The sequence below is a fragment of the Cajanus cajan genome, chromosome 3, assembly GCF_000230855.2.
Source record: "Cajanus cajan strain Asha chromosome 3, NIPB_CcT2T_4, whole genome shotgun sequence".
Taxonomy (NCBI): Eukaryota; Viridiplantae; Streptophyta; class Magnoliopsida; order Fabales; family Fabaceae; genus Cajanus; species Cajanus cajan.
The window spans coordinates 26,815,921-26,888,009 of NC_138519.1; the positions used below are offsets into that span (position 1 = coordinate 26,815,921).

The window sequence follows — 72,089 nt, forward strand, 5'->3', positions numbered from 1 at the left end:
AGTATGGTTTTTTTGTATGCGTGCTTTCTAAAGACATAGACTTTCCACTAGGGACAAAGAGAGAAAGATGTTTCCATTAGTCAATTTAAAGAGAATAATTCCTTGATCCATTCCATTAGAATCATCTGTTTATATACACATTATACAGAGTATAATTCGAACATTATACAGAGTATAATTTGGCTAAAATTGGGAAAAAAATTAGCTATAAATAAGGAACTAAATATACGCCTAACAAATATTATAATAAATCAGAATATATTATCATATATTCTAACACACCCCCGCAGTCGAAGCAGGAGGTCACCGAATGCTAAGACTATCTCGAAAATAATCAAATAACACTAGCGAAAGACCCTTGGTGAAAATATCTGCAATTTGATAACGTGAGGGGACATGAAGCACTCGAACCTGGCCGCGAGCAACCTTTTCTCAAACAAAATGTATATCCATTTCAATATGCTTAGTGCGTTGATGCTGAACATGATTTCCAGCAAGGTATATGGCACTAACATTATCACAATATACCAATGTAGCCTTTTGAATTGGACAATGAAGCTCCAAAAGTAAGTTTCTCAACCAACATGACTTAGAAACCACATTGGCAACCCCTCGGTATTCCGCCTCTGCACTAGATCGTGATAAGGTAGGCTGTCGTTTGGCGAACCAAGAGATTAAGTTATCTCCTAGAAAAACACAATAACCAGACGTAGAACGTCGTGTATCTGGGCACCCACCCCAATCAACATTCGTATAAGAAAGAAGGGTGGGTGTAGAAGATGGATATAGATAAAGACCAAAATCCATAGTACCTTGAAGGTAACGTAAAATGCGTTTGAGAGCGTGCATGTGCTCCTCCCTTGGGTCATGCATGAATAAGCATACCTGTTGCACGGCATATGTAATGTCGGGTCTTGTGAATGTAAGGTACTGAAGAGCCCCTACAAGACTTCTATAAAGAGATGGATCCTGTGCTTCTACAGGCACTAATCTTTGGTTTGGTATCAACAGGAGTAAGAGATGGCTTACACGGTGACATGCCAGCTCGGTCAATGATCTCTGCAGCATATTTTTTTATAAATAAAAATAAACCACCTGCATGACGAGTGACATTGATGCCCAGAAAATAGCTCAAAGGTCCCAAGTCCTTCATAGCAAATTTCTAGCTAAGACGGGATATGATAGACTTACGAAGCTCATCAGAAGAACTAGTCAAAATTATATCATCCACATATAACAATAAATAAGCCATGGAAGTACCTTGACGATAAATGAACAAAGAATGATCCGAAGTACTGTGAGAAAACCCAAGAGTACGGACATAGTTAGCCAATCTCTTATACTAAGCCCGTGGGTCTTGTTTAAGCCCATAAAGAGATTTCTTTAGCAAACACACATGATTAGGTCGATCAGGGCCCTGAAACCCCAAAAGTTGATGCAGGTAAACAATTTCCTTGAGTTCTCCATGTAAGAATGCATTTTTTTACGTCAAGTTGATGAATAGACCAATCTTTAGAAAGAGCCAAACTGAGAACTATGCGAATAGTTGCTGCTGGTTTGACCACTAGACTAAACATTTCACCACAATCCACGCCAACCTGTTGAGTTTTACCATCACCTACAAGACGGGCTTTATGCCTCTCAAAAGAACCATCAGATTTGTCTTTATGAGAAAAAATCCACATAGAGCGAATTACATTAACATTAGGTGGACGGGGCACCAACTCCCACGTCTTATTATTAATAAGAGCATTATATTCATCATCAATAGCCTTTTTCCAATTCGGGTCACAAAGTGCAGATATAGGGTTACGAGGTAGTGGGGACTTAGACACAGAGGTAAGAAGAGTGAAGGACTTTTTAGGCTTATAAATCCCATGTTGGCTTCTGGTAACAGGCCTTTTTGGTGGGCTTGGATGTGAGCTTGGAGTTGGGCGAGGAAGAGAGATGAGTAGGAGAGGAGGTGGGGTGGAGGGGCTCGGCCTAGTCGGCATGGGAAGGCTTTATTGCTGGTTGGGCAAGTCAGTTGCTGGATCCGGCAAAATGGGCTCTAGCGAGTTAGGTAAGGGAGTAGCTTGTGGTCTTGTTTGAGTAGAGAAATGATAGACCATGTAGGGAGATGGTCCGTCGTCTAAAAACTCATAAGTGTGATTTTGAGGAGTATGTAACTGTGCAAAGGGAAATTGCATCTCATCAAATATTACGTGACGGCTAATGATGATTTTTTGAGATGATAAATCAAAGCATTTGTACCGACGATGATTCAGAGGATACCCCAAAAAAACACAAGAAGTAGACCGAGGTTGAAGTTTGTTTATGGTTGTAGAAGGAATGAGAGGATAACATAAACACCCAAACACCCGAAGATGAGAATAAGATGGGTCCTTTTGATAAAGGATTCGGAGAGGAGATTGGTAGTTTAATAACTTGTGAGGAAGAATATTGAGGAGGTATGTTGCCATTTGCAAAGCGTGATGCCAAAAAGAAGGGGGGAGAGAAGCATGGGCCAATAAGGTACGGACAATGTTGTTGATTGTATGGATTTGTCTTTCAGCTTTCCCATTTTGAAGGGATGTATGAGGACATGAAAAAGGAAAAGAAATACCATTAGCTTTACAAAATTCCCAAAAATGCTCATTATCAAATTTTGTGTCATTATTACATTGTATATTTTTTATGTCTCGTTCAAATTGAGTTCAGATGAGGGATTTGAAATTCAAAAATATGGAATAAGTTTGTGATTTTTGTGATAAAGGAAATGTCCACAAAAATTTAGAATAATCACCCACAAACAAGACATAATATCTATGACCTGATGAACTCAAAACAGGTGACGTCCAAAGATCACTATGAATAATATCAAATGACGTAATAGTGCAAGAATTTGATAATGGGTCTTTTTGGAAATTTTGTAAAGTTAATGGTATTTCCTTTTGTTTTCCTAAGCCCCGCGCCGCGTCCTTCGACTCGAACAGGCCCCAATCGGACCTCCCCGCGCGCCCAGGGCGAAGCCCGATCCGGCAGGACTCCGACACGGTGGTGTCGAGGGGAGTGTCCATGGACAGCCTGAGGATGAACTCCTCCGAGAAGATCATGTTCCAGAGCCTGGAACGGAGCTCGAGCAGCCCCAGCATGTTCAACGGAGGGTCGCGGTTCAAGCACCGCGGAATGCAGCGGTCGTATTCGGCGAGTGTTAGGGTTACGCCGGTTCTCAACGTGCCGCTTTGTTCCCTGAAACTGGTTCGGATTTCGGGTTCAGACAACTCTTCTTGTCGCCGCAGAAGAGAGAGAACAAGGGGCACCAGAGTGGGAGGACTCGGAATTGACGGGAATGCCCTTATTTAAAAAGGGTAACGAGTAACACAACCGATTGACTAGCCTTTTTTCATTTTTTTTTTTACCTTTTTTGCCACTCTGTTGTCTAATCTCGGAATGGAAATATTACACATTATACAAAATATAATTCAGACATTATACAGAATATAATTTAGTTAAAATTAAGAAATAAATTAGCTATAAATAAGAAATTAAATATACGCCAAACAAATATTATAATAAATCATAATATATTATCATATATTCTAACATCAATTTTTGTTGATCGAGAGCTAACATTAATCCTTCCACAAGGCCTCCTTCCATTGTACAAAAAGCTAGCAAAACAAGTTAGGAAGCTAATTTTGACACTTACTAGCTGAAAATCATACCTGCTTACAAATATAGGACATGGTAGGTCAAATATAGCCTAATCTTATATTTTAATACGATAATTGCTAATATATAGATAAATGGGTGGGTGAAAATCGGCAATGTTATATGTGTGCTTGTGAAGGAAAAAAAATCTACTCAAAATAACATGTTATGTGTGTGTTTTTCGAAAATATTTATTCAAAAGACTAGGCTTTTATATATATATATATATATATATATATATATATATATATATATATATATATATATATGTGCAAGTACATGCGTCAAATTCTCTTCATTTCTTAAAGGAAAAATATCTAGTATCATGTAGATATCTTCTTCTTTTCTTTTTTTTCTTTTGTAATTGTAGATATCTTATTTCATTCAAGTAACCTAATTTTTTTCACAAACAAGTTTGAATAATATTTGTTGAAAAATCTATTTAGTTAATTATTAATTTAATTTAATCAAACTTTAAAATAAATTCAAACCAGACATATGTTCCTATGTATAAATAAACACGTGTATAAATGGGAGTCCCACGGGGGAAGTAGCTATTGGTAGGGGATTAAAGCAGGGAGATCCATTAGCACCATCTTTGTTCCTAATTGCTGTAGAAGGTCTCAGATTGTTGATGACCAGGGCCTTAGATATGAATCTATTTAAGGGTTTACACTTGGGTGGTGAAGGTCCATTAATTTCTCTTTTGCAGTTTGCTGATGATACTCTGATAATTGGAGAAGCTACTATGCAGAATTTGTGGTGCTTAAAGGCCATATTGCGTTGTTTTGAGTTAATTTCAGGTATGAAAATTAACTTTCACAAGAGTAGTGTCGTTGGTATTCACTTTGGGGTAGATTTTACTGAGTTGTCAGCTTATTTCTTGCATTGTAAGGTAGGTCAACTACCGTTTAAGCATTTGGGATTACCTCTTGGTGCAAACCCTAGGAAGTTGGCTACTTGGAGACCAATACTGGATGGCTTACGTAACCGACTATCCTCTTGGAAGCATAGGTATTTGTCCATTGGGGGGAGGGTAACCTTAATCAATGCAGTTTTGAATGCAATGTCCATCCATTTTCTGTCATTTTTTAAAGCACCGAACTCGGTGATTAAGGAAATTGTGGCCATCCAACGTGGCTTCTTGTGGAGAGGTGTCGAAGATGGCTCAAAGATTCCTTGGGTAAAATGGGAAACGGTGTGTAAGTCAAAAGATGAGGGTGGACTAGGAATCAAGGATGTCAGATTGTTCAATTGGGCACTATTAGGGAAATGGGTATGGAGGTGTATGCTCTATCCAAGTACGATGTGGGCTAAGGTTCTTCAAGGTAGGTATGGGCGCATTGAGTCCTTTTCTAAGACTTCAAATGTGGATAGGAGGGATTCTTGGTGGTGGAAGGATATAGTTTGGGTGCTTCAACAAGGAAATTTTTGGTTGGATGAAAAGATTGATCGTTGTATTGGTGATGGTACTTCGACCCGATTTTGGGAGGATAAGTGGATAGGTGGTTTACGCTTGTTGGATGTCTTTCCTCGTTTGTACTCCTTTGCCTTTGATCCGTTGTCAATGGTGGGGCATAATGGAAATTGGGAGGGATCTACGTGGCTGTGGCAGGTTAAATGGAGAAGAGAACCTTTTGTCCATGAAGTAGGGAGTGTGAATTCCTTACTAGAAATGCTTCAGGGACTACAAATTTTCTCTTCTAAACAAGATCAATGGAGATGGATTTGTGATAAGGATGGTGTATTCTCAGTGAAAAGTGCGTACTCTTGGCTGCAACGCTCGCTGGGTGGAGAACTTTCATATTCCTCAGATTTTCATCTAGTCATAAAAAGTCTTTGGAAATGCAAGGCTCCGATCAAGTGCTTGGTGTTCTGTTGGCAGGTGTTCATGAATGCATTCCCTTGCAAATCATTGTTACAAGTACGTGGTGTGGAGTTGGAAAATAATCTATGCTCTCTTTGCTCTTTTTTTATCGAAGACCCTCTTCATCTCTTTCTAATGTGTCCAATGGCTTTTAATACTTGGTTATTTGTAGCTAAGTGGTTGGAGGTTGAGGTGGTCCTTCCAAATTCCCTAACTTCTCTCTATCTATATTGGACGAATCTTGGTATATATAAAAAATCCACGCAGTGTTTTAAAGTGGTTTGGGTGTCTGTAATATGGTCACTATGGCTTCATCGGAATGGTATAATCTTTCAGCAAGGTGTAATGGATTGTAAGGAAGTGTTGGACAACATTAAACTGCGGTCATGGAAGTGGATTAAAAGTTCTGTCCCTGGTTGTTCTTTTAGGTACTCTAGTTGGTATTTCAGTCCACGTTTGTGTATTTCATAATTTTGCTTAGATTTTGAACTCTTCTGTAATGGGTTGGAGTACCCCTTGTACTCCTTATAATTAAAAATTTTTTGCTTATCAAAAAAAAAATATATTATATTCATTTCATAGGCTTAATTTAGCCTACTTAATCTTCACAATACATACATACAATTTTTTTATTCATTATTAGCCTCGTTATAATTAGGACATGAAACAAACAAAAAAAAAACTACAATGTTATCACTTTTCTAGATAAAAATCGAAACCTCTTTGGATAACATAGAAAAATAGTCAAATAATTTTGAGTATCATCACTCAACAAGATATGATTCTTAGCCTTTTATTTTGCTAGGTCTTCCCCAAGATTGCCAACACCAATCATGCACAGTCCATTGGAAATTCACAGTGGAATTAACATCCAACTTCTTAAATCGTTTCCAATCACGGAGAGCTGCCTTCATATCTTTCACTTTTGCAATAATACTCCTACAACAGTTGGCATGAATGGTGATGACCGCACTAAAGTCTTTTTTATCTTCACAAAAGCCACTAAAATAAAGGGTGTCCAAAAATCTAACCTTGAGTCCCAAGTCTTTAATTATACCAATTTTAATGAGGTCAATAAGGACATCTTGATCATTTTTTCTTGTAACATTGTCTTTTTGACCATACCATGTTTCAAATAGGGATATGGTCTTATTGTTTGACCTCACAAAGTAAAATCCAGTATTGATTAAATGCTTTTCTGACCAAGGATCACCAAGATAAATGTCAGTACTGATTTGGAAGTCTTCTGTCTCATTCTTTCCCAGCCTTGTAAATGGATTTCTTAACCACATTATATCAGTGTCCTAGAGAAAATAATATTACATATGAATTAGGGGGATGAAAGCTAATAAGTGAAATTGATGTAGTTTTACATTTAACTATTTAGTTTGTTTCTATCAGAAGTTGAATTTAAATTCATGCAATATTACGTTTTGCATTATCATCCAGATCATATAAGCAAATTGTGCACAATTACAATTAAAAAAAATTAGAGATTCAACCCTTTCATTTATTGAGTAACCATAAGGTCATGTTAAATTGAAGCACAATTTTTAGGAATATAATTTGTTCTTAATAAGTTTTATGGTCAACATAAATATGAGTCTTATTCGATAAAAAAAATTATGGAATATAATTAGTGTTTAATAAGTTTTACGGTCAACATAATGAGTCTTATTCGATAAAAGATTATGTCTTTCTCTCTCTAATATAATCGTATAATATTGCTTAATAACAATTAAAAAAATACAAATTCATAATTAAATATTGCATTGAGTGAAAATAAAATTTTCAAATTTGAATCTCATATAAATTAAAATTGGGAATGTGTCACATCTACAAATGAGAGAAGGGTAATTAAAGGAAAGGACAAGGAGAGTGAAGCTGACACATCATCTAGGGGATAGGTGGCAACTAATTCATGGAAGGTGGACGTGCAGAAAAGTAAGAGAAATAGAATATCAAATTCACGTTGGAGGTATTACGTGTGAGAGCATGATGGTATATAGCCAATTAATTACAAGAGAGAGGGCATGAAAAGGCTGATTCTAGTTTTTTCTCTCTCTCAATATTTTCCCTACTTTCGTTATTTCTTTTCTCTGTATTTGCTACTAGTCATGGTAGCTCAACCTTTCATTGTAAGAAATTCATAGAGCAATAATACTTACAGAGGAATTTCATACTCATTGATCATAGTTAATTTTACACATTACAAATTGGTGCTTTCATTTTTGTCATGGCAGAAAATACTCGCTTAAAAGAACTCTCCTCTAATGTGAAGCGCATTCTGGAATGGATGGAAAATCGTGATAAAGAGGATTCAACTAGATTTGAGACATTAGAATCTGCTGTGGATGAATTGATGAAACAAAAGCTAATACGAGAAACAAACGGTGGTGCTTCGGTTCAACCATTCCAGGTACGAAACGTTAAATTGGATTTTTCGCGTTTTGATGGTACTGATGTGCTTCAATGGATTTTCAAAGCAAAGCAATTCTTTAATTACTATAACACTCTTGATGCACAACAACTTACCATTGCTACTATACACCTAGATAAAGACGTCGTTCCATGGTATCAAATGATGACTCGCACCAATACATTTCATTCATGGGTTGACCTTACAAGATTTTTGGAGATTGAATTTGGTCATTCACCATATGAATGTCCTAGGTCACATTTGTTCAAATTGACAAAGGCCGAGTCAGTGCAGGATTATTATGTGTAGTTCACTTCTTTGGCGAACCGTGTGCATGGAATTACCATTGATGCTCTTTTGGATTGCTTTGTGGGTGGTTTAAAACCTAAGATTAGGAGGGATGTTATTGCACAGGCTCCTACCACTTTGATCCGATCTATTTCGTTAGACAAGTTATATGAAGAAAAATACATTCCTAACCACAAACCATACCAAACTAGCCTACCCTTATCCCAAACCCTTCGAACTACCAGTTCACCACCATTATTGCCCACCCCAAACCAAAGTTCTTTCGTTAACACGATTAAGAAGATTTCTCCTACAAAGATGCAATTAAGAAGGGAGAAGGGATTGTGTTATACATGTGATGAGAAGTTCTCTTCCAGTCATAGATGTCCCAACAAGCAGTACCTTCTTTTACAATTAGAAGAGGATGATATTAATGAGCCGGAACCTGACCCTCCTGATATACTGGGCGCTAATTCTACTTTGAGTTTGCAGCAACCTCACTTATCTTATAATGCCTTGAAGGGTTCCTCGGGTTTAGGCACCATGAAGTTCCAAGGTTCAATCAATGGCCTTTTAGTGCAAGTGTTGCTTGATAGTGGGAGCTCAGATAATTTCTTACAACCTCAGATTGCTCATTCATTGAAATAGCCTATTGATCCAATTCCTCAATTCCAAGTTTTAGTTGGTAACGGAAATTCTCTGCAGGTTGAAGGATTGGTTCGTGACTTGGATGTTCAAATTCAAGGACAACAGCTAAAGCTTCCCGTGTATCTTTTAAATGTTTCTGGCACTGATTTATTGTTGGGAGCAGCTTGGTTAGCAACACTCGGCCCTCATGTTTCAGATTACAGCAATCTAACCTTGAAATTTTATATGGGTGAAAAATTTATTACTTTACAAGGTGAACCGTCGCAGCTTCCTCGACCTGCTCAATTTAATCACCTCAGAAGGATGCAGAACACTCATGCCATTTCTGAGTTGTTTACTCTACAATTTCAACACCCTGCCTGTCCACAAGATCAGTGGTTAGATTTACCAACTGATATGGAGTCGGAATTAGCTAGATTGCTACATACTTACAATAAGGATGTTTTTGCTGTAACAACGGGATTACCTCCTAGGCGCTCTCAAGACCATTCCATTCCATTGAAGTCAGGTACAACACCAGTTAAAGTGAGACCTTATCGATATCCTCACCGCCAGAAACAACAGATTGAGTTTATGGTGCAAAACATGTTGAATGAGGTCTTTAGTGGGTTGTTGAGGAAGTTTGTGCTTGTATTTTTTGATGATATCCTTGTGTATAGTACATCTAGGTCTACACATTTACAACACTTAGAAATGGTCCTCCTCCTATTGCAACAACATAAATTGTTTGCCAATTGTGGTCCTTTTCCAATTGTGGAGCGCATTGGACAGCCATCCAGTATTTTACAGACTCGTGTTATACTTCGGGGATCGAAGCAAGTGATACAACATTTAGTTCAATGGCAAGGACTTGATGTTTCACAAGCTACTTGGGAGGATCATAATGCTTTGACAGAGGCATTTCCAACTTTCAACCTTGAGGACAAGCTTGTGGTTAAAGGGGATGGTATTGTCACATCTACAAATGAGAGAAGGGTAATTAAGGGAAAGGACAAGGAGAGTGAAGCTGACACATCATCTAGGGGACAGGTGGCAACTAATTCATGGAAGGTGGACGTGCAGAAAAGTAAGAGAAATAGAATATCAAATTCACGTTGGAGGTATTACGCGTGAGAGCATGATAGTATATAGCCAATTAATTACAAGGGAGAGGACATAGAAAGGCTGATTCTGGTTTTCTCTCTCTCAATATTTTCCCTACTTTCGTTATTTCTTTTCTCTGTATTTGCTACTAGTCATGGTAGCTCAACATTTCATTGTAAGAAATTCATAGTGCAATAATACTTACAGAGAAATTTCATACTCATTGATCATAGTTAATTTTACACATTACAGAATGCAAGTATAAATGTAAAATGGTGTTAATTTTTTTTTATAATTTGTTGGGTTATATATAGTTGGTGCATTTTATTATGTTTTTTCTTACGTCAAATTCATTTCATATTGATTTTCATGAGTCTCACCCAATAATGTTTAAGTATACAAAATTAATGCGATATGTTATTGTTGGGGGAAAAACATTTCACACCCAATATCTTTAAATAATGAAGTAAAGGAATATAAAAGAAAAAAGGGTCTCCTTATCATAGAAGAATTGCTATGAAAGAAGGATAGAAGAAAAGGACCGGAGCACTTATTCATCTCTTTATTAAAAATAAAAAATCAAACCTTACCATTCATTTAACTATATTATTTTTTATCTTTGGTATCCTTCAACTCTTTATATCTAACTCTATCTATTAAGTGATTAATTAAGTTCTAGCTGTAATAAAAATTAATCATTAATAAAATCGATAAATAATGACTATGAAAATATTACTAACTCTATCAGCCTAATTATGATTTTAGTATTATTTTTTTTATGTTTGCACTCAACAAAATTTGTTATTAACGACAATTATTTAATGACAATAATTTAATTGCCGTCATATATAAAAATATTAATGGCTAATATATAATAGTCACTAAAAATATATTTATATTACACTAAAGTTTACTATTAGCAACAATTATTTATTAGAAAAAACTTAAGTCTCACATCGATTAGAGATAAGATAATTAAATAGTATATAAGTGAGTAATAATTATCATCTTACAAGTTCATTTTATAGAGTTGACTCCTAATTCACTAATCTAAATTGGTATCAAATCACTCATTATTACCAAATTCAATAGTGTTATAAAATAATTAGAGAGCAACTTTTACCTTATAAATCTTACATTTCTTAAGGGACAAGAAAATTAAAAAAAATAAATTAAAATATATATAAATAAAAGACAACCTTCATCTTACAAATCACACGTCGAGTAGAGATAAAAAAAGTATATAAGTTATGAATTTAGAAAAGAAAATTATAGGAATAAATTATTTAAAGTAAAGGAGACAATTGAAAAAAAAAATAACTTTTAATAATCTTTAAAATGACTACTAGAATTGCCACTAAAAAAATAAGTTTTTTCGACAATTTAGTAGATCTTTACCAACATTTTATATAAATGCTAGTAATAATATTAGTGACACTGAATACACCAGCCTTTATTTAAATGCTGCTAAAAAAATAATGGTCATTTATATGATTGCTAAATAATAAATTAATTTCTACAAAAAAAAAATTAATTTTGGTGCAGTGTTGATTAACAAATATATATCTTTTCTAAATGAAACAAGAAGTTTAATAGTCAGGCATTTTGCACATAATCGAATAGTTAAATCTTTGTTTATAAAAATTATAATGAAAATAATAGAATTTCAATTTATCATATCTTAATCTCCCACAACTAATTGAATATTGGAATGATTATATATTTAAAGATCAACCTGAGTCTGTGAATAAAACTAAAGTAATGGCCTTAAAAGGCGTATAATTGTATCCCATAATACCCGACAAGTAGTGTTTTTATATTTCACGTCATCAACAAGTCATCTTATAAGTTTAAAGCACACGTGCCCATCTCATTTTCTCTATAAGTGTTTGTGAAATTTTATTTTTTTATATTAGTCAAACGTTAACTATTTATAGATATGATTTACAATAAAATACTATAACATCGTTTCATCTATATAATTAACTTCATTAACTTTACAAAAAAAAAAAAACTTCATTAAATAGGAATTTTTTTTTATTCTTGTATTAATTTAATAAAATTTAGGTAAATAATAATTGTAACCATAAAATTAACCTTGAATTTAGCTAATGAAGATAGAAGGAGAACTAAAAGAAAAACACTTAAACGGCTATTTTGCTATATAAAAATATTTTTTTATTCATATCATAGAACTATGCGATAATATGTGTCCAACAATACAATACAATGTGGTTATGAGTAGTAATTCTTTTTCTGGATAAATATTTTGTATTCATTCTCATATTTGTGCAAGTATCAGATAAGTGGATATCTTCATATATTTTTTTATCCACGATTATGCAGGAATATTTATTAAAAAAATAAATAATTTAAAAATTAATTTAATAATAATTTTTATTTATTATAATAATTTCTTTAAAAATAATAGTTAAAAATTTAAAACTTAAATTATTTAAATATTATACACAATTTTATTGATCAAGATTCTTTAATTTTAAAATTAAAAAAATTTAATTGTTAAAGTACTTCAATCTCATAAATTTCAATAAATTCAATAAAATAAAACAATTCAATCCCACAAGTCTAAAATCAAAATTCAAAAGTTATAATATTTCAAGTTGACAAGTTTAAATAAAAGAAATTTAAGTAATATTATATTTTTACTTAACACATAATATATATTTTAACAAAAAAAAAATTAAGTAATTTTATTATAACATATATATTTAACAGATATTCATAAGACAGGTATTTTAATAATCATCGTGGTCCTCATTTATTAATAGATATGAATATATCTATCTAAATTATCTGCAACGTGCGTAAATATTTCTTTTCATCCCTAACAATATGTGTGTTGAATAATATAACATGTGTAACTATTTGGTTTGATCATGTGTTTGGTAAAATGGAAAACAAATCGAAAAGGAAAAAAAATGAATTTTGAATTAAAAAAATTAAAAACAAAATTTTTTTAAAATTAACTTCTGTTTTTTTTTCATTTTTCTCTCCGGTTAACTAAATAAAATATCCTTATTTCATTTATAAAAAAAAAAAAAAAAAAAAAAAAAAAAAAAAAAAACATCGTATTTTGCAATAAAAAAATGTTTGAAATTGAGGTATTTTATTAAAAAAATTAATTTTATATCCATTCCCTCTCTCCTAAATATTTATCATAGTATAATAATTAAAATTTATTATGAACAAATACTCTTTAATATAACTTCTGTTATAATTAAAAATTATAATATATAAATATCTTTGAATATACAAATATTGTATTTTAGGATTTTGAATTGTAATATATTTTATTTTTAATTATTAATAACTTTTTAAAAAATAATTTAACTTGAACTTGCAAACATAAATAAAAATAGAAAATGAATAAAAGATTATACAAGGATAAATATATATATATATATATATATATATATATATATATATATATTGACTAACACTAGTTTATAAGAAATATTTAACATTAGTTTAAAAGAACATTTTACATCGATTAAAATAGACATTATATATATGTTCGACTAACACTAGTTGTGTTGGATCTAAATCTAGTCATCTTAGATCTTAAGAGAGGACTTACATGAAACGTGCTAGAAGATGAGAGTGGGAGAACAAGAGAAATGAAGTGGTAGCACGACATCATTTAAGACCAAAGGACTTGAGTTTGTTTGTGCCAAAAAAAAAAAAAAAAAAAAAAAAAAAAAAAAACACTAGAAGAGTAGGCAACAAATATTCATTTTTACATCAGTTCTAATTAGAACCGATATTAAAAGAAAAATTCTTAGAATCAAGTGACGAGCGATATAAAATGGTTATAATTATTCACAAAAATATCATCGTGTCACATAATGTATATTGTGAAATTCTGATTTTGCACTAATGTATATATGACATCCAAAAGAAAAAAAGAGAGAAACTATTGAGAGTGTGAGGTAATTTTATATCACTAATTCAAATTCTATGCACTTGAACACGAGAAAGAACAACTGAACAAGACAACACAAAATGGGAGAAAAGGAAATTACGTACCGTGAAAACAAAGTTGTAGCCACGTTTGAGAACTTCCAAGACGAATTGAATCTTTGTCCACGTCATTTTGATGTAATTTTGAGACATGTAGATTGTTTCACCTTCCAAACCAACATCATTTGTTTCTAATTTGAAGCAATTTAACTTCAGAAACTGACACCGATCATAGGCTGTTTGATCAACCGCCACTATGAGAAGGTGATCAATGAGAGGCCTTGTTCCCTCTCCAAGCCAAAAATTACCAAGAAATATGTCAAACATAGTTGTATCACTCTCTACATCTTGTTCTACATATGCCTTATTTACTACAGCAATTATCACTGTTTTGTTTTTCATTGAGGCTTTGGCCAAAGCAGCGTCAAGGGCATCTCCATATGCTTCGATATTGGTAGTGGTCTACAACATGCATGCAAAAATATTAAAATGATGAAAAATTATAGCCAAAAGAAAATAACATACTCCAAATACGACAATCATATTACTCTTTTATTGAAATTGAATTTCAGCCACATTATAAAGAATATATACCCATGATTTTTTTTATGGAAAAAGAAGAAGAAAAAAAAAAGAATATAATTAAGTGATATGAACTTACAAAATTTGATTGCTTGCAGAATGATTCCTTTTGGAATAGGACTAGTTGGTTGGAGAAAGAGAAGGACCAATGGTACAGCAAGATAACCCCAGTGAAGAGTAATGTTGCCATTGCAAAGGTCACAAGTTTTAGTTTAGGGTTGTCCATGATTCTCTCTATATCTCTATGCCTTTTTGAGGACACAACCAAAATTGAGAGTCCTATATGTATTGGTGCTTTCTGGAAATGAGATTAAAGATATATCGCTATGAAGAACGTAGAGTGATCATATTTTAGCCAAATGGAAAGAAGTATTATTTTATGTTTTTTCCCTTCAACGTTGATTATTTGAGAATGGTCATAGAGACTCAAATGAACATAATTTTTTTTATAAAAATCTATATATCATGTGCATGCATTGGGGTTCATCACAATTTAAAAACATGACTTCGATGTTGATAATGATTATCTTATTTTATAAAATAAAAAAAAAAGAGAATGATTAAAAAGTTTGAGAAAAAAATTACAAACATATTACGAATACAACAGCGACGTCACAGCTACACGTGGAAACTGGCTTGCAATAAATCATATGCAAGCAAAACTAATTTTAAACTTTTTTTTTTATCTTAATTCCTCTTATATATTAAATATAAATAACTATTTTACACAATAGTATTTAAAAAAAATTAATTGTAGAAAAATTTTAACTTTTTATCTAATTCAATTTTTATTTATCAAAATTATTTATGAATTAATCACTAAATGAAGTGATGTTTGATTAGATAATTTTAACATGCCATTAACACCATGACTATAATTATAAGAATGACATCTTTTATCTATTAATTTTTTCGTGTACCAAAAAATAAATAAATAAATAAAAATAAAAATAAAAAAAAGCTTAACTGGGATTCGTAATTTCGAGTTTCAACAATATGCTTGTAACTTCCTTGATTGGATTCAGATTTTCTGTTGGGATATCTGATTTAATTGAGTGGTAAAGGGATATGAATCAATTGGGAGAATATGCATTGACGTTAAATAATGAAGTTAAATCTACCAAAATGAAAAGATAAGGATAATATTGGTACTTTAAAATTTACAAAATATTTAATATTTCTATATAATTATTAGAGTGAATGTCTGCTTGACAATTTTTTTAAAAACTAGGTACAATGGAGCTGGGTTGTAGATTTGACCTTATTTTATACTTTAAAAAAAAATGCATGAGAAATTATGTAATCAACAAAGCATTGAAAATAAAAATAAAGTATAAATAGTTTGACGTTCAATTTGTAGTTGTTGATGAAAGTAAAAAAATAATATTTTTTTTCAAACTAAAGAGATCTTTTCTATTGTCCTTTTCATTTTCTTTTTAAAATCACTTAATCTTGGACTAAACTATCTAATTCAACAATGCACGTAATTGAAATATTATACAACCTTTGTAAAGTTTTCCACCATGATTGAACATGCCAAACCTATAAAAAAAATGGATTTGATTAAATTGCATGAACTCGTCAAACCTCACTATAAGAAAATTGTGTGCCTTGGGGTTAGAGATGAAGTTCATATTACGTTTCATATTACAGTTATTTTGTAGCATGTGACAGGGTAACGTATAGTGTACAACATGCATTGAGTGTAAGAAATTTAGAAAGGTACAAAGGTGTAGTTTTATTTTAAGGGTTAATCAGAAATGACCTGAAAATAAGATGGGTACATGTGCTTTAAACTTATAAAATGGTCCATCAATGACGTGAAATATGAAAACGCCACTAGGGTGTTCTATGTATACATTGCTTAATTTTGAGGATCTAATTATTATTAGCTTTAGTTTTTATTCATAGTTGACCTTTAAATTTTTATTTATCACACAATTCAATTATGTGCAAAATGGCAAGGTATTAAAAACTTCTTGACTTCTTGTTATATTCAGAAAAGATAATTGTACTTTTCCTATAAATAAATATAATAAAAAAATACTGAACCGTAATTAGGGTGATGGAGCATCCATAAGTCGAAAATAACAAAGAGAAAAAAATAAAAATAAATAACAATGATAGTTGAGGCTTAGTGAAGTTTGTGAATTCTTTTAATTAAAAAATTTTTAATTTGTGATATTATTGTATAACATTAAAGATTTTATTACAGTTATTTTATAAAAAAAAATACTTCGATTAATAATTAAATATTAGTATAAAATTTCATATAATTATTTTTTTAGTTAATAAAAAAAATTGGCACCATAGTGAGTAAAAATCTTAATCTATAAATACTTAATTATTAAACTGCTACAGCTGTAAAGAGCAAGTCAAAAGCTTAGCACTTAAGATTGTAATTTTGATTAATAAATAACTTGTAGCATTTTTAGGAATCGGTTTTAAAGGAAATGGAAAGAGGACACAAATTTGTATTATTTTTGTAAAAACAAATAAAAACATTTAATTTTTGTATAAATACTAAATTGTAAATAAATTTTTAATTATTCAAGGACTAACAATATTTTACGATTGGATTTGGATGTTTGGTTATTTTTTCATAATTTTTATGGCTTTCAAAATAACTTTTAAATTGACAATATATAATATAACAACTAATTTTAAAATAAATAAAAAAATCCATGCATGATATTATAACCCTCCTTTAAAAAAATACATTAGATATCATTCATAATTAATTAATCGTACACAAAATAACAAATTCATAATCTCACATAATTAAAAATCATTAACATATAACATGACATCACGTATTATGATTGTTAAAATTAAGTCGTAATGTAATTTTGAACAGTAAAATTTTGCATTTGAATATAAAAAGATAAAACAATACAAAATGTAAAATGTGTTATTTGGTCCAATTTTCACAGTAAATAAATGAAAATTAACTAAACTGCAATAAAAAAAATAAAAAAAAAAATTGTAGTCTTTTTATTTCTTTGAAATCCATTTGGCAGTTTAATATAGTTTCCTTCGATATTGAACACCCCTTTTAAAGTAGAATAAATCAAATATAGAGGATCTGTAATCGATTATATGGTGTTGTTTTCAAAATACAAATAAGTTGTTCCTATTTTAATGGATTACCACAAATTATCAAATTATTGATTTCAAAAACTGTCTGCTTTGGAAAACATATCCTGTTTTAATCGATTACAGTTAGATCGTAATCAATTACAAGACAGGAAGGGGTGATGGACGCTTCCAAAATTTCTATAATTTTTTGAAGATAGATTTAGAGACTGATTATTTTTGTTAGTTTAAGTGGAGAAAATATGCGCATTTACCCAGAGAGACGTACACAGAAGAGAAATGTAATTTGATAAATTGAGCATTGTTACAGACACTAGGCACACTTTACATCATTACAAATTAGTTATAGCTGAACTCAGATGCATCTTGAGGCTAATAATGTTGTAGTTAGAATGGGATCTAATGGAAATGGCCATTAATAGGAAAGAATCCATCAGTAGACAATGACTCTTCAGCGTTCACAGGACTTCCTGAAGCCACCAAGATAATCAATGGCAGTAAATTAAACTTGAACCAACAGCAACTCATGGACACTTCCTTTGGATATAAGAAGCTCCATGCTCTTCATACCTATCAGAAATGAATTAAAACGATTCAGTGTTGAATTATCCTTAATGAAAGCACAATTTGGCAGTTTTGCTTTTCTTATGATAAAAACGGGAGAAAACAATGAAACATATTTTTAAGGATTAAATGTTTTTAGTCATTGAACTTTAGTTGATTTTTACTTTTAGTCCTTGAACAAATTTTCACTAATTTTCGTCTATGAACTTCTACTGATTTTCACTTTTAGTTCTGAACTTTAATCAAGAATTTTGTGCATAGAGAAAATTTTGAGACTTAAACCAAATAAAATTTGTTCAGGTTTCACTTTTAGTCTCTAAACTTTAATCAAGAATTTTTGTCCACAGAAAAATTTGAGACTTAAACCAAATAAAATTTGTTCAGGGACTAAAAATGAAAACTTGTAAAAGTTCTAGAACTAGAAAAATATATTTAATCCTATTTTTAACATTAATGCACTAGTATGACCGCAAGTTTGGTGAACAGTTGATAATTACTCAGATTTGGAGAACCACATCTGCTGGAAGGAGCCAAGAGATGCCAATATGCTACCCCCTATCCAAACACTGCATATTCATTATGAGTTAGAAGACACGCACTATATACAAATACATGAAACAATTACTCCCACATAAAATGTTAATCTGAGTCTCCCCCTTATTTAGGAGAGAAATGGATGAATATCAATCTAAAAACAGACATAACATAACCGGCCAAATCAAAGTTTCAAGAGTTATCAGTTGATACAGCCGAAAGAAATTAAAACAAAGAGACAGGCTTCTTAGTTCTCTTTTTACTTTAGAAGGACAAAATCATATAACCAGTCTTATTAATTCAACTAATAAGAAATTGACTTGTAAGCAATTTTTAAAATTTAAAAGTGCATATTAATATGAAAATAAAAATAGACAAACAAATAAGTGTTCATATGTATAATTTTCACAAATATATATCCAAATTGGTTAGGAAATCACTTATAGTTGAAATAGTATATATTCAGTGTTAAAGAATAAAAGTTTATAAAATAGGCTGGCTTGTGTATAATATTGAACTCCACCGCCAAATTATAGAAAATAAAGCCTAAAGAAAAGCTGCTAATAAATGAAATAATGTAAACACTGCTTCCCAGATGAATAAAACCATAGCCACTTTATATGCTGATATGTGCAATTTTGAAGGCCTGGAAATAGTCGTATAAAATGTTGAACTCATTATAAACCATATTTGTCAATTGCAGGAAATAACCAGGAAAGAAAAATAAAACTGCAAATGGTAATGGCATCATCAAACCCCAAAACCATAATAAGTGCATTTACATAAGATAAATAACGCACCTAAACCTTCTTTCAGTAGCATTCCCGCTGGCCAATACTTTTACTCTGGCAGCTTGAGGGGATTCCTGCATCAGAAATGAAATTGTAGTCAATTTTTACAACTATAATTAACCTTTCCAGCTTCTTAAAGAACAAGGACAATCACATGCCACCTGATTATTTAATTCAAAAAGATAAAACTTGTTCACTTTTATAATATTATAAACTCAAATTTGATTCCTGTAAGAAATTTTGATAAATGTTTTCAAGTTAATTATTTAACTTTTTTATAAATAAGATTTTCAACTAAAATATGAATTTTATTATTATATTTTCTTAAGTTAGAAGTACCAGCGTGCAGAAGCTTTAGCTAAAGGCTTATAATCCAGTTTGAGCACAATTTTACAGATCATTGTGCCTTACAATCATATAATTTTTCTTTTTTGTTAAGGTAATTCGCTAGAAAACCAACATAAAAGGTCACGCACAATTTCATCCCAAAAACCAAAGAATATATATTACACAGAAGAGCTTTCCAATGCTTTGCAAATGAAAGTTCCAGCAAAGAAACACCCCAAAGGAAACCATAGATTGTTCTAAAAAATTATAACAAGAATCTGAAAATTAAAAGAGCAGCAAAAATTCCACAAGCCTTCTAGAAAAGCCTTAATATATCTAGTCCTAATCTACCAAAAAAAAAAAAAAAAAAAAGGCCAAGACACATTTGGCTATTAATCCTAGAATTTATACAGACAGACTTCTAGAGAAGCCAAAAATATCTAGTCCTAATCTACACAGAAAGGCCAAGACACGTTTGGCTATTAATTCTAGAAATTATACAGACAGATGCACTAAGTGTCTAAGTCCCTACTGTAAAGCCTTACACTCCACAGCTATAAAGCACCGATACTTCAATTTACTTCACGTATCCGTATCCGATACGTATCTGACACGATACTCTTGGATACTTCACCGATACTTGTCAATGAAGTATCCTAACTTTTGAAAATATTTTGAAAATTTTATTCAATCTCGATACTCTCAGATACTTCACCGATACTTATTGGTGATACGCATCGATAAAGTATTCAAATTTTTGAAAAATTATGAAATATTCATTACAACTAAATAAGATATATAAACATTTGTAATATAGAAACATAGAAATATTGGTCCTTGATAAACTGTAAATGAAAATTGTCTTCTACATAGATAATTTTAAGAAAGGAATGAAATATTATTTCTATTTGTAAATAATAAAAAATAATTTATGATGAAATGGTTTATAATTATTTTTAGTAATGTACAATAAGTATGTTTTTAAACCATTTCATCATAAATTACTTTTTATTATTTACAATAAGTATGTTTGCAAAATAGCAATTATATATTTAATGTTTATGAATTTTGTCAAAATTACAAGTACACAATTATTATATTGTATGAACATTGATATATATGACGACATGTATCTTACAAGTATCGTATCCTATATATTTTAAAATAATTGTATCGCTGTATCGGATACGTGTCGTATCCGATACGCGTATCGTATCGGTACATCATAGCTCCACAGTCTCCCTCCAAAATTAGACAGTAAAAAATTTGAAGTCAGAGATTGAGAAAACTATGCACAAAAGATAAGAAACAATTCCCCCCACAAGGCTGTAATAATGGCAGTCAACACAGAATAAATTGACCAAGCTACTCTTGGTATTTGGGATGAGGCACCAACTCACTTGAAAGAAAATAAATGTTACCCTTTGAATTCACAAGTTAAGCACCAAGAAAACCAAATAATAGTTCAGGGGACAAAATAGAGAAGAGCTCCTGTGTTAAACTATACCTCTAGCAAGTCTTTCTCAAGGCGTTCCTTTAGTTGTTGCATCGAAGCTGTACCACCAGCAAGCTGCATGTAATAAATGATATCAATTTTAATTTCCCAGGTAATGATATATTTGATAAGAAATGCTTCAAAACCTATCAAGTGAACATCAAGTATACATAATAAAGATGTAGATATGGTTTCAGCAAATATTTGTTGGTTAAACTTCTGCGTAAAAGATCATTCGAGTAAACAAAACAACTCAGAATTCCAATTGAGTAAAAAAATTATTATGTTTCTATGCTGCAATATCTTGAAACTATAATTTTGGGTAGAATTCCACCCCACACCCCCCCCCCCCCCAAAAAAAAAAAGCCCCAATCTCAGAATAGCTCCAAAAATCTTCCCAAAAAAAACAGATGCCCCTGTATCTGTTAATTTGACTAAACAAAACAACTCAGAATTCCAATCAAGATAAAAATATTAATGGATGTAATATGAAACTATAATTTTGGCTACAGTTCCACTCCCCCACCCCCCCCCCCCCAACCCGCCCAAAAGAAAAACCCTTAGAATAGATTCAAAAATTATAAACAGAAAAGGATGCCTCCTGTATATGTTTATTTTACACCAAAAATGACCACAGTAAACTAAATTAAGAAAATTAAAAATATAAAAGAAATAAATCAACTTTACCAGTATACTACTAAACAATTCTCTTCGAATGTCTACATCACATTTACTAATGCTTTCAATGACCTGCAAAATGGTAAAAATAATCAGCAACGGCAAGTCAAAACCTGAGAAGATACTTAAAATAAACTCACATTAAATTAGATTACCATTTGGGGCAGGCCACGAACTGAAGGAGCAATTTCTGCAAAGCTCTCCATGCCAGGAATTGACTGTAATTATCGACACTAAATAAGAAGATTAGTACAGAACAAAATAACAAGAATATTGATTCTCAAGTGATTTAAAAGACTGCAGAACAAAATAAGCACAAAAGCAAAATGAAGAACATGGACCAGCAAGATTGTGCACAGAAACAAACACCCAGTCAGAAAATTTTATTGGGGCACAAGGGAAAGAGAGGAAGAAGCTTGGAAGAAGTTAAACTGTTTATTACAGCATATCCAAAATGAAGAATGTCACATAGGGCATTGCTAGGTGTATTGATGATTAGATTGCGAATTAGAAAATAGTGATCTGCTTGTCTTTTTGCAGGACTGAACCCATACAGACACTATGAACTCCTTGAATTCTTCCATTTTTAAAAATTATTATGACTTGAGTGGTAATTTATTTTATGTTTATACTGCAAATTATTAGCTATATACTGACATATTTGACTTTTTATTGCGTGGAAAAAAAATTATGCCATTTCAACTTATTGATCAAGAAACTTACAAGATACAACTAACCATTTAGATTAACAATTTGAAAAATAAGCCATTCAAATGGTTCCAATTCCAATTTGACAATCAGGATCCTTTTTATAAACCAAATAACAGTACATGTAAGCTACATAATCCCTATATTGTTGGAATGCCCAGTGTAGTTAAAGCCTAATAGTACACCATGGGTAAAACAGGGCAAGAGTCCAGTGCTTTTTTATCTTTGTGGTAAACACTTTTTCCAAATACAACAATTGAAGTTATGTAGCATTGCGGTGAAAAATATCAGCCCACCAAATCAAACTACCTTCATTTTTAAATTGTTCTACTGTTTTGGCAGATTTGGTACTTTAAGTGACAAATCAAACTATTGACTTCATTGTTTGCTCCACTGACAAAATGCTGTTTTAATCATTTCTGTTTTATACGCCACCCAAGCATCACTGTTGCATCAGTCAGTCTGATTTATTTCCTTTACTCCTGTTTTCATTTTTAAATTTCGATTCTATGCTACATTTTGCAGTTATATTTGTCTGCTTCGTTTTTATTTCTAGCTGGTGTTGTTTTCTGTTTACTTGCTGAGTGGTCTGTTTTGTGAAAACACTTCAATAACTTTTTTTTCTATCTATTTATGTCCTATATGCTTTTTGTTCAGGTCAAACCCCGCATTTTTTTTAACTTCTAATAGTTTTTTTGCTTATAATTATGATAGCTAAAATTTATATTTTTTAACCAAAAACATTTTGAATGATAAAATTTGTATTGTTTTTCTTCCTTTCACGGTATAAAGGTGGAACACAGAGATAGGGTACAGTAACAATTTTAATATTTTTACTATTAACACCAATCTTAAGTGAGGCACTGAGGCATGTCCTTTGGCACCTCACCTTAAGCATTACAAGTCCTTAGGACATTAAGGGCACCTTTTTCCTTTTAGTTTTACTACCTTGCACGAAGCCTTGGCAATTTTGTAAGAAAATTCAATACTATAAATCCTTTTATATTAAATGAACAAGAAGATAAACTAATTACATCTTTGAAAGCAACCCACACACCTGAACCAGGGACGGATTGAAAAGAATATCTGGAATCTTGAATCTGTCAGCCCCAATTTCAATAGTCCTGCATAATAAAAACAAACACGTCACAAAACAACAACAGCCAATAAATTACAGGTAAACAAGAAGTAACAATAAAACTATGAAGTACATATGGTTGCACATGAAAGGTGTTTTGAAGATGAAACATCATTCATTCCATCATCCTCCCTGTTTCAATGAACAAGAATAACTTCAACTTACTGGCCATCAGGAAGCTCATATGAGGTCATTGGGATGTTTGAATATGCACTCTCTGTCAAATACAGGGTAAAAAACTGGATGAAATGTGTAATGTACAGAAACCACAATTCTATTGGATCTAGGAAGGTAAAAGTATCTTCTAAAGCTATAAAGAACTAACTGAAGACTCATACAACTTTGTCAATAAAACAGATAATTGAAAACACGTCATGTATATGACCTAACCAAAGTGAAAGCACATCATGTCACAAGACGCATGGCACGACATATCAAGTTATCTAAGAGGTATACAGAGAAAAAGGATGACAAAAGAAATCAGAGATCCACCATAAAATCTAGGAACTTTTTCCACATAGCCTTCATAAGAACTAAATAAAACACAAGCACAGGACCAGTAAAATTCAAAACATTAAATAAGATGACAACAGGAGGTAGACAAACCATCATATGGAGTATCTGGAGCACGGCACACAGATTCCTTGATATCACTAGCAATCACTCTCTGTCATGAGAAAACAGTCATCAGATAACTGTAAGGCAACAAGTAATGAGATATTGCATGGTCATTCACATACCTGGGAGTAGAGTTTGTAGCTTTCGGTTGTATTTGGAAAATCAAGATCTACGGTCTGTGGGATTCAGAAAAAATAAAATGATAATGAGAAATAATAATCATTTATGTATGAAATTGCAGTTACAACCAAAATCCTATTGAAAGGTACATGCAAGAAACTAAATTTTGGTGCTACAAATAAACAGAGGAACTAGGCAATTTTGCTCACTATCATTTTCCCCCAAAAAATTCTACAAGTTCTTTTTAATTGTTAAAAAAAGTGATAACATGCCAAAATATATATATATATATATATATATATATATATAATATATATATATAATATATATATAATATATGTGTATGTGTGCAATTGAAATAAACATAGAGAGAACTACACCTCACTCTATCTTTGTTGTTTTGATCCTTAATTATATACCAGACAGGCTAACACCATTTTCTCTGATATCTTAAGCTTAAAAGTAATTCGCATAAACATGTAGTACATATCCTACTAGTAGATCAAATGAGAGGTAATTTATCCAACTCATTTCACTAGCAGCAGAGTACTGGCACATGCAAATGTTATTGAATTTGATCCATTACTGAACAAGTTTCAAGAAGATTCAATTAAAAGAGAGGAGAAAAATGAAGTATAGAAAGTTTGAAACCATACAGATGTCCCGTAGGCACAGCCAGAACATAGAATACACAAGGGATGGAACCCTATACCGCCCAAGTTCAAATTTTAGAAGGGAAAAAAATCATGATGCCTCACTTTAATGATTTCAAGAAAATGGAATAGAAAAGGCATGCTACTCACAGGTCATTAAAATTAAAACAAATTATACCTGAAACTCTCCCGGGCGTATTTCCTTTCTCCTAAAGGAATACCGTGGTTTTATCTGTGACAAGCCAAAAAGGGGGAAATCTCAGGCAGATAAAATCACAGCAACTTTATTTCAGATTATAACACCTAGTGTTTGTCACCCACCATAATACTCTTGCTTTCCAAGCTTTTCATCAAGCAGTCTGTAAGAAACTCTCCTCCAATTGGAGAGGTTGCCACACCCTTGTGTTGAAAACAGATTAAAAGATATGAGCAGACAGAAAGACTTGTAATATTAGCCAAATCTCAAATTTAAATGCTGAGTACAATGAGATTTAAAATTATTGTTGCATGTGTGCCCACACGCACATACATAGAAAACAGAATGGCAGACCTTATGAATATGCAGAGCACACATGAAGAAACATTAGTTTGTAAATACCTAGGCAAGCATTAGTGCCGCACATATACATGGACACTCTTAAAAAATTTGAATTATTGGTTGTATCTTTGTAAAACATAATGAGTAATGATTGAGTAATAATACAGAGGTGATGGCCTATAAATAATTTCTCTCTGCCTTTGGCTACATAACCAAAAATCATTTATTACTAAAGGACAAAATAGTAATTACATGATCAGAATACTTTACCACCAGTTACCAGGTTATTTTTCAAGATTTATTTCATCCATTTAATAAAATAATCACATCTTTCCAAATTTATCCATAACCTGCTTCAACCATTAAACCTTGTAACCTTTCTACAATCAGAGTGGTGCCCATGCATACAAGAAATTGGATCAATGCAGGTAGCTATGAAAACATTAAAGTAGAATATAAAAAATTGGATAACGAACTAAATATTAAAATTTCAATCAAAATATAGGTCAATTTAGTAACATGACAAGAAGTGAATTCTATTTGATTCATTAATAAGAAATACCTTTTGAAGAACATAACCATCATGTACTGGTGCAACTGTTATTGATCCTCCACCACTGAGAAAAATGGGAAATGAAGAAACATCTCGTCAACAAGGCTTTTGAGTTGTTATCGTGACATTAAAGTAATAAATATAGAGCAAATATCAAACTTTAAAAGTTGTACTATTTACATCTCCCCATTTTAATTTTCTCAATTGAATTATCATGCTTAAAGTTGTTTCAACTTGGTCCACCAAATCCACTGTGTTGGACTCAAATAGTTGGAATTCAATTTCATCTATATCAGCCTCCTCCAATGCCTTTCAGTATGTTGCTTAGTCCATTCCATATTTTGGAATGGAACACTGGCAATGTCTCGTTACCAAACCCAAATGATGACTTTAAAATGGTCAAGCAGGAAAACAAAAATTTTTAGACATGTTAACATGTACATAATAAAGAAACTTTCAGATTGCTATCCTGCAAGTAAAGGTACACAGCTTACTCATTTATTTAACAATGTTTCAGAAAAAGTAAAAGCCTCTTGATAATTGATATTTTATTTCTCATTGTTAAATGTTAAAATTGTAAAACATTCTGTTCAAGAACTGAAACAAAAAATATAATTATATCATGTGTCATTCTCGACTCTTGATTGCAGTTAAATAAAACATCCCTAATCCCACTACTAAAACAAGTCAATTCCTCTCTATGAGGCTCATTCGAGTAAATGACTACTACTTTGAGGACAATATAAGGGGATAGGGACTGAATACGAATATGGACTGTAAATGGTTGTAACAAACTCGACTGAGACTGATTACATGACAATGAGTTTGGAAAAAGGAGAGTTGGTTGGGGGCAAGCATAAAGTATTCAAGGGGGAGGAAGAAAATCTGGGAGTAGGAGGCAAGAACTGAGAAAGGCGGAGAGGTTATTTGTTCTCTAATTCCATATTCCTATTACTCTCCTACTAAACTTGGTTAAAGTAGGACATGTAAGGTTCAATTGAACAAGACAACTATAACTTGGGTCTTCCAAATATAATAACTTGTAAGGTAACCAAGTGATATACAGAAATGAAGAAAATTATCATTGTTCAAATTGATACTACCACAGAATAAGAACAAAACTACCATTCAGTAACCTCTTGACTTCTTACCCATCAACAACTAATGACGTTGCACGCCCTGATGCAAAAGAAGTCAGAACCTGTATGTCAAACAAAAGGAATAAATTTTCAGTAATTATTCATTCCCACTCCATAACATATATTATTTTTAAAGGTAGAGATCAGTGAAGAACTAACAGCGTTCTTTGCCAAAAATAATGCAGGTGCTTTGTACTTCTCAAACATAAGCTCTGCTGTCCTGCAATAATAAAAAAACTGAATCATATATACTGATGCTTTAAACTAACTAGACAATAAATCATAACCAGAATACCTTTCTCTCTGTTGTTGAGTGTTAGAAGAAGGCTCTGCAAGGAGCATAGGATGCTCTTTAGGATCAATCAATAGGCACTCCCTACCAAAAAAAGAAAGCATATCCAATCAATAGGCACTCCCTACCCAAAAAAAAAAAGAAAGAAAAAAGAAAAGCATGCCCAGTGACAAATAAAACAATTCTTAGTACATGAGATTAAAAAATTATAAAAAAATTCAATGGAAAAATCCTCAAAACCATAATAGAAAAAGAAGCATCACAGCACCATCAGCAGCAATAAGAAGCCTTAGTAACACAAACAGATTTTTCCTACTAAATCAGATTATGATCTTAAACAATAATCCCATCCAAACATTCACTTATTCCTCTAGGTAAGGTTAGTTACACGGATCAAATATATTGAGCAATATCAAAAAACAAGTTTTCAGCAAATCCATCTAGTGTAAGGTCTTTTTAATGGTTCCTGTATCCTCTTCACTGCACTATCTTCACCAATTTGATCCAGTTTTCTTGCTGGAGCCTTTGTTGACCTTCTCACATGACCAAACAGCTTTAAATGAGTTTCTTGTTATCTTCACAGCAGTGCTACTCCAACTCTATTCAGTATACTTTGTTCTTGATCTTATCATTCCTTTCTTGGCATATCCACTCATTCTTCTCAACATTTTCATCTCTCGTATACTTTATGGTCAAGCATTTATATCATACAAAGAATCATTGATCTTATAGCTATCAAGTAGAATTTTATTTTAAGCTAAATAGTGACCTTAAGTTATCTATATGTTTAGTTCACTCAGTTTGATTCATATGCATTCATCCCCCTCAATTGCCCTCATTATTTTGCAAAATAGATCAAAAATACCTAAAATGTGCAACTTGCGGTATGTTATGGTCCCCAATTTCACCTCCAAAATATTGTCACTAGACATTTGCCAAATATCCCTAGTTCATGCAATGTTGCTAACCTTTACTTGAAAAGGCAGAGTTTGAGTTATGCCTTGAACAGCCAATGTAAAAGTAAAACTTGTATATATTTATGATATGGACCATCAATGTTTGGAAAAGAATCTTCATTACTTTCAAACATCAATTGGCCACTATTACTAGCTGGGTTTCTCCTGTATTTCTATGCTTTAGATACAAATAACAGGTCAACTATTCTTTGGACCATTGCTTTTGAGAAAAATCATCAAAAGGATTTTTAATCAAAAAGGATTCCTAGGAGCTTTATCAAATGCAAACCATACATGACACCAAATAAACAACTGTGAAAAGGAAAACAAGAATGCTACAATACATATCACACGCTGATAGAAAATAAGTATTAACCTGAAGGCATGATCCCATATGCTGTCAACAATATCCCAGTCAGCAACAATTCCATCCTTAAACGGAGACAGCACCTGACAGCACAGAAGACAAAAATAACTAAACCTATTCATTATTTTCAAATTTAAAAAAAAAAAAAAAAAACTGTAAAGTACTAATCCAAGTCCAATCATGAAAACCATTACAAAAGGGTTACCTCCATATGGTCTCTACGGTACCCCAAGGACTGGGATCCTACATACAATTTCCTCTTTCCCTTGGCCTTGTCAGAATCATCATTTTTAAGATTATTCTTTGATTCCGCAGCAGAGGCGGAATTCTTTTCACCATTATCTGCTTCATCAACATCCATTTGATCAATTGCTCCAACAACCTAAGTTCACACACAACAATTCATTATCAACGATCAAACTACCCATAGATTTTCCCACTATCAAGCAGCAGTAGCACTAGCCTATCATCACCACAGAAAAATGCCAGTGTGCTCTTCATTATTAACTGAGAACATAATAATTACAACACTTCTTCTATCAACAAAAACAAAACAAAATGGGAGCATCCTATAGGCCAACAGATAGCAAAACAACATCAGCAAACACAACAAAAAATCCAAAATGTTAGTAAAATAAAAATAAATCAGAGAATAAAAAGAGCAGCTAAAACACTTACAGAAGGAAACACCGCCTTGGGAGCATCTTCACCGGCATAACCAGCTTTACACGTGTGTGAACCCAAGTCAATTACTATTGCTGATACTTCATCTGTGGATTCAACCAAAGGGAGAAAATTAAGTTAACATCTGATAAGAAGAAGAAGAAGAAGAAGAAGAAGAAGAAGAAAGAGAATTGGTTTGGATACGCACCACCGCCATACATGGCTGTGACTATGCTAAGAAGGCGACAAGAGAATTAGGGTTTTTGAATTTCAGGAGTTCGAATTTTCTCTCTCTAGGGTTTCAGGAGAGAGAGAGAAGCGGCGGCGACGAGGAGAGCCGCGGCGGGAATTGGCGGCGAGATTGTCGGAGGGGGAAAGTCGAAGTGAGGAGCGCGCGCGATTTGAAGAAAGAAAATTAGGGTATGGCAGGGGCTACGATACTTGGATAAACCCACAAATGTAAAATAAAAATCACAAAGGTTCCATCGTTACACCCACGTTAGAAGTCTAACACTTTTCTTTTAACATTTTCTTTATTATAAGTTGAATTTTACTCACACCTTAAATAACTTATCTTTAGTGCATCTTAATTAAGTATCTTAGAGCATATTTATCTCAGGATTTTATGAGTTGCTTAAGCAACCGTGTCTTATTTTTAAATAAAAATTAAATAGAATAAAAATGTAAAAATGTGGGTATTTTAAGCATTGTTTAAAATAATCGACCTCTATGATAACATATATCATGTCATATCTACTTTTTATCAAATTTAAAATCTTAAAATTAATGAAATAATTAACATATATTTATTATTTTAATTTTTATTTTATTTTTAATAAAGGTACGAAATATCTCAATTTTACTAATTTAATAATAATAATAATAATACAATTTAACTATAATAAAGTTATATATTATTATTATTATGGCATTTGTGTGATTTATTGAATATTTGATTTAAAACAATTTATGCGATGATAATATAATAAAATTTAATTATGTATTTAATAGTTTAATGTGTATTTTTTTTTGTACAATAAGAAAGTGAAAGAACAAGAAATAAAAATAACAAAAAGGAAAGAAAAAAAAACAACTAAAGAAAAGGTTAAATCAAGGGAGAAGCTATCCAGCATAGCATGTGGTGGAGTTCTCTAAGAGCACCACTTTCAGGAAGACTTTGCCTCGAGTTTGGCAAGGATATCAGTAACAGAATTGGAACCACGGGGAGTATGAGTCACCAAGCCAGTCCAACACTTCACCAAAAGGCTGCGGATTTGGAAGATCACCTGAGCATGAGGGTGAAAATTCATATCAGATTGCTTATTCACAACATTAACCACATTCAAGGCATCACTTTCACACACAATGTTTGTAAATCCACTATCCCAAGCAACCTGGAACTCATTCCTAACAGCAAGCAACTTCGCCAGTTGAGCATCACCATGCCCTTTGTTAGAAGAGAAATCCAAAATCCAAGTACCCCTATGATTTTGCAAGATACCACCTGTGCCCATTAGTTGACCTTAGCAACTCCCATCTACATTAAGTTTGATTAAAGGGTGGACGAGTGGAGACTATCGAGTAGGGGAATTATTGTATGATAAAGAATCACCCTTGCAATCAAATACCATATTCCTAATCCAATGAACCAATTGACATCTACTGTTGTGTGTAATGTAGGCTTAACAGTTCTATAACCATCAATGATTGGAGAACCTGCAGATCCATTTACAACTTCCCTGCAAGAACTTTGAATCATTCTCTTGAAACTCATCATCTTCATCATAAATGATCCGCTTTCCCCGAAATAACCTGCCCAATAAGAAAATCATAATGAATTGGACCTTTTGATACAATCAAATAGAAAGTCCTAAAATATATCATGTCATATCAATTTTAATTTAATAATAATAATACAACTTAATTATAATAAAGTTATATATTATTATTATGGTATTTGTGTGATTTATCAAATATTTTGTTTAAAACAATTTATGCAATGAAATATAATAAAATTTAATTATGCATTTAATAGTTTAATGTGTTTAAGTGTATTTTTATAGTTTTAAGTTTATTATTATTATTATTATTATTATTATTATAATAGTTAAAAATAGTTATTGTTATTTTTAATTTATAATAAAAAAGTTAATTTTAGATAATTTATAAATTAATAAGTTTAATATATTTATTGAGCTTATTTTTTTTCTTTGACACATTATTGACCTTATTACAATTAATGTAAATGATATTTGAAGTAATTATTTACTAATATTGTATTTGTCGTATTGACCAATGTTAATATATAATATTGTTTCTATTAAAAAATTATTATTTATCATTATTTTAAATTCTTAGCCATCATGGGTTATCCATATGGCTTTTTCTAATTGGATAGTTTGAATTTAGATGTTGGCCCTTGGAGGGAACCATTTGGTCGAGTAGTTCACCATTGTTAGGTTAAGGTTAAGTAGCTTGAGTTCAAGCTAACCTAACCTAGGTTAGCTTAACTTGCACCAAAAGCTTCTAAAACTCTATATATTTTATTCTCCTTGTATTGTTGCACACTTTTGCCTTATGAGATCAGATTATATTCACCAAATTCTCTTTACAGAAGTCCTAGTTCTCTAGAAGGAGAAATTTTTCCTTAAGTTCTTTCATCAAATATTCCTCCTTGGGGCAAGAACTCTCACTTGCTCATCTTCAAGCTTTGGAGTGGTGCATCCATCCTCTTCCTATTTCCATATTCTTTGTTCTAAATTAGAGTCTTGAATTCATGGAAAAGATTAGGAGCTTCAAAGGATCTTAGAGGAGGAGAAACAACAAGCATCTTCACCACTAGTCTCCATCACTCAACAATCACGCCACAACCACACAATATGTAATAACTCACTTCCTCGTTTGCCACTCCATAGCACTAGACTTATCCTCATCAAAATATTTATCACAATATACATCACCACATCTCAACATTTCATCCTAATCACAATATTCATCACAACATGCATCATCACATCTCAAATAGTTCATTACATCAATTTAACAACTTCAAAATAACTCCACATATGACAAGGTTTGGGACCTCTCTATTTCAATATCACTTGGCGTGGTCTAGGCCATGCCTGACGTCGAGGGGTCAAGGACCCCTTTGGAACCCTCTCGCTTGGCATGATCTAAGTCACACCCAATGTCCCCTTGTCTCATAAAATTGATGTCAAATGGAACCTAGTACCTCACACCCATCGTCAAGAGGTCTAGAACCTCTTTTAGAAGCCGTATGCCCGGCATGACCATCTCACGTTCGACGTGACCATCTTCATATCCGATGTAATCACAAAATCTTTACTTTGTAGATTCATAATTTGCATAGTTCGTTATGCCCAAATTCACAATTACACATCAAGTATTTTAATTTACGAATCCAATCAATCAAAAGGTAACTCAATACTCCAATATCCTTGCAACATCATCAATTCATAGAAATTCTTCAAATTAAACCCAAAATCACAAATCTCATATTCCTAACCCACCAACACTACATTTCATCATTAAACCAATTCAATCAGAATTTATATATGAAATTACAAAGAAAACACACTAATTTCAATCTCAAAACACGCATGTCATCTTTCATAGAAATAAATTCTATAACCTAAGAGACTTAAGAATCGTCTCTTTATCCTTACCTTACCTAGAGTGATGATCTTACAAATCAATACATTTCTTATAACTCTGGTTGTTAATCTGCACCTTTTTCGGTGATCTCCTCTAGATTTCCTCATGCAAGTGTTTTAGGTGTTTTAAAAGAAGAGCAATAATCTAACCCCTTCTCCATTTCTTCTTTTGAATCACCCTCATGGTTAAACCCAGAGTTCAATCCAAAACTCTCTAATTTTATCTCTACCTTTTTATTTTATAAAAAATATATCTCTCTCATATAATACTCTAATTATTCTAATAATTTATTATTTATTAAAAGAATGGGATGTTACAACCATAATAGAAAAATATTTAAAAAATGCATATTATTATGCATAAATTTTTAAAGAGGATTATAATTGATTTTGTAATCACAAAACTAATTCTTGACCCCAACTTATTTTTAATGTGTATTTTCTTCGAACCTTTGGGTATATTTTATAAAGTTAGTTTATAAGATGCTTATTAAGAGCTAACAATGACAATACTTTGTTTCTATTTATAGTATTGTCTAGTTGGTGCTAAATTTTAATAAAAAAACATTAAAAACTAAAAAAATGTTACTAAAAAATTTAGTAATATCAATTTTTACACATGACATAATATAGATAAATCTAATGACATAAAGATGCTAAACCACACACACACACATAGAGAGAGAAGTGGGATTCACTTATTCTAAAGATTAAGTCTACTTATATTCACTCTACTCAATAACTTATGTTCTATATTAGTTTTCAATAATTCAATTGAATTAAAAATTATTATTGCATAAATCAAATATGTAAATTTTTAAAAATTTTAAAAATTATTTTTTCATTTTATTAATTCAAATTAATGAATAATCATAGAAACATGTTATATATTGATTTGGTAGTTTATTCCACACACACATATATAATAAATAAATAAATTGACAACTTCACTAAGTATTATCTCTTTTTTTTTTTAACTCAGTGGGACTTTATTTTCTTGTGATTGTATTATCTTCTAGTGATTATAATCTTTATCTCTTCTAATTATATATATTTTTTTATAACTAGCATATTTTGCAAATCATTTTACAACAATTATATTTTTTTTCATTTTTAGTTAAATAGATAAAATTGGTAACACGTGTGATTAAAATACCTCAAATTTTAATAGATGTGTTAAAAATATTAAAAATGTGACACTACTAGAAAATGACTTATCAACATCACCAATTCTACATCGATTTTAGTAAAAATGATATAAAAACAAAATGTGGTGGTATTTTTGTAATTATTTAAAAATGTAAAACATATTTACATATATTTTAAGGACAAACGATGTAAATATTAAGTGTTCTACATCAATTAACTAGAGGACCAATGTAATACTGAAAATACAATGGCAATTTTGTAAATAAGAGTAAAAATGTAAACATATTTACATTGGTTCATCACTTTATGACAAATGTAGTACTGAATAACTTTGGCTTACCCACGTGTGCCATCTCCAAAGAAAGCCCCCGTCCTTTTCGAAGAAAGCCCTGTCCTAAAGAAAGTTTCCCATCGTTCTCCAAAGAAAGTCCAAGTATGTACTTCTGATTCTACGAGAACCTTAATCGTAAGCACCCAAACTCTTCTCAGACCGTGAAAAGCATCATCATCGAAAACCTTAACTCTTTTGATTTTGCGAGTATGTTGTTTTTTTCCGCTTTCAAACTTTTGATTCTACGAGAGCATCCGAAACATTGTTTTTACTTTTGGATTTTGGATTCTTACTCTATGTTTTGAACTTATGAAAAACTTGTGCACTAATGACGATCGAACGAATTAGAGTCCAAGCATGAAGAGTTTGACACCTCAAATTTGTTTGATTTTGCTTCTTGAATATCTGATTTATCGAGGTATCGATTAAGGTTCGTTTCGCTTCACTATCATCGCAACATTCTAGTGAAGCCAAGGAATTGACTTTTGGTTAGGGTTTAATTGGGTAAAAATCTATGAGTTTTTTTTATTCTATACCCATGCTATCTAATTTAGTAAATATCAATCAATGGGCCACTAATTCCTACTTTTTTTATGAAACTTTCACTATGTTGAGAGAAAGAGGTATTGATCCAAATACTCGAAAATCATTACACTACAAGGGTTTTTTCTTCCATCAAATTGTAAAAGGTTCCATTGTGAGCGTATGTTGTTCTATTTCTACTTATATTTAGATTGGTATATGATAGTTCAAATTGTGTGTATGTGTTGTTGTGGTTGAACATAGCTTAATTCAAACTTTATTTATACTTGTCGTTAAGATGGTTGAATCTTCAACAATCTTAATGACATGAGTCAAATAAGAAAAACAAGCATAAGCATGGTACACGCAAGACTCAACATGTTTAATATTTATTTGATCAAGGCATTTACTCAATTTTAAAGACCATAAAGTGATTGTGAGTATGAAGTGTTTGATTGTTTGACTACAACACCCTCTACCCCACATACATAATACACAATAAATATAAAGTACATTCCTGAATAAATAAAACTTTCTTAAAAATAAGGTTTCAAAACACATAGATAGAGAGTTCACATTCATATTTCGCAAATCGTAGTCCAATACGGAAATGATGACAAAATAAAAGATCAATCTTTCCAAAACACAATAATAGTAATGAAACTCCAATGCTAAACCTAGCTAAGCCCCGATGTCACATATCCTATCAGAGCATGCTCATCTGAAGCCTAAGCCTCATCATCAACATCTTTATGTTGATGATCACCTGCAACACAATTTAAACATATACAAAGAACAACAAGGGAGTGAGAAATATCTCACTCGGTTCCAGGTGCAGAAATAAAGGTTAGATAACACACACACAACAAACGTAAGTCACATGTAAACAATAAACATACACAATCAATATCACATGCACACTTATTTATCATGCAATGATGTTATGGACTTGATTCATAAATGCATGCATGTAGCGTCATACAAAAGTTTCACATTTCTCATCATTTCATCACATAGCTTGTTACATCACTGGTATGCGGCCTAAGCGGCACACCTAGAATAAGTCATTTCATCACATAGCTTATTACATCACTAGTGACCCTAAGGTATACCTTGTTAGCTTGTTACATCACTGGTGACCCTAAGGCACACCTTGTTAGCTTGTTACATCATTGATGACCCTAAGGTACACCTTATTAGCTTGTTACATCACTGGTGACCCTAAGGCACACCTTGTTAGCTTGTAACATCACTGGTGACCCTAAGGTACACCTTGTTAGCTTGTTACATCACTGGTATGCGGCCTAAGCGGCACACCTGGAATAGATCATATATGCACATGATGCATGTCACACATTCACTATTTCATTAACTCATCAACATTTCACTTGTCATGAAATTTCATGTCTCATATCATCATCACATTTCACATTCTCATAGTCATAGCTTATCTCATTTCATCAAATTTCACATTCTCATTCACATCATGTCTCATGTCATTTGTTCATATTTTACATAGTGATACTTATAATTATTCCTCATAGGGTTTCGCACAGGAACCCACAAAGCACTCTAATTCATATCAAAACTTATTTAATTTCAAAATCAATTACATATTTATACTTTACATCACACAAGAAACGCAACAGAACATTCAAAAAGCAAAACAGAAAACATTCATATTTTGCCTATTTTCTCATAGAGTTTCCCGTAGGAACCCATAGAACACTCTAATTCATATCAAAACTTGTCTAATTTCGAAATCAAATACATATTCACACACCACATCCAACAGGGAATACAACAGAGCAATCAGAAAGTAAAATAGAAAACATTCATATTTTGCCTATTCCTAGAAGCATGTATCAGGCAAGGGATTGGGGGCCAATCCTACTACCCAACAATTACTCCCACACCCCCGAGCGAGGTTTCTCACTCCCCCCTTACCTAGATAAGCAGAAGGCGAAGTTAGAGCGAAATCTGGTTGATCTTCTTCTCTTGGTTCTCCTTGGTCTCCAAAGAGTATGTCTAGAAACAGTGTTAAAGTGCTCTATTTATAGACTTCAAGAGTGGCCAAAACAACCCGTTTCAAATCCAGAACGACCCATTCTAGATCTTTTCAGCATGTGTAAACTTGACATCTGGAACAACCCGTTCTAACAACCAGAATAGCCCGTTCTGAGTTTGCGTTTTAACACACAACGTCCATATGTGGAACGATCCATTCCCAACTAGAGTTATAGGTCATTTTGGTGGTTTGGAACGACCAGTTCCAGTTTGGAAACGGCCCGTTCTGGGAAACCAAAAATAGGTCTTTTTAGTATTTTAGAACGGCTCATTCCAGTTTGGGAACGATCCGTCTGGGCTACTGAATCACCCTCAATAAATCTTATGAAAATTACTAAATTACTCTCCATCAAAAGTATAAAAACTAGGGTGTTGTATTGACAATATACAATGTTGTATCTATATAAACAGGATTTGAGTTCAATGCCAGGTGAGGTTATCTAGTTAATTAATTAATTGCTAGAACATTTGATTGAAGTGATGTGTAGTTTTGTTGTTACTTGTTAGAATGATCTTTTCATTAATTTAGTAGGTTTTTGGATTGAAGGGCACATTATTAATGTCCCCTAACTCTGATTAAAAGCTTTGCCAAAGGTTTTGTTTCCCCCTCAAAAACAAATGCAAAAAAAGTGTATGATTCATGAAGCCATTGTAGAAAAATTGTATAAACTCCACTGTTGCTTATATGTATGTAGCTCAAATAAATTTCCAATGCCAGCACCATTGTGGTGGTTCTTTTTTGCAATTTTGTTACCAGCTTTTGGTTTTTTGATCTGTCAATTTCTAGCCTTACTTCAAGAAAGATTTTGAAATATTGTATGCTAGTCACTTAAGAATATAACAAATTAAATAATCATTATATGACAATTCACAATAGTTGATAGATACATTGGTTAACCAAAGAAAGTTATATTTTTTATGCACCTGGAAATTGGTTGCGTCAGAATCCATATTAATAGTTCCAACAGCTTCATCACATTTTGCTGAAACAGAATTAGCCATAGCAGTAGAATATCACAACTTTGATAACAACGTGAAAGAGAAATCCTCTCGCAATATGCTCTTTGAAAAAGAAGTGTTATAAAAATTTGTTATTTCTAATGTATTTTGGCCAATAGTCAAACAACGTGTTCAAAAGAATATGCTGCCCATATTTTTAATTAAATATATATATATAATAAATTTTTTACAGTAATATTCTTAAAATGTTAGTATGGAAAAATTATTAATTGAAATTTATAGCATTGTATAGATGAAAATCAAATAATTTAATTAAAATACCTGTACCTATATATAACCAGGATTTTCTATTTTCATGTATATTTTATTGGGACAGTTTTAACCTTTTAAATGAAATAAGAAACTTTTAAATGAAGTATATGAAAGGTTACAAAAGTCTTTTAGTGAATAATAACTGTACACTATTTTATTAATGTGGGTAGTTAAAAGGAGACTTGGTATCTTTTTGACTTTTTGACTATAATAAATAAAAATGACTGTAATAAATTAAAAGAAATTATTTATTAAAATAAGTTATTTTTGACAGGTAGGAGAGAGATAAATAAGAAAAAAAAGGTCAAGAACAATATCAAGGATGTCAGTCAAATTGACGCCACACATGAAACAAATATAAAACATAAAATGTCAATATTTTTTACGTTTTGTACTGTCGTAATGCATGAAGTATCAAAAGTAATAAAAATGAAAAGAAATATGTACCAAAACAATTAAATGCATGTAAGCAATGAAAAGGTTGATATTAGATATTCAAATTTAATAATATATTATAGGTTTAATTGTATTTTTGATCCCTCAAGTATTGTAATTGGGCAATTTTAATTCTCAAAGTTTTAATTGGGTAATTTTAGTTCCTAAAGAATTGTAATTGTGCAATTTTCACTTTTTGATTGAACAATTTTAATCCCTCAATAATTGTGGGATTTTAGTCTCTCCCATTAAAAATTTAATAATTTTAATATATATATATACAATATTTTAAAATTATACAATTATTTGTCTATTCAAATTAACGCATATTATAATTTTCTTCAATGCATCAAATGGTATATATTTATTATTAATAAATAAATAAAAATTATATATTATTATTTTTATAATATTATTGCTAAATTAATATCAATGATATTATTAGTATATTTATAAATAAACTAATAATTTGATAAATATAATTTATTATATATTAATATACTTTTACTAAAATATAAGTATATTAATTAGAAATATACATATCTTTTGTTATATATTTATATTTTTGTAAAATTATATTAATATATACTAATTCATATTTATCAAATTATTAGTTTATCTATAGATATACTAAAAAAATTATTGATATTAATTTATCAGTAATATTAAAATACTAATAATATATAAATTTTATTTATTTAGTAATAATAAATATATATCATTTGATATATTAACAAAAATTGTAATATATGTTAACTTAAATAAGGACACAATTTTATAATTTTAAAACATTATATATATATATATAAATCTAAAATTACTAAATTTTTAATAGAAAAGATTAAAATCGCACAATTATAATAGTTAAGAGATTAAAACTGTTCAATTAAAAATTAAGGGACTAAAATCACACAATTACAATCTTTTAAGGACTAAAATTACTCAATTAAAATCTTGAAGATCAAAATTGCACAATTGCAATACTTGAGGGATAAAAACACAATTAAGCCTACATTATATTGTAAAAAAACTCATGTGCCTGTGGCTGCATACCTTCCATGCGTCTTGAAAATGTCCCTATGTTGTGTCCGCACTTGAAGTAGTTCGCATTAACGTTTTCAAAACATTTTAAATCCTTTTCCAAGTCCAAAACAATATTTACAATTTAAAACGTTTCCAATTTTTTTTTCATTGGCGACGTTATCTAAGCCTCCAAACTCCAAAGACACCACTATACCTTACGTTTTCCTTTATTCTTCCTTTATTCCGCCCGTGCGTAAATTTGTGATCCAATAAATAGTTAATATTTTCGATTAAAATAGTTAATAATAAGAGTATATTGTGCGTAAATTTGCGATCCAATGAAATTCGTGTGAAAAGGAATTAATATATTATTTGTTCTTATCGGAGATCGGTCGAGAGGGACGATTTACTAGGCAAGATTAGTAAGCCTTCCTTGCTGGGTACGTCGGCTGCTCCGAAGTGGGGGTGGTACCTGCAAAAGAGACTCCAATGCTAAAGTTAGTCTTTGATAGTGTAATCGTCTCATATATATATATAGTGTACGTACCTTGATGTGAATTAGGGTTTTCCTCTTAGGCGAGAGTAACGTTGATTTGAGCCTGAGATTAACCACCGCCCGATAGATAGTGGGCCTTTGCTCTGGTCGATGTCATGTGGTGTCTATCCGATGTCGTTTACTGCTTTAATACCGAGCTCAAGCTCGGCTTTTCGACGCGAATAGTACACTAGCCCCCCGAACTCTGAAGACCTCGGGTCGAGGAGCTGATACCGAGTTTGGTGGGAGGTCGCGACTCTTCGTCTCTGGTTCTTGGGCGAAATGCCATGTGTCATCAAGTGTCACCTCGTTTCCCGAAACGCATGGGCGACTTGTAATGAAGGGTGGCGACTTGTAATGATGGGATGCACCCTGTCATTATGAGCCTCATTTAATGCTCTGCCTCTTTTGTCATTTTCCACGTTTTAAATCACTTAGACTTTTTCTCCTTTGCACATTTGGTTTCCTATTTGCGTGTAGCTTTTCCTCTGCACACTTTCTTCTCCGTTCTTCTTCTCCGTCGTCATTGTCTTGTCATTGTTCAAGGAGTACCAGGTACTTCTTCTCTGTTTCCCTCTTCCCTTTCTGTTAGTAGTGTTGTGAGCGATGACCGATGAGGGGGAGCAGGGCTTACCGCCGCCTAGGGCCGCTTCTGGGTAGGCCAACGGGAAAGGTAAGGCGAAAGTGGCCGCCATTGACGGTGAGCCTAAGAAAAAGAGGGGGGTAGTAACCCCAAGGATTCACATCTCGCCATCTCCATCCCTGGGTATGAGTGGGTTAGAGGAGATGTGGGTACCTTCGAGAGTAGGTTCAGGTCTTATCACGATGTGAACTCTGCATGTAGTTCACTTCTGATTAGTAGGTCTCCCGTTTCCGAGCTCATCCGGGTTAAGCCTTGCCAACCTGGAGAGCGTGTGTATATGGCAGGTACTGTGAACACTCTGTTCTTCTACATGTATCGTTGTTTATTTAGGGACCTCGGTGTTTGCCTACCCTTCACCGAGTTTGAGTGTGGGTTTCTTAGATTTATAAACGCGGCCCCTTGTCAATTGCATCCCAACAGTTGGGGGTTCTTGTGGGCCTTTCAGGTTCTATGCTCGGCTTTGGGGATGAATGTCTCTTTTCCTGTCTTCCTTCATTTCTACCAGCTTAAGCTGGGTGAGCCTCTTCTAGGTTGGGTGTCTTTGAGTGGGAGTAAGGTCGGAGGGTTATTTCAACTTTACTCTCAATCGTACAAAAACTTTAAAGAGGAGTTCTTCCGGATCCGGCCTATAAACAATGATCTGATGACCGAGGAGGTCTTCCATTTTGGGGGAGAGCCGAGGTTCCCCTTCTTCTGGAAACAGAGCCTAGTGAAGTTTAATAGGTCGAGTTGTATACATTTTTCAGACTCGGACAAGGATGACATTGCCAACCTGGAGGAGTTGTTGCGCCCTTTGGATAGCAAACTCATGTTGTGCATGGCGGGTTTGAAGAATAAAGAAAGGGGGTTGGAACGTGAGTATTTGGATATTGTGTTTGTTGTTTTTCTTTTGAGTTGTGTTGTTGTCCTAATAATTGTGTTTGCAATGTTTGTTTGCAGAGTTGATGGGGAAGAGTAAGTGGCGCAAGCTCAAGGCGAAGTTCAACACTAAGGAGCTCGAGGTGCCCGAGCCTGGTGAGGAGGTCGCTCCTCTAGAGACTCGTCGCAAGAGGAAAAGGGGGCCCGACGAGGTCAGGGAGGCCTCAAATCTTCCAATTTTGGAGGAGGTGACGTCGAAGATCATCGATCCTCCTGGTATGATTGATTTGACCATCAATCCTCGGGCTAAGTCACCATCGAGGGAGCCCGTAGTGGAGGCTATTACGCTAAGACAGGTATTGTACTTATATTGGTTTCTTTGCTTTCCATATATATCTTGTGTACCTTAGAAAAAATGTTGAGATGTATGATATTGTTGCAGGTGACTCCGACATCAGCCTTGGTCGAGGTTAGCGAAGGTGGTCCGAGCTCTCCTGCCATTCCAACACCGGCCCCTCCGATCTCCACCTCGGCGAACCCTAGCACTTCCTAGGATTCGAAGTCAAGGTGCATTGTCCAGCGCTTCGACATCAGCTGGCCCTTGGCAAGGTTAGACCATGTCAGCATCACTCCCAATGTGACATCGTTGTGGAGCGCTAACCTTACCGTCGAGGGATTCTATAAGGAGGATCCGGCGTTTGTGGCCGACAAGGCCATGATAGAGAAGGTGGGGCCAGTGGAGGGCCTGGACTCGGCGGAGGTCTTCATGCAGAGGTATCTCGCCATCGTGGATCATTGGAGGCGGCGTTGGCAGAAGCATGAGGTCGAGCTAGAGAGAGCGCGGAGAGGCGCAGCGGATCTTCCAGCTTTGAAGAGGGATTTCTCCAAGTTGTAGAAGTCGTTGGAGGTTGCTATGAAGGCCAATGAGGCCTATGCCACCCAGGTTGGTGAGCTGGTGGGTGCCGTGAAGTCGGCCAAGGGCGAGGCTAAGGTCGCCCTGGGTCGAGTGCGACTACTGGAGGAGGAGAATGCCGTCTTGAAAGCCAAATTGCGGGCGGTCGAAGAGAAATATCTATGTGATGAGGTTCTTCTAGTTGGCAAGGGCGAGGAGGTTAGTGCCTTGAAGTTGGACCTTGAGGCGCTGTCTTCCTCAAAGAAAGAAGTGGAGAAAACTCTTCATGAGACCGAGCGCGCCGTGATAGTTGAGCATAAGAGGGGATTTGCCAAGGTGGCTCGCCAGGCCCGATTAATTGCTCCTAAGGTGGACTTATCGCTGATGCACATTGATAAGGATGTGCGAGATGAGCAGTTGGTAAATGAGGACGACCTGTCTAAGAGTGCTAGCGAGGATATTGCTGCCTAAGCCTTTATTTCTCCTGCCTTCCTTTTGTTGTAATAGACTTCGCTTAATTTATTTGCTTTTGGTGTTTTATTGAACTCATTACTTTTGAATGAATTTGCTATATATATATTGCTTTTCGTGTTGTTGCTTGAAAGCGAATTTTTGATTCAAAATTTTGGGGTTCAAACTTGACTTTTAATTTTCACGTTAGGGCTCGGGCTTGGCCTTAAGGTTCAAACTTGACCATTAATATAATTTGCGCAAAGGTTCGAATTCGACCTTGATTTAATATGAATCGCGCCAAGGTTCGAATTTGACCTTGACTTAATATGGATCATGCCGAGGTTTGAATTCGACCTTGGCTTAATATAAATCGTGTCAAGGTTTGAATTCGACCTTGGCTTAAGATGATTCGTGCCAAGGTTCGAATTCGACCTTGGCTTAAGATGAATCGTGCCAAGGTTCGAATTCGACCTTGGCTTAATATAAATCGTGTCAAAAATAGGTTAGACGGTATGAGATTGGTGAAGTATGAATGAAGCGGGTTATTCTTATTGAAGTTGTGGGTGTGCCTCGTTAAAAACCCTTTCATCCAAAACCCAATTTTCTATTTTTTGGGACAAAAGACTGAGTAGGGAAAAGAGTTCAACAACCCATTTGTACAATTCAGCTAAAATAAAACTTGAGGTGAGTGGCATTCCAAGTTCTTGGGATGGTTTTGCCGCTGAGCTCCTCTAGTCGGTATGCTCCATTTTCTAAGTCTTCGGTAACTCGGAACTGGCCAACCCAGTTAGGTGCGAGTTTTCCTTCTGATGGGTCTTTCCTCGCCTCGCCTTGTAGTCTCCACACTAGGTCTTTGACCCGGAAAGAGCGAGGTGGGACTCGAGTGTTGTACCTTCTGGAGGCTCGAAATTTGCAAGCTTCTTCTTGATTCGAGCCTCCTCTTTGAGTTCGTCTATTAGGTCAAGGTTGGTTGCTGTTTCTTGAGTGTTTTGCTCACTGTTAAAGGCGTGACGCCGATGAGACGTCTCGCCGACCTCGACTGGGATCATGGTGTCGGCTCCATAGGTCAACCTGTAAGGAGTTTCTTGAGTCGTGGATTGGAGGGTGCAATGATATACCCAGAGAATGCTGGGGAAATCGTCAACCCATTGGCCCTTGGCGCTCCCTAATTGCTTTTTAAGTTCTTGAAGTATGACCTTGTTCACAACTTCGGCTTGGCTGTTGTTAAATCCAAATTTTGTCTTCCTGTATAAATCAAATTATATGATAAAGTCCAGCCCATACATATTTCAAAATATAATACAAATTAAAAGGAAAAAAAAACAAACAACAAAACAAAATAGAAAAATAAGAAAAAAAACATGTTGATCGTATCTTCCGTTATCTTCCTTGAACCCCAACAACTGCTCCCCCTCAACTACTCTACTGCAATTCTTACAGAGCTCCCCCAAAAATTGCCTCTTAACTAGATTCACAAGCCATATCCCTAAAGTTAAGGATTTTGGCAAAGAAAATAGATCAGATTAATCAAATTAAAAAAAAATCGTGTGCCTATAAATACCAGAACACAAGATGAATAAGGGGATGAAAAAAATTAAGGATTTTCGACAGCAGTGTTTGCTTTTTCTTCCTTCCCCAAAAAAATCCCCACAAGAATCACCGTGGGTCACCTTCAAAAAATGATTTCCAATGGTGACCCTCTTACCTCCTTCGAGTTACTCTCTTTCACTACCGTTTTCCCTTTCCGCTTCACTCGCTCGGCCAGTAGTAGTGGTATCGTGCGTCGATCTTCTTCCAGCTAACACCAGGGCATCGTCTGCGGAGATAAATTGGAGAGATTTTCTCATAACCCTAACATAAGGGTTTCTGATGGTTTCCTTTAATTCATTTTTCTGTTTCACAGTTTAGGGTTGTTCCTTTTCTTCCTTTTGCTTTTTTAATTATGTAGGCCAAGCCCATTTGATGTGTTGGTCTTTAAATGGTCAGATTTTTTTTGTTTTTTTCTTTTTTCTTTCAACTCACGTATGGGCCTAGCCCATTTATTCATTTTTCTAAAGAAAATAAGGTTTTAGGAGTATAATTTACAATATGTTAAATTTATGTAATTGAGGCTAATAATTATATACAAAAATTAAGGCAATTTATTTTATTTGATTATTTAAAGTTATTATATGTTAGATTTTTAATAATAATGATAATAATGAGAATGATAAAAATTAATAACTATTCCACAAAATATTGAGAATAATATCTTTTATGAATATCGACAATATATATTATTCAAAGAAAGGATTATTTGAATGTACAGTCTCTTAATCCTAGGCCTAATATATGCAAATTGTGACAATTTGTTATCTTAAAGTTCCTCTTATTTAATGTTTTTTTTAAATATATATATATATATATATATATATATATATATTATCACCATTTTTAATATCAATATTTGAGGCCATTATATCAAAGATTTTATTGGAAAAATAATTGATTAGATGTAATATCTTTTTAACATTTAAATTTAAGATACAAGTTGTGACAACTTGATATTTTAATTTTTTCTCCAAAATAATAAAAAATATCTAACCAAAATCTTTTTAAATATGTACCACAATAATAACAATATTAACAATAATAATGCTTTTTTAAAAAAATAATTAAATATCTGGCTTTGGTGTACACCTCTGTCAATTTTTATATTTTGAAATGTATGAGCCGTGACAGTTCTAAAATCCTAACCTTTTTAAAAAAAGAAAAAATAATAAACAAATTAATTAAAAAATATCAACACACAAATATTTTCTACCAAAGAACTACGTGATTCTGATTCTTCATTACACATGAAGATACATAGGAGCAGGAAATCACTCCTATCGAGCCAAAAAAATAAAAATAACAATATTATCTCATTTTTTAATAATAACAAATAATTTTAGTACTCATTAGAATAAAATAAAAACATTTGTTAAATGATATATTTGATTATTATTGTTAATTCATATTAATGTGGGGTGAGATAAATGTTTTAAAATTTATAATAAATTTGCTTAATTAATTAAAGGTAATCATCTTAAGACGAACGTTGTAAGGTGCTAATACCTTCCTTACACGTAATCGACTTCCGAACCCAAAAATCTAATTTTTGTAGATCATTTTCTATTTTATAATTTTCCAATGTTTTTTCGTAAAAAAATAACATTGGTGGCGACTCCCTATTTTTTAATTTATTTTTCGTCGTCCCGTCACGATCTCGGTTGTGACAGATAACGACTCCACTGGAGATTTTTTTTTTAGATTCAAGCCTATAATAATTAATTAAGCAAATTAATAATAAGTTTTAAAATGTTTACCTCACCTTTATTTTTAATAAATATTTTCCTTATTCATTATTTGTCTTATTTGCGTGTATTTGTGTTGGGTATTTGAACTTTAGGGTAGAAGATTTTGTTATATCATGTGTGTTGTTTGTTTCGCAAATTGGGTAGTTTAGGATTACTCCCTTCACACACTTCACCTATACACTTTCACACACGTTTATGAGCGAGGTCCTATGCCCATACTTGAGTGCAACCTAGGATAAGTAAGAAGTCGAGTAGTGGTAACCTTCTAGATGTACATCTTGTTTGGTTATCATGAAGGCCTCACCTAGAGTTTAATCCTTTCAAGGGTATTATCACTTCCAATAGTTTACCTATTGTTGTGATTGATATTATAAAAGGGGGTTATTGGCTCTAGAAACCTGTTTTAGAACTATAGAACCACCTATTGTGAGGAACACATATTAATGGCCCTATAGCCTTTTATTGTTAGGAGAATCCTTCATAAGATGCAAGGGGAGCAGTATTCTACCTCTGCAGTCAAATAACATAACCTATGCACAAAATAAAGAAACTTTCTCTCTCTCTTCCTTTACTACATTATTTTATAACAAATATCATGCATTTCATGTAAAATAGATGAAAATAATTTTTGCATTTCAACAATCATGCAAAATAAAATAGATAGAATCATAAATGGCATGTTGCATCCATTTCTAGGTTGTTAAGGGACCATAAAGACCTAATACTCGTTGTGAACATTTTCTAAGAGACATGGAATCAGATTTGAAGAAGACATTGAAGTTGAAGATCAGACAACCTAATTTGAAGAGTGTAAGGGATCTCAGTAACAAGCTGAAAAATAGCCAACGACGAACTTTTGTTGTTAGATTTGGAAAGCTTCTTAACCTATTAGAAGTTACTGTACAAGAAGGAGCTCTCACTACCTTAGCTCAATTCTACGACCCTCCTTTGAGATGCTTTACCTTCCAAGATTTCCAACTTGCTCCAACAATTGAAGAATTTGAACAAATACTGGATATTCCTTTAGGGAACAAAAAGCCCTACCTATATATGGGTCATTATCCTTCACTAGCTACAACTGCTGCAACCTTGGGGATTGGAGTAAGGGAGCTAGCAAGTAAGAAAGAAATGAAAGGAGGCGTTGAGGGTTTCTCAAGGGCCTACTTAGAAGGATATGCATTATGTTTGGCAGAAAATGAAAAGTGGGATGGTTTCATGGATGTGCTCGCACTCATCATTTATGGGATTGTTTTGTTCCCAAAAATTAAAGACTTTGTTGCAATTGATGTTTTCTTGGCCTACAAGCATGAGAGGAGAAGCCCTGTACCGGCTATTCTTGCTAATACATACCACACACTTAATTTACGCCATGAAAGAAAAGGGGGGATGATTTTGTGTTGCTTTCCTACATTATACTTGTGGTTCATGACTCACATGTTCCAAAAAGGAAGTCAGATAGAGACTATAAGCAAAAGCGAATGGGCCCACAACATAGCAAGTCTTAGCGAGAAGACCATTGTGTGGTACTCTTATGAGCAAGACATAAGTGAAGTGATTTGCCAATGTGGAGACTTCCCTAACGTACCACTGATGGGAACCGAAGGGTGAATAAACTACAATCCAGCTCTTGTAATAAGGCAATTTGGTTATCCAATAAGGAGCCCACCTACAGAAGAGTCAATCACTCCCTTCATTGTTTATGAAATGAGTAAAGACTTAGATATGCTTAACAGGATTAGACATGCTTGGGATCGAGTGATTAAGAAAGGAAGAGAGTTGGGGAAAAGAAGTTACACTGTAGAGGGAAGTTATCACCAATGGCTTTGTGAGAGAGTGAAAAAGGTCAAGTTGCCATTTCGTAGCTCGGTTCCAGTTATTGAAGAAACAAAAATTCAAGATCCCATGAGTTTGGAGGAAATCGAGGAACTCAAAAAAGATCTGGAAGAATCTAAAAACGAAAAAGAAGCATTGAAGAAGGAATTGATACGGACTCACCAAGAACATAAAGCCTCACAAGAAGAAATTACAAAAGTAAAGAAGTACGTTGAGTTAGCCAACAAACGAGCAAGAATAGAAGAAGAACGCAAGTTAAACACTCGAAGTTGTCTAGAGGCTGCTGCTACAGAGCTAAAATTACAAAGAGGAGAGCGAGATGAGGCTAGAGTTAATAGTGAACGATGGAGAGAGGCATGGAAAAAGTCCAAGGAAGCTGAAAGAAGTGCACAAAGGCAACTTGAGGATTTGAAACAAAAATTGAAAAGGGTTGTGGCTGAGTATGAAAGTAGAGTCCAAGATGAAAAACCACTAAATGCCAATCTTGTTTTGCAACATCAAGCCACACTAAATGCAAGAAATCAACATATTATGGAACTAGTAGAGGAAGTGCGGCAATTGAGGAATGCTGTTGAAATACATGAAGCAAATCAAAGATTCTGGGCACGTAACCTCGTGAATTGAGTTCAACAAATCAAAGGAATGCTCAGTGATGCCTCTTACTTATTGCAAAGATCTGAAGGAATGATAAACCCACTGTCCACTCCCATAGAGATTCATGAGTTCTTTGAATATTGTAGAGATATGATATCTCAGATGAAGAAGATGACTACTAGTGATAAATGATTTGTATTTTGCTTTAAGTTGTATGAGAAATATCATATATGTATTTTGTAGTGCTCCACCCTTCTAAACTTTTTGTACCTCACTTTATCTATTTAATGAAGAAGGTTGTTGATGTTTTTCTTTTTACTATTGTTTCACTCCTTCATTTTATGTAACTTAATGCTTATAGTATAAAAAAGGTTGAAAATAGATGTTCATGCACAAATTACATATGAATCTCGTATTAAATCTAGAACGTGGCGTTCTAAGAAAAAAAAACAACATTAAAGGCACTCATGCAAATTCTCGATTCCATGTTTTGTGAGACTTAGTACCTATGACGTGACGTTTTAGGGAATAGTTTTAGGGGATGTTCACACACGAGCCAGGTGACTTATGGTGCTCTAACAATTTCCCATATACAAAAGCATAATAACTGCATTTTCATATTCATCACATAATCATCACATAATATTGCACAGTGTGTGAAAGTGAAAGGAAAAACAAGTATTGAGGCAAAGAAAACATCCTTACAACACCCTTACTGGACACGCGCCAAGACCAGGATCATGGAGGGAGTAGTGGAAGATTTGGAACAACAACATGACGAGTTGAGAGGAGATGTTAATCATTTGAAAGAACAAATGAGTAAGATTTTGGACATGCTACAATCAATGGAGTCAAGAAGGGATACAAATGGGAATTCGTCTGAGCGACCTCATGTTACACCTGCTTACCCCCCTGGGTTCACTCCTCCACCACAGCCCAACCAAAATACTCAGGTCCAGTTCCCTCCATATGGGTTACCCCAATGTTATACACCACTAGTGGCTACAAACACTTCAGAAAACAATCATCACACTTCCACCATGAACCCTCAAAACCAGATTCATTATACTCAAACTCTATTTCCTCCATATGGCTTGCCTCAGGGATATACGCCACCAGTGGCTAATAATAATGAGAGTAATCCTATTAGCTCTGTCTTAAACCCACCGAACCAAACACAACCCCAAGACCCAAACCTTGAAACAAGTGGACCACAAATTCCAACTCAACCTCACATCCAAATGCCTTATACCCATGTACATACACCATCAGTTGACACGACTCAAGTTGGAGGCCCCTCGATCCACCAAAGTGTCGTTTCCACATCAGTTATCATTACGCACCCTAGCCAACTCGAGGATAACTCATCTAAAGACAAGATACAATTTTTGGAAGAAAGATTAAGGGCAATTGAGGGAGTTGATCATTATGGACTCCATGCTATTGATTTGTGTCTAGTTCTTGATGTTGTGATCCCTCCTAAATTCCTGAATTCGATAAATATAGAGGGGACAAATGCTCGAAGAACCATGTCACCATGTATTGTCGAAAGATGGCCTCATGTGCTCACAATGATAAATTGTTGATCCATTTCTTTCAAGAAAGCCTTATAGGGGCTGCCTTGGGTTGGTACATGAACTTGGAACGAGGACGAATACATACGTGGAAAGATTTGGCAGAAGCGTTCTTAAAGCAATACAAGTACAACATGGACATGGCCCCAGATCGCACACAACTGCAAAATATGTTGAAGAAGGAGAATGAAACTTTTAAAGAGTATGCCCAGCGTTGGAGAGGAATGGCTACTCAAGTACAACCTCCTTTGTCTAAAAAAGAAATGGTCACAATGTTCATTGATACGCTCCAATCACCCTTTTATGATAGGATCATTGGAAACATATCATCGAACTTCTCAAACCTAGTTGTTATTGGAGAAAGGGTTGAGATGGGAGTGCGAACTGGTAAGATTGCTCACTCATCAACAGGATCAATGTGCACAAAGAAGCCATCAACAAATATAGATAAGAAGAGAGGAGGTGAAACAAATGCAGTAATGTCAACCTTTATCGGGTCCAATCGTGTCCCTTTTACACCTAATCATCGACCCCAATACATGTATAGCCCACAAGTGGTAGCAGTTTCTCTACCTCCATATCCACAACATTATTAATTTGGGATGGCCTATCAATTACCTACACCACCGTTGCAAGTCCCAATACCTCAACAAAATCAATCAAAAACTCCCTCTCCTAATGTGGATAACACTCAAAAGAAAGGAAACAACTAACAAAGGACATTGTTCCCAATCCCTATGACCTACACTAAACTCTTGCCACATTTGACTCGTAATGGTTTGATAGTGCCATTCCCCTTAAAGCCTATTCAACCACCATATCCAAAGGGTTATGATCCAAATGCCAAGTGTGATTATCATGCAGGGGGTGTTGGGCATTCAACTGAAAGATGTTGGGGATTAAAGCATAAGGTGCAAGACTTAATAGATATGGGTTTGCTAAGCTTTAAAGAAGATAGTCCAAATGTAGGGACTAATCCGCTTCTCGGTCATGGTTCCTCGTCAGTAAACATTATTGAAGAAGTGTGTGATCAACAAGTGAAAAATATAGGGGAAATCAAAACATCTATGAGATTCATCTTTTCGAAATTGTTTAGATTTGGGATGATTGAGGGAAACCTATTGGAAGCTGAGATGTGTGGTCTTCACCCAACTGCTATGCATTCTATTGAGAAGTGCGATGAATTTAAGCAGATTCTACAAGATCTGATTGACTCAAACTTGGTTCAAGTAAGTCAATTTCCAATTGGAGAGGATGTGCTAATGGCTCAATCAGAAGAAAGACCAAATGTGGTTATCCCAAGACCATTGGTAATTCACTTTACTAGAAATGTGCCTTTGCCAAAATCAAATATCCATAAGCCTCTTATTGTGCAAGTCCCAACTCCTTTTCCTTACAAGGATACCAAGGCAATTCCATGGAAGTACAACGTAGAGGTGAAGATAAATGGGAACATGAATGAACAACAAAAGAAAGAAGTCAGTGATGGGGAAACCGATGTTACAAATATTGCAGGAGTAGGTGGAATGACCCGTAGTGGTAGGATCTACACTCTTGAAGAATTAAGGGAAGGAGATATAACTAAGAATCTTAGGGAAAAAGAGAAAGCAACCGTCAGTGGAGGAATTGATCATGTCACAAAGAACAATGGAAAAAATGCTATTGTGCAAAATGAGGAAGAGAAGAAGGAAGTTCTAGATGAGGAAGCTTTAGAATTCCTTAAATTCATTCGACAAAGTGAGTATAAACTCATTGATCAATTGGATCGTACACCTACCAGGGTGTCCTTGTTGTCATTGTTAATGAATTCAGAAAGTCATAGAAAGTTATTGATGAAGATTTTGAATGAAGCACATGTAGCTAATGACATTACACTAGATAAATTTGGAGGCATCATTGGTAACATTATAGCCAATAATCGTCTCACTTTCACAGATGAGGAAATCCCAGTTGAAGGAAGGGGGCATAACAAAGCTTTACACATCTCTGTTAGCTGGGATATAATCGTAAAGAAAAAACTCAAACAAGGAGCACAAGACGGATCCTCAAAATTATGGTATCATCTTCACCCACTATATTTTAACATTTTCTTCTGTGCATATAGTAATACTTGTGTGTGCGCCTCATTGATTTTTTATTACAAGTAAAGACGAATAAAAAAAAAATACTAACCTCAACGATTTGTTGTACGAGCTGATTTCTAGTAGCCACAATGTGTTCTTCCGTTTTTCCTTTTTCTTTTCCCTCTCGCTCACTCTAACACCTCTCTGCCGTGCTCCGTGAGTCTGTGGCCGAAACGCAAGAACCACCTTGAGCCACTGCCATCGGAAACGATTTTCGACAGCGGTGTTTGCTTCTTCTTCCTTCCCCAAACAAATCCCCACAAGAATCACCGTGGGTCACCTTCAAAAAATGATTTCCAACGGTGACCCTCTTACCTCCTTTGAGTTACTCTTTTTCACTACCGTTTTCCCTTTCCGCTTCACTCGCTCGGCCAGCCGCAGTGGTATCGTGTGCCGATCTTCTTCCGGCTAGCACTAATGCATCGTCTGCGGAGATAAATTGGAGAGCTTTTCTCATAACCCTAACATAAGGGTTTTTGATGGTTTCCTTTAATTCCTTTTTCTGTTTCACAGTTTAGGGTCATTCCTTTTCTTCCTTTTGCTTTTTTAATTATGTAGGCCAAGCCCATTTGATGTGTTGGTCTTTAGATGGTCAGATTTTTTTGTTTTCTTCTTTTTCCTTTCAACTCACGTATGGGCCTAGCCCATTTATTCATTTTTCTAAAGAAAATAAGGTTTTAGGAGTATAATTTACAATATGTTAAATTTATGTAATTGAGGCTAATAATTATATACAAAAATTAAGGCAATTTATTTTATTTGATTATTTAAAGTTATTATATGTTAGATTTTTAATAATAATGATAATAATGAGAATGATAAAAATTAATAACTATTCCACAAAATATTGAGAATAATATCTTTTATGAATATCGACAATATATATTATTCAAAGAAAGGATTATTTGAATGTACAGTCTCTTAATCCTAGGCCTAATATATGCAAATTGTGACAATTTATTATCTTAAAGTTCCTCTTATTTAATTTTTTTAAAAAAATATATATATTATCACAATTTTTAATATCAATATTTGAGGCCATTATATCAAATATTTTATTGGAAAAATAATTGATTAGATGTAATATCTTTTTAACATTTAAATTTAAGATACAAGTTGTGACAACTTGATATTTTAATTTTTTCTCCAAAATAATAAAAAATATCTAGCCAAAATATTTTTAAATATGTACCACAATAATAACAATATTAACAATAATAATGCTTTTTTTAAAAAAATAATTAAATATCTGGCTTTGGTGTACATCTCTGTCAATTTTTATATTTTGGGATGTATGAGCTACGACAGTTCAAAAATCCTAACCTTTTTAAAAAAAAAGAAAAAATAATAAACAAATTAATTAAAAAATATCAACATACAAATATTTTCTACCAAAGAATTACGTGACTCTGATTCTTCATTACACATGAAGATACGTAGGAGCAGGAAATCACTCCTGTCGAGCCAAAAAAATAAAAATAACAATATTATCTCATTTTTTAATAATAACAAATAATTTTAGTACTCATTAGAATAAAATAAAAACATTTGTTAAATGATATATTTGATTATTATTGTTAATTCATATTAATGTGGGGTGAGATAAATGTTTTAAAAGTTATAGTAAATTTTCTTAATTAATTAAAGGTAATCGTCTTAAGACGAACGTTGTAAGGTGCTAATACCTTCCTTACACGTAATCGACTTCCGAACCCAAAAATCTAATTTTCGTAGACCATTTTCTTTTTTATGGGTTTTCCAATGTTTTTCCGTAAAAAAATAACATTGGTGGCGACTCCCTATTTTTTAATTTATTTTTCGCCGTCTCGTCGCGATCTCGGTTGTGATAGCTGTTGGTTTGGGGATGCTCCACTGAGGTGGGGAGATGCTTGATGCCGAGCTCTCGAAGGAAGCTCTCGAAGCTCTATGCGATGAATTGCCTACCATTATCGGTGATGAGGGAGTGCGGGATACTGAACCTGGAAATGATGTTCTTCCAGGTAAACTTTTGCACGTTCTCGGCAGTGATTTTGGTGAGTAGGTAGACCTCGATCCACTTGGTGAAGTAATCGACGACGTGATGGAACTACTTGGAGAAGATTGTTGAATCTACAAGTGCTCCATTCCAAGACCGTTCAACTCTTGAGGCAACCTTCAAAATGTGACGTGAACTCCATGAAGAAACCTTCAATGGAGGAGAAACAATGGAGGATTGTTCGGCCACTCCAAGCTTGGTGAAGAAGCTTAAGGAACCTTGCTCAAAGGTGAGGTTCGTTTGAGAGAAAACCTAGAAGAAAGTCTCTACGATTTTGTGACTTAAGAGAAGAGAGAATTTTGGATAAAATTCTGAAGTTCATTCATCAAAAGTGAGGTAATAGGTCAGATTTACAAATATATAGGGAGAGGTAGCTTAGAGAGCAAGCTAACCTTAACCATGATTCACTAGGAACCATGGTAAGGTTTAGCCTAACCATCCATGGTTTCTAAAACTTGTGGAGCAAGCTAACCTTGACCATGGTTCACTTAAGAACCATGGTAAGGTCGGCCTAACCTCCCAAGGTTTAGAAACTTGCATGGCAAGCTTCTAAGCTTTGAAGGAGAAGGCTTAGAAATCCGGCCAAAGGTAAACAATGAAGCTAGGCGGCCAAAACATCTTTTGCTCACTTGATTTATTTAAAAAATATTTGATTTGGTTTAGTTAGGTTCATCATATGATGATGAGACCTAGCTAAATCAAATCTATGAAAAATTAGGAGCAAAATGAGTCTAATATGCAAAATTTTGCCTAGACCCATTTCTAGCCCAATTTCTAAACACACTCCCAGGCTTTGCTAAATGCCACCCCTTTTTCCCTACTGAAAAAATGGAAAATGAATGTATCAACAAGGGAGGTTAAATGGAGTTAAACTCTCCAAGTAACCCACCCTAAAATCAATATACAATTACTAGTTAAAAGCAAGTAAAGTGCCTCACAAATACAAAGGCAAAAATAGACCTATACAAAAGAACTATGTACAAAATATACACAAATAGAACTAGGCCTTCTCTTCATGATAGAGTAGTCCAAGTGAAGAATACCTTGGTCTTAAGAAGCCTACTAGTCTTCAAGAGGTCCAACTCTTCTTATATTCTTCTAACCATAGCTCTAGTGACTAGGCCCTTGGCCCATGGTCTATCATCCCCTCCCTCTTAAGAAGGATTTGTCCTCAAATCTGTAGGTTCATCTTCCTCATCATATCCTACAAAGGGAATAAGATCACTAACATTAAAAGTGTTACTTACTCCATAATCACTGGGAAGATCTAACTTGTAGGCATTATCATTGATTCTTTGCAGGACCTGAAAGGGACCATCTCCTCTTGGATTGAGTTTAGACTTCCTTTGAGAAGGAAACCTTTCCCTTCTCAAATGAAGCCAAACCAATCTTCTTCCTCAAAGATGAGGTTTTTCTTTCCTTTGCTTCTTTCTAAAGCATTTCTCTCATTTTGTTGTTGTATATGTGTTTTAACCTTCTCATGTAATTTCTTCACAAATTCAGCCTTAGATACCCCTTCTTTATGAAAATAATGAGAAGAATCTGGTAGGGGTATTAGGTTCAAAGAAGTAAGAGGGTTAAAACCATATACAACCTCAAAAGGTGAGATTTTGGTAGTCTTATGGACTACCCTATTATAAGCAAATTCAATATGGGGAAAGTACTCATCCCAAGACTTATGGTTACCTTTAAGGACTGCCCTTAACATTGTAGATAGGGATCTATTAACTACTTCTGTTTGCCCATCAGTTTGGGGATGACAAGTAGTAGAGAAAAGTAGTTTAGTTCCTAGCCTACTCCAAAGAGTTTTCCAGAAATGGCTAAGAAACTTAGTGTCCCTATCTGAAACAATGGTTTTGGGTAGACCATGAAGTCTAACCACTTCCTTGAAGAAGAGTCTTGCTATGTTGCTTGCATCATCTATTTTGTGATAGGGTATAAAATGGGCCATTTTACTAAATTTGTCCACTATCACAAAAATAGAATCCATGACTCTCTAGGTCTTGGACAAGCCCAAAATAAAATCCATACTGATATCAACCCATGGAGAGTTAGCAACTGGCCCTTTGTGTCTATCTTACCCTCATATTTCGAGCTTCGTCTTTGTCTTCAGGTAGTGCTCCCTCCTTTAAGTAGTTTCATATGCCTGTCATCCATCCCTTGTCTTTGATGTTATTGGTATTGACGACTTTGTCGTCAAGACTGGGATAGTTGAGGGTCTCTCGGATGATGGTCCGATGTTGCCCAGGGCACTTTTTACTGGCGAGCTTAGACAAGAGGTCGGCCTTGACATTCTGTTCTCGGGGTACATGATGTATGGTGAACTCCTTGAAGGATGAGACTCATTGGGACACTGTGTGATAATACCTCTGTAGCAGGGCGTCCTTTGTCTGGTAGGTCTCACTAAGCTGTTCTACCATGAGTTTTGAGTCGCTGTTGCAACTCACCCTTTGTGCTCCGATGTCTCGGGCTAGCCTCAACCCTGCTAGTAGTACTTCGTATTTTGCTTGGTTGTTGGTGATCCTGAACCCGAATTTTAGAGATTGTTCTATGATGACGTTGTTGGGACCTTCCAAAATGATACCTGCACCACCACCTTTAGTTTTGTAGGATCCATCAACATGTAAAGTCCATACCTGCTGTTCTTCTGCTAAGATTGGGGTGAGTTCAGCCAAAAAATCCGCTAGGCATTGGGCTTTCAAAGGGCCCCAATTTTCATATCGGATTTCGAACTCGGATAGCTCTACTGACCATGCAATCATGTGCCCTGCGAGTTCTGGCTTTCTCAATATTTGTTTGATTGGGTATGTGACACCCTTACTACCCCAACACATATTGTAACTTTACAAATAAATGTTTTAAATTTCGGTAAAAGGGTTCACATGAGAAATTTCAAAAATCGTTCTTCAATAACCACAATAATAAAGATTTAGAAAATGAAACGCAAGAGTTTACAAATTGTTTTCAAAATGATATTTACAATTCCAAATCCATATAAAAATTTTGTCCTAAAAGTCTTCTGCCCCGATGTCACAATATCAGAGCATACCCCTAATTTAACTGTTGGCATTCTAGATGCCACTCGCAGCCGGATCTTCTTCACCTAAAATATCCACAAAATTGTACGGTAAGAAAAGAAAACATCTATATGTAAATTACATACAAACACACAACAAGTCATCTCATTATAACTCGATACTTAACAAAATATTCATAAACATTTCAATGTATCATAACTTTATCAATCACGCATCATCATCACGTCACAATTTGCAGTCACAACAATCATCACAAATCTTGCAATCAACCCTATGCCAAGGTCACGCCTATAGCATCTCTTGCCCAAGGTCATGCCACCCCCGACATAAGTATTAATTGCCTCAAACATCTCACCCTATGCCAAGGTCACGCCTGTAGCATGTCTTTGCCCAAGGCCGTGCCACCCTGACATAAGCATGAGAAATCACACATCCTACACTATGCTAAGGTCACTCCTGTAGCATCTCTTTGCCCAAGGTCGTGCCACCCCTAGTCATAATGTAAGGAACCACAATCACATCACAATCATAATCACATCAATCCATCACAATCTACATAAATCTTACAATTAACACTATGTCAAGACCACGCCACAACTGACACAAGTGATACGGGTTAATTGCCTCACTCATCCCACACCATGCCAGGGGTACGCTCGTCCTTGTAGCATCACTTACCCAAGGTTCTTATCATCCTTAGTCATTAGTGCGAGGAACAACAATCACATTACAATCCACACAATCTCTTGCAATTAACTCTATGCCAGGGCTGCCATATTTGACATAAGTGATGCGTGTTAATTGTCTCACTCATGTCACACCATGTCAGGGGCACGCTCGTCCCTAGAGCATCACCTCCTAGGGTTCGTCTCATCCCTGGTCATTAGTGTGAGGTACCACAGTCACAATCATAATCATATTCACACAACATCTCATCTCATATCACAATTCCATACTACATACTGATAAGTTCACACAATGCAACGATTCACATACCCATCAAGCAATTCATCATGAATATTCATTATAACAATAATATAACAATAATATAAAACTCAATTAATTCTCCAGTTTAATACAATATTAAATCAATAGAATTACCAATTTAATATAACATTCATAAATGTAATAATAATCAATGGAATTAGCAATTTAATATAATCTTAACTCAAACAATAAAACCCCCAATTTTTCCAAAACCTAACTCACAGACACTTTTCTACAATTTCGTTCTCTCTCCCAGATCATCATTTGTACAAATTATTAGCATATTTCTAATCCTCAATACATATACAGTCTAATGGAATCATTAATTCTTTAAACAGAAATAATCTAATTTTTCCAAAACCTAACTTACAGGCACTTTTCTATAATTTTGTTCTCTCTCCCATAGCATCATTTTTACAAATAAATCATATATTCATAGTCCTAAATATATACAAAATCAAATGAGACCAATAATTCTCCAAACAGAAATAATTATAAAATTTCTCATAATCCTAAGGGCTCTTCCTCTACCCAATTCCCTCATGTAACTTTACGTATAAATAATCCCTTTCTCCCCTGTACCTGGATAAACATCAATTGAACTAAAACATGGATCTCTTGGTCTCCTCCTCTAAGTGTCCCTTGGTCTTCAGAGAGAAGAAGAGGGAAAGAAGAGAGAACAGAAGAGAATAGGAAGAGAGAATGAGAAATGTGAGAAAATGAGAGGTGAGGGGCACTATTTATAGGATTTCAGGATCACCTAACGGAACGGCCCGTTCCAAAAGTGGAACGGTCGTTCTGAACCCTTTGAAACTACGCAAAATTCTCAACTGGAACGGCCCGTTCCAAAACCAGAATGACCCGTTCTCAATCCCAGCAGAACAACCTAATCTCCCACCAGAACAGCCTGTTCTCCAAACCAGAACAGCCCGTTCTACTTCTCCCATTTTGGGCATTTTTCTTATTCTGGAACGGCCCGTTTCACTTTTGAAACGGCCCATTCCGAGCAATCAATTGGGCCTCTGGCCTAGCAATTTTAGGCTATTATAGGGTAATCTATTTTTACCACAACTTGGTGACTTTGGAAATAGCACCGAAGACGTCGGGCTGAGGTGACCAATGCTAAGGAAAACTTCTCAATCATTTGGTACCTCTTCTTTGTGTCTTGGAGAACTCGGCTAATGTAGTATATAGGAGTTTGGTTCTTGTCGCGCTCTTGTAACACCACCGCGCTGATTGCGCTTTCGCTGACTACCAAGTACAGAAGGAGGTCAGAGTGATGATCCGGCCTCTATAGGACTGGTGGGGTGGTGAGGAAATTCTTGAAGCTTTTGAAAGCTTCTTCACATTGGTTAGTCGACTCAAAGTTCTTTGGCTTGCTTAGTAAGGTAAAGATGGGTCTTGCTTTCTCCGCCAACCTGGGGATGAAACGAGAGAGAGAGACTAACTTTCCTGCCAAGCGTTGGACGTCCTTGACATTTTGGGGGCTATGCATCTGTATGATGGCCTTGCACTTTTCTGGGTTGACTTCAATACCCCTATGAGTGATCATGAAGCCGAGGAACTTACCTCCCTGGACCCCGAAGATGCACTTTTCAGGGTTTAGGCGCATGTTGTGTTTCCGTATTTGGTTGAACACCTCGGCTAGGTTAGCAACATAGGCGTCGACCATGTGGTTTTCACGACCATGTCATCTACGTAGACTTCCATGTTTCATTCGATCTGTTGGTGGAAGACCTTGTCCATCAGCCTTTGATAAGTAGCTCCTGCATTTTTGAGACTGAAAGGCATCACGCGGTAGCAAAAGTTGACGTGATCGGTGATGAACGCCGTGTGCTCCTCGTTTGGTGGGTACATCATGATCTGATTGTATCCAGCGTATGCATCCAGAAAGCTGAGAAGGGTGTGACTGGATGCTCCATCGACCAACCTGTCAATGCTTGGTAGGGGGTAGGCGTCTTTGGGGCAAGCTTTGTTCAGGTTGGTGTAGTCGACGCACATACGCCACTTCCCAGAGTTCTTTTTGACGAGCACTACATTGGCTAGCCACGTAGTGTATCAGACTTCTTGGATGAATCCTGCTCTCATTAGCTTTTGTTTCTCGGTTATGATGGTTTCTCGTCTTTCTCCATTGACTTTCTGCTTCCTCTGAGCCACTGGTTTTGTCTCTTTGTGGATTGCTAATCTGTGACAGATGAGGTTAGGGTCTATGCCTAGCATGTCGGCACTGGACCATGCAAATAGGTCGGCATTTTTAGATATCTCAGCTATGAGTTGTTGTCGTAGTTCTGGGCTCAAATGTTGGCTTATTTTGGTGCAATGGCCGGGGAGTTTTCCAATTTAAAGATCAGCTAGCTCGTCAATTGGGCTTGGTCGATTGTCATGGGACTCCGACCTTGGATCTAGGTTAGTAATGTCGGCCTAGGTGATGTGACCGATAGTGGGGGAGTCACCTCGGCACTGCTCCTCCACTAGTGATGATGCTTTTAAACTTTCTGCATAGCGCTGTCGAGCTGTTCTTTGGTTTTCCTTAACCGAGATTATCTGGTCGTTGCCTCTTAGGAATTTCATCGTCAGATGCAGAGTGGACACCACAGCTCTAAGTTGGTTTAGAGTCAACCTTCCTATGATGATGTTGTATGATGTGTTGGCATCGACAAGGAGGTATTTAACCATGGTTCTTCTTGAGTTAGGAGGTGTCCCAAAGGTTGTCAGCAGCTCTATGTATCCCCGAGTGTGGACTTGTTCTCTTACAAAACCGACTAGGGATTCTGTGTGAGGTTGAATAAGAGAATGAGGGATGTATAACCTTAGGAATGTTGGCCAGTATAGGACGTCAGCCGAGCTTCCTTGGTTGATTAGTGTCTTGTGGACCTCCCAATTAGCTACCTCCATCGCAATGACCATGGGGTCATCCTGGTTTGTGCAGATGCCAACATAGTCGTCATCCATGAAGGTGATGGGTGGCGTGTTGCGATGCGGGGCCAAGGTGTCTGCGTGGACATTGTTGATGCTTCGCAAATGTCTCTTGTGTGCTGAGCTATTGAAGCCTCCCCCTACGAAGCCACCTGCAATTGTATTGATGACTCCATGTAAGGAGTCGTTCCTATGTCATGACTTACCTCAGCTTGCACTCCTCCACCAATGTTTTGCTGGGATCCAGAGGGTTGGTCTACTCGAGCACCGGAGCCTCAGTCTCGGCCTCGTCCTTGTCCTCGTCCTCGTCCTCATCCGTCCATGGTAGCTGCCCCTATGAGATTGTTGCCATTAGACGTATTTTTCGAGGTGACCTCCTTCGACGAGTTCCTCGATGCGGTTCCTGAGTGTGCGATATTCCTCGGTTGTGTGACCATAGTTTCTATGGTATCGGCAATGCTTGGATTTGTCCACACTACTGGGGTTGTGCCCGGGTGGTGGCAGGGTAATCAGGTCGGTGTTACTAGCCTCCTCCAGTATGTGTACTCGGGTGCGTTCAAGGGGGTGTAGAAGTTGTACTTCCCGCCTTTGTTCAGCCTAGTCTTTTTGAATTGGCTATCGTTGGAGACTCTCATCTTATCTTTGAGGTCGTGGTCTTTCTTCCCTAGTGGTTTCCCAAGAACTTGGTCGCGGAACGCCGTGTGCTCTTCCATCTGAATGTACCCGGCAGCTCGGGCACGGAGTTCGTCCATGTTCGAGGGAGGTCACCCGACAAAGGCTATCGACGAAGGGACCCGTCTTGAGTGCCATGAGCATGGCGTGTAGGGCGACCTCGGGGTTCAGGTTACGGATCTTGATGGCGATGTTTGCGAATCGCTCCATGAATTTGCGCAGCGGCTCGTCGTCACCTTGCCTGAGATTGGCTAAGGCAGCCGAGGTGATGTGGTGGGGTCGGCTTGTTGCATACTATGCCGTAAATCACCTAACCAAGGCGTCGAAGTTGCTAATCGACCTTGGTGGTAGTTGGGTATACCACGCGAGTTCCGATCCTTTTAGTGAGGTCGGGAAGACCCGACACAAGATGGCATCATCGTTGGTGTAGAGGTTCAGTTGGGTGACATAGAGATCTATGTGCTCATCGGGATCGGTGGACCCGTCATATCGGTCGATGTTCAGGGGTTTCCACCCGAAGGGGAGAGGTGTCTCCATGATGTCGTCCACAAAAGGGTGGCGGCGGACATTGGCCCATTGTGACGGAGCCAAGGTTGGTGCATTGCTGACCTCCTGATCTGACCTTTGCGTCGGCGCACGTGATCGATGTGTCGCTGATCAATGAGTGGCTGTCTTCAGCGCTGTCGGTGGTGGAGAGACCGATTGGTGCCCCTCCTCGTGTTGGTTGCTTAGATGAGGAGGTACATGCGGGGGCCATTGATGGAGTTGAGCACGAATGTGCATGTTCTTTGCCCGTAGCGCTGCCAGGTCAGCCTCGTGGCGTGTATGCATATTTTCCAAGTCGGTAGTGTGCTGTTGCTGCATCTGTTCGAGCTATTCGATCAGTCGTCGTAGGGTTGCTTCTCCTTCCATCCTGGTTGCTTGTTCTGCTTCGTCTGTTGCTCTTCTACTATGGCTTCGGGTGAAAATCATAAGCGTGGCCGATAAAAGACTTCTTGATCGGTTCCACGGTGGGCGCCAAATGTTCTTACTGGAGATCGGTCGAGAGGGACGATCTATTAGGCAAGATTGGTGAGCCTTCCTTGCTGGGTACGTCGGCTGCTCCGAAGTGGGGGTGGTACCTGCAAAAGAGACTCCGATGCTAAAGTTAGTCTTTGATAGTGTAATCGTCTCATATATATAGTGCACGTACCTTGATGTGAATTAGAATTTTCCTATTAGGCGAGGATAACGTTGATTTGGGCCTGAGATTAATCATGGCTCGATAGATAATGGGCCTTTACTCTGGTCGATGTCATGTGATGTCTATCCGATGTCGTTTAATGCTTTAATGCCGAGCTCAAACTCGACTTCTCGACGCAGATAGTACATTATTGTTTTAAAAAAATACCTTTTAAAATATGATTATAAACCGACCAACCGAACCATTACTAATCAGGCAAGAATAAAAAAATATTTTGATATGATTTTTAAAATATGATTATAAAATAAATATTATATACGCAGTTTATTATAAGAACCAATCATTACTATTATGTTTCATTGCTTTAAATATGGGTTTCAAGTCCACCATTGCCTATCCAAAGGACAAGCTATTATTATGCCTCTAACACACAATTACTTATGGTAGATTTTTTATTGGAATATTATTTTTTTAAAAAAAGTTTACCAAATAGCATCTGTGCCAATTTATTTACAAGACTAGCATTGTTTATTATTCTTGTTCAGAATTCGGTTTTCTGAGAACCGAATTTTAAGCTTCTCCGTCACAGGTGCTGCTCATTTTTTCTGCCGAAATTCGGTTCCCGGGGAACCAAATTCTGAGCAACATTTTTGTCTTTTGTCTTTTTTTTTTTTTTTTTTTTTGTGTTTTGGGTTTAAGTTATATTAATAAAAAACAATTAAAATAGATAACAATTTTAAAAAATATGAAAGAATTAAATAAAATTTGTTTAATAATATTTAATAAAAAAAACTTTTAGTTTAATAAATTAAAAATGTAATAAGTTATAATTTTAATAAAAAATTATTTTAATAAGTTATATTTAGAATAAAATTGAAATTATTAAATAATAAATTATATTTATAATAAAATTGAAATTTTAAAAAGTTAATAAATTATAATTTTAATAAATAATAAATTTAATTATTTATTATAATAAATATTATATTTAATAATTTATATTTATAATGAATTATTTTGTTAAATTGAAATTTAATATTTATTATAATTATAACTTATTACATTATTTTCTTAACATTATAACTTAGTAAATTTTTTAAATTTAAATTTTTATTATAAATATAATTTATTATTTAATTACTATATATTTTTCAAAATTATAAAAAAATTTAAAATTATTTTTAAAAATAAAAATAAATATTAATTATTATAATTATTATTAATTAAATTTCAATTCTGACCTTCCATGTGTCCTCCCCTGCCCGCGAGGGCTGTCGACATTCAATTTTTGGGGAATCGAATTACGGGTAGCCAATTTTGATTTTTTTTCCTGTTTTTTGTTTTTTATTTTTAGTAAATAATAAATTAAATATTTAATAAAAATCAAATTTTAAATAATAATTGAATAATAAATTATATTTATAATAAAATTTAAATTTTAAAAAGTTAATTACTTATAATGTTAATAAATAATAAATTTAATATATATTTATAATAAATTTTTAATTTACTAAATAATATTTATAATAAGTTAAATTGAAATTAAAATTGGAGAAGCACAGAATTGGGGAACCAAATTCCGGTAGCGAAAATGAGCGACACCTGTGACGGTCAATTCCTAGAGAATCAAATTTTGAGCAAGAACAATAAACAACTGGGAACTGAATTTTGAGCGGGAACAATAAACAATGCTAGTTATATAAATAAATTGGCACAGATACTGTTTAGGTAAATTTTTTTAAAAAAAAATAATATTCCAATAAAAAAATTCCACTTATGTCTATGCTACACGAAGTTTGCTACGTCCTCTATACAAAACGTCAATGGTATAGACTTTTTGCTTTTTATTTTTTATTTTTATTATTATTATTATTATTATTATTATTTATCTCTTAAAGCATAACGTTGATGACTATGACGTTTTTCTATTCTTTCCCTCTTATGCATAAAACGTCACATATGGTAACGTTTTCTTGATTTTCTCTTCAAAATAATTTATTTTGGTAAATAGGTTTTTTAAAATTTATTTCAGTAATTTTTATTTTATTTTTATTTATTGTGGCCAAAATGCCTATCTTTTCTCACACTAATACTAATAATACAAATATTTTTTATACTATTATTTATTCAGTAATATATATTGCTATTATGTGTTATAAAATTAATGAATAACTTTTGTCGTATTTAAATATATATTTCAATTATTTTATTGTTTAAAATCTTTTAAATTGATTAATGCATGGATATTAACTACAAAGTATCCCTTGGACCTTGATTTTTTTGGCAATGTTTCTCTATAAATATGTGGTTTGTAGAGCACAACTTCACTTGTCATCCCCTCATCAAAGCCCTTCCTCATGGCCATTTCTTCAATTTGGTTGTTGGCTATGCTGTCCTTCCTTCTTGGAAATGGCGTTTCTCATACTGAAACCTCCAATCAAACTCTTTCTTCCACTTCTAGTTTAAACCAAACATATAGACCTTCTTTTCACTTCCACCCTTCCAAGAATTGGATGAATGGTACTTGGTTTTTATTAACCTCACAATGCTGTTGTTTGACTCTCTTTCCTTAATTAATTCTATCTCTAACTTTTTCTTTTTGCTCTTTCCTTTTTGACATGATATGCTGAAATGGACCTGCGTGCAGATCCTAATGGTTAGTTCAACTCTCTTTCCATCCATTTTCATTTCTCAAGATTTATATATATAAAAAACAACTTAATTCGGTTTCTAAATTTAATTATGTAAGCAAGTTAGTGTCTAAAATATCAATACTTGCATTAACTTAATCCAATAAAATAGGAAGGGGGTGGCTGAATTAGTGAATTACTATGAAAATTTTAATACAAGAATTAATGAAAATAGAATATAATATAGAAACAGAAAAAATAAAAGTTACTACTATTTCTTGTACAATATTTTTAAAATGAAAATAAAATAATATTCTCTCATAAACAAATGATCCTTAAATTTTTCTAGGCAAGTGTTTTTCTTTCTGAATTTTTTCCTTAAAGAGTTCAGGTAAATGTATTAGTAGGTTCATCTCCCTCGTATATATGGAACTCTTGTCACTTTTAAACTTACAAAGCAAACCAAATTCTAGGAAACATATATAGCATTCTTTTCTATATTGATAAAATACAAAGACTAAAAATTTAGGTATCTCATACATTAAGCCATTATCATGCTGAACTATAATATTATTTGTTTTTTCTATGAATAATTGAGAGTACCAAACCAAATTAAAAAAAAAAATAAAAAATTGTACGTAATTTGATCAACATGAACTTGTATATATGTTAAATATTAAGTAGATCATATTGAAGAATTGAAGGGAAGAAAAATAAAATCCCATCAATTATGTGATGTGTGCCTATGACATAATTATGTTAAATATACTTTTGCTTGTTCATTAGGGCCTATGAGATACAAGGGACTCTACCATCTATTCTACCAACACAATCCAAAAGGTGCAACTTGGAGCAACAATAGCCTAGTATGGGGCCACTCTATTTCAAAGGACCTTGTGAATTGGTTCTCATTACCACATGCTCTCACCCCAACCAAACCCTATGACACTAATGGTTGTTGGTCAGGTTCAGCCACTATAGTTCCCCACCCTAGGGGCAAACCGGTCATTTTATACACAGGAATTGACCACAAGTTTCACCAAACTCAAAACATGGCTGTGCCCAAAAATGTTTCAGACCCATTACTTAGGGAATGGGTGAAGTCCACAAAGAACCCTATAATGGCACCCTCACTTGGCAACAAAATCAATACAACCTCATTTAGAGACCCCTCCACTGCTTGGCTAGGGCATGACAACTGGTGGAGAGTTATAGTAGGAGCCCAAGAAGGTGACAAGGGTATGGCACTTTTGTTCCTAAGCAAAGATTTTGTTAATTGGGTCAAAGCCAAACACCCTTTGTTTCATTCAGGCAAAAGATCAACAATGGGAATGTGGGAGTGCCCTGATTTCTTCCCTGTGTTGACCAATGGCTCCTTTGTTGGCCTTGACACGTCATTTGGGGGCCCTCACGTGAGGCACGTGCTCAAGGTTAGTGCTCTTGTTGGGTCACGTGATTGTTATCTTATTGGGACTTATGACACCACCAAGGATAGTTTTGTTCCTGACAAGGGATTTGAGGGGAGTGAGTCACTCCCAAGATATGATTATGGAAAGTTTTATGCGTCCAAAACGTTTTATGATGGTGCTAGAAAGAGAAGAGTCTTATGGGGTTGGATTAATGAATCTTCAGTTCAAGAGGATGACGTACAAAAAGGATGGGCTGGGATTCAGGTAACTTCAGGTTTCATTGGAAATTTCTTAGTACCATAAAAAGAATTACATCTTGAAGATAATTGTAAAATTTATATGTATTCAAAATATGGTTTTAATTGTCATACACAAATAGTATAAAAACTTTAAACAATCATCATTTTTGTATGATTTTGAAGATAATTGTAGTAAAAATTGATAAAATAATATAATTTGTGATTGAATAATAATATACAATTATTTTATATTATTGATATATAATATTTTTCTCTTGAAGTATTATATAGAGTAAATAGTGTATGTACAAAATGTTATGTAAATAACTTTTATATTGTCATTCAATATATAATAAATTCATTGGTATGTATGATAAGTTTGTTGACTTTAATAATAAGAGTTTATTTAGATATAAATTAAAAGTATTTTTAAATTAATGTTTCTTTACTAAAATATATAAAATTAAAGTATTTTTTTAGCAGAAAAATTTCTAAAAAATTTTAACCTTGTATTCGAACAGATTTTAACTTTTTTAAAAAATTATACTTATATTACAATTTCTAATTAATTGTTGTCAGTATAAAGAAAAATTTATTCTGATAGTACATAAAAATTATAGTAGCTTATGCCCTTATTAGAATGTTAATTCTTCAATTTCTTTGTGTTGGGTGTTGAATTATACACACACATATATAAATTATGAATTCTGTACAAAATTATAGCAGAAAGACCACTAAAGTTGGAAGTTAAAATGATCTTATTCAGCTCATGAATCTCACTTCCATTTAACCAAGTTGACACCAGTTATTTATTTATTTATTTTAACTAAATTAACATATATTATGTGCACATGAATTTGAAGGCAATTCCTCGGACTCTTTGGCTTGATAAATCTGGGAAGCAATTAATCCAGTGGCCTATAGAGGAAATTGAAAAATTGCGTACCAAGCCTGTCAACTTGCATTCCAGAATTCTTAAGGGTGGCACATTGCTTGAAGTTTCTGGAGTAACTGCAGCACAGGTGACTCATGAGTTTCTATTAAGTCTTATTAGTTTTAATGTTCGAAAACCAAATTTTCACACTTTTGAATGAAAAACAAATTTTTTAATTAATATAGGTATGTAGTTCTTTAAATTTAACCATACATATCATGTGACATAATTGACCAATAATCATATTTTTTAACTAAGTAGTCAAAAATTCAATCCTCAATTTTGTGTTAAAAATAATATATATGTTTAGAGAAATTATCTCCTTAAATGAATCTTAATATCACCGGCATCAATTGGTCTTTGGCACTCAACTATGAAATTAAGAGATGATATTTAGGGGGTGTATTGGTTAAGGATTTTATAAGATTTTAAAAGATTTTTTTTGAGTAAAAAAGTCTGTTGGTATTCAATTAGGATTTTATTTCACTTAAAAATAATTTAGTAGTATTCAATCTGGATTTTCAAGATTTTTTAAAGAGTCTATTAAAATCTATTAGTATTCATTTGAAATTTTTTACAACTTAAAAATAATCTATTGGTATTCAAAAATATAAGGATTTTAAATGATTGTTATATTAGAGGGATTTTGAAGGACTTTCTAGTGTTATCTATAAATACCAAATTCATAAAACAATCTCATCCAAACCCATCAGATTTTGAAGGATTGTTTGAAATGACTTTTCAACTGTTTCAAGAATTTTTGAATGAAATTTTCATTTATTTTTTTTCTATGCTTCTATCTTCTCCTTTTTTTAATCATATTTTTTAGCTAAGTAATCAAAAACCCAATCCTCAATTTTGTTTTAAAAATAATATATATGTCTAAAGAAATAATCTCCTTAAATAAATCTTATAATATCACAACAATCAATTGGTCTTTGGCATTCAACTATGAAATTTTGTGTTAAAAATAATATTTTAAAAAGTAATTCTTTGAAGAATATATGGAACTTGCTTCTTTAAAAAACAGAAAATTACTTATTTTTTTTAAAAAAAATAAATTTAGTCAAACACACACAAAAAAGTGCTTATTTTTATTTTAAAAAAAATACATTTTTATGAGAAATTTTTTTAAAACAAACGGATCAATATCTTTGGAAATCATTTGCAATTATGTAATGGGCATTTCACACATTTCAAAACATGAAATGGAGAAGTAAATGTAATGAGCATTTCACACATTTCAAAACATGAAATGGAGAAGTAAAAATTTGTGTTGTGATGTTGAAGGTAGGTTTAGTTGGTTTCAGCTAATAACCAAACACTTGTAAGAGTTTAATATGTACAAAGCCGACATATATATATATATATATCATGTTACAACAGTCACAATTGAAATCACAATAAAGTGGGAGCCAGCACAACATGTCAACACGAACATGGCAGCACAAAAACAATTATTTGGGGACGTGACTGAGGCTGAGCGTGCAAGTTTTGTTCAATGTTCAATCATCAACTGAAATTTCTTTTGCAGGCTGATGTTGAAATTTCTTTCCAAGTGAACAATCTTGAAAAAGCACAAGCATTGGACCCTAGTTGGAAACTGGACCCCCAACTTCTGTGTAGTGGTGAAAATGGAAATGGCACAAAAGTAATAATAAAAAGGAGGTTAGGACCGTTTGGCTTGCTAGTTTTGGCTTCAAAGGGCATGCAAGAATACACTTCAGTGTTCTTTACGATACTTAAAGCAGACAAAAAACACTTGGTGCTCATGTGCAGTGACCAAAGCAGGTATATATATATACGTGTCACTCACTTTTCACTATCCAACACAAATTCTTACCTAACTGCCACTTTTAACCAAAACCTTTCGGGGAATGCTCCGGTGCCCTCTTATTTGAAGGGGTTTTGGTGCCCCTCAGTACAAAAGTTGGGTTTTTAGGGGCAATAAGGTAAATTGATAAATTGATCAATTTACCTTATTGCCCCTAAAAACTCAACTTTTGTACTGAGGGGCACCAAAACCCCTTCAAATAAGAGGGCACCGGAGCAATAGCCAAACCTTTCATAGGTCTTCTTTGAATCTCAAGAACGATTTGACCACTTACGGGGCTTTTCTGGACGTGGACCCTCTTCATGAGAACTTGTCACTAAGAAGCTTGGTGAGTTGTGTAATGATTAAAGTATGAAACCATGCATATAAGATGAAGAAACACAAATAAGTGAAAGGGAAAGTAAAAGACCATCATTCCTTTTATATATTCTCTTTATATAAAGGGAAAAAAAAAATTGGTGTACCCATTATTATTAACCATTTTAACTTTTAAAAAATTACACAAAAATAATTAATAAAGATTATAAAAGTCTTTTAATGTAAGTTTTTTTTTCTTCTGAATATCTTAATAACTACCTATTATCTTCACTAGTGTGCGTATTTAAAGAAAAGTATGAAGTGTCTTTTTGTATATAAAGAAAATTAAGTCGGTTTTATCTTATGCACCATTCTAAAAATAACTTTTACAATTAGAAGTTTTAGTTTTGGTTTAAAGTATCGTTATTAGTTTTTTTAAGGAAAAAAATGTGTTTGTACTTTCATATCCGAGTCTTCAAAGTTTTTTTAAAAAATGCGTAGATTTGGTACCTTCTCTCTCTAAGAATTCATTATATTTTTTTTAAATAAGGAGAAATTAAATCTGCATGTTATTTTTTTGAAGTTTAATTAAAGGTCAAACAAATCAATATATAGACCTTGATCACATGTTTAATTGGAAGTATACGAATTAATTTTTTTTTTCCGCTTTTGGATACTCCTAATTCGATTTTTGTTTGTATTAAAATAATATTTGTTGTAACTTATTTGCCTAACAAAGCCACACCCCCAAAAGCCTAACTTTGGGTCATTGCATGGATGATGTACATGAAAAAAAAAAGTTGATGGT

The 72,089-nt window shown here is 34.0% G+C and overlaps 6 protein-coding genes across 8 annotated transcripts in view; 3 read left to right on the plus strand and 3 right to left on the minus strand.

Moving 5' to 3' along the window:
• Positions 1 to 6,305: 6,305 nt before the first annotated feature.
• On the minus strand, positions 6,306 to 15,033 carry LOC109790435 (uncharacterized protein At1g28695). The gene is made up of 3 exons (XM_020349580.3): positions 14,641 to 15,033; positions 14,046 to 14,441; positions 6,306 to 6,864 (listed from the first exon to the last, which is right to left on the minus strand). Exons 1-3 carry the CDS (start codon positions 14,785 to 14,787, stop codon positions 6,346 to 6,348), a joined length of 1,062 nt encoding a protein of 353 aa, XP_020205169.1. The 5' UTR covers positions 14,788 to 15,033; the 3' UTR covers positions 6,306 to 6,345.
• Positions 15,034 to 17,922: 2,889 nt separating this feature from the next.
• Positions 17,923 to 30,287, minus strand: LOC109790440 (actin-related protein 4). Of its 2 annotated transcripts, XM_020349586.3 has the most exons (20): positions 30,000 to 30,284; positions 29,807 to 29,898; positions 29,334 to 29,510; positions 29,138 to 29,211; positions 27,809 to 27,889; positions 27,673 to 27,733; positions 27,526 to 27,575; positions 26,384 to 26,438; positions 25,605 to 25,682; positions 25,462 to 25,515; positions 24,633 to 24,686; positions 24,499 to 24,559; positions 24,058 to 24,109; positions 23,812 to 23,878; positions 22,202 to 22,264; positions 22,056 to 22,118; positions 21,381 to 21,443; positions 19,556 to 19,620; positions 18,719 to 18,787; positions 17,923 to 18,227 (listed from the first exon to the last, which is right to left on the minus strand). In XM_020349586.3, the coding sequence occupies exons 1-20, from the start codon at positions 30,010 to 30,012 to the stop codon at positions 18,182 to 18,184; spliced, it is 1,338 nt and encodes a 445-aa protein (XP_020205175.2). In that variant the 5' UTR covers positions 30,013 to 30,284; the 3' UTR covers positions 17,923 to 18,181. The 2 variants fall into 2 exon arrangements, 1 of the variants encoding a protein (XP_020205175.2); XR_002238929.3 differs by lacking the exons at positions 17,923 to 18,227; positions 18,719 to 18,787; positions 19,556 to 19,620; positions 21,381 to 21,443 and having other exon boundaries at positions 22,202 to 22,279; positions 30,000 to 30,287.
• A 670-nt stretch (positions 30,288 to 30,957) lies between these two features.
• On the minus strand, positions 30,958 to 31,305 carry LOC109790436 (uncharacterized). Its single transcript, XM_020349581.1, has one exon. It carries the CDS (start codon positions 31,303 to 31,305, stop codon positions 30,958 to 30,960), a length of 348 nt encoding a protein of 115 aa, XP_020205170.1.
• Positions 31,306 to 47,733: 16,428 nt separating this feature from the next.
• On the plus strand, positions 47,734 to 48,591 carry LOC109790437 (uncharacterized). The gene has a single exon (XM_020349582.2). The coding sequence runs from the start codon at positions 47,734 to 47,736 to the stop codon at positions 48,589 to 48,591; it is 858 nt and encodes a 285-aa protein (XP_020205171.2).
• A 3,130-nt stretch (positions 48,592 to 51,721) lies between these two features.
• On the plus strand, positions 51,722 to 57,481 carry LOC109790439 (uncharacterized). Its single transcript, XM_083071745.1, has 2 exons — positions 51,722 to 52,990; positions 57,344 to 57,481. Exons 1-2 carry the CDS (start codon positions 51,722 to 51,724, stop codon positions 57,479 to 57,481), a joined length of 1,407 nt encoding a protein of 468 aa, XP_082927871.1.
• An 8,772-nt stretch (positions 57,482 to 66,253) lies between these two features.
• Positions 66,254 to 72,089, plus strand: part of LOC109794119 (beta-fructofuranosidase, cell wall isozyme) — a 6,489-nt gene continuing 653 nt past the window's right edge. Inside the window, exons 1-6 of one of the 2 annotated variants that reach the window (XM_020353590.3) lie at positions 66,254 to 66,458; positions 66,586 to 66,594; positions 67,355 to 68,241; positions 69,080 to 69,238; positions 70,685 to 70,941; positions 71,222 to 71,312. In XM_020353590.3, coding sequence (XP_020209179.1) covers positions 66,296 to 66,458; positions 66,586 to 66,594; positions 67,355 to 68,241; positions 69,080 to 69,238; positions 70,685 to 70,941; positions 71,222 to 71,312 — 1,566 coding nt within the window. In that variant the 5' untranslated portion in view covers positions 66,254 to 66,295. Of the gene's footprint in view, positions 66,595 to 67,354; positions 68,242 to 69,079; positions 69,239 to 70,684; positions 70,942 to 71,221; positions 71,313 to 72,089 lie in introns of both variants that reach the window. The other variant, XM_083070747.1, reaches the window with a different exon arrangement.

What these genes read in the sequence shown, in the direction of transcription:
- LOC109790435 (XM_020349580.3), bottom strand. Translation starts at nt 14,787, where the DNA reads ATGGACAACCCTAAACTAAAACTTGTGACCTTTGCAATGGCAACATTA. An exon ending in TCTGCAAGCAATCAAATTTT is followed by an intron (nt 14,442 to 14,640) that starts GTAAGTTCATAT and finishes TGCATGTTGTAG; the next exon opens with ACCACTACCAATATCGAAGC. An exon ending in GCTACAACTTTGTTTTCACG is followed by an intron (nt 6,865 to 14,045) that starts GTACGTAATTTC and finishes TATTTTCTCTAG; the next exon opens with GACACTGATATAATGTGGTT.
- LOC109790440 (XM_020349586.3), bottom strand. An exon ending in ACTCAACAACAGAGAGAAAG is followed by an intron (nt 27,734 to 27,808) that starts GTATTCTGGTTA and finishes TTATTATTGCAG; the next exon opens with GACAGCAGAGCTTATGTTTG. An exon ending in TTCGTGGCCTGCCCCAAATG is followed by an intron (nt 22,119 to 22,201) that starts GTAATCTAATTT and finishes ACCATTTTGCAG; the next exon opens with GTCATTGAAAGCATTAGTAA.
- LOC109790439 (XM_083071745.1), top strand. Translation starts at nt 51,722, where the DNA reads ATGACCTACACTAAACTCTTGCCACATTTGACTCGTAATGGTTTGATA. An exon ending in CTGTTAGCTGGGATATAATC is followed by an intron (nt 52,991 to 57,343) that starts GTAAAGAAAAAA and finishes TTTGTCGTCAAG; the next exon opens with ACTGGGATAGTTGAGGGTCT.
- LOC109790436 (XM_020349581.1), bottom strand. Translation starts at nt 31,305, where the DNA reads ATGGGCACAGGTGGTATCTTGCAAAATCATAGGGGTACTTGGATTTTG.
- LOC109790437 (XM_020349582.2), top strand. Translation starts at nt 47,734, where the DNA reads ATGGAATCAGATTTGAAGAAGACATTGAAGTTGAAGATCAGACAACCT.